At 39.3% G+C, this 72,089-nt stretch overlaps 1 protein-coding gene across 6 annotated transcripts; it reads left to right on the forward strand.

The window, feature by feature from the left end:
- The first annotated feature begins 41,795 nt into the window (after positions 1–41,795).
- PEX2 (peroxisomal biogenesis factor 2) lies at positions 41,796–58,858 on the forward strand. Of its 6 annotated transcripts, XM_055126985.1 has the most exons (5): positions 41,863–41,930; positions 42,472–42,529; positions 48,932–48,996; positions 55,409–55,545; positions 57,582–58,858. In XM_055126985.1, the coding sequence occupies exon 5, from the start codon at positions 57,599–57,601 to the stop codon at positions 58,505–58,507; it is 909 nt and encodes a 302-aa protein (XP_054982960.1). In that variant the 5' UTR covers positions 41,863–41,930; positions 42,472–42,529; positions 48,932–48,996; positions 55,409–55,545; positions 57,582–57,598; the 3' UTR covers positions 58,508–58,858. The 6 variants fall into 6 exon arrangements, with proteins under 6 accessions (XP_054982959.1, XP_054982963.1, XP_054982962.1 ...); XM_055126988.1 differs by lacking the exon at positions 42,472–42,529 and having other exon boundaries at positions 41,803–41,930; positions 55,409–55,549; XM_055126987.1 differs by lacking the exon at positions 42,472–42,529 and having other exon boundaries at positions 41,803–41,930; positions 57,584–58,858.
- The last annotated feature ends 13,231 nt before the right edge of the window (positions 58,859–72,089 follow it).

The following is a 72,089-nucleotide window of genomic DNA, read 5'->3' on the forward strand; positions in this document are numbered from 1 at the left end:
TGTATATTGTTCAGCATTCTTGCATTCCTGAAATAAACCCCACTTGGTCATGGCATATTATTCATTTCATGTAGTGCTGGAGTTTATTTTCTGGATTTTATTTACAGTTTTACATTAATATTCATAAGTGAGATGATTTATCATTTTCTTTTTTGTGGTGTCTTTGTCAGATTTTGGAGTCAATGTCATATTACTTTGGGTTTTCTCAAGAATTGCAATGCTTACTTTATATTTTATGCCTGGAACAATTTAAATTGCATAGGAATTACCTGTTCTTTGAAGGTTTGAAAAAACATTCATCCATGAAATTCTTTGGTATTTTTACAGGCAAAGCCCTAATTTAATAATGTAATGAATTCCTTCCATAATCATTGTTTTATTTTGTATATTTATATCTTTTGAGTCAATCTGGTTATTTTCAATTTCTTAGAAAGTTTATGAAGATGATATTGAGTTTTAATTGACCATATGTAGAGTAATAAGGGTCTTAATAGTAAAACTTTGGATTTTTAAAAAAATATTTTGTAAAGGAGTTACTCTAAAAATCTTATTTCATGGATTCTAAGAGGAAATTTGATATTTTTTTCAAAAGGTACTATAAGAGAGATATTTTCAAAAGTATATTTCATGGATACTAACAGAATAACATAAAAAAGAGGATTCATGGCTAATGCTAATATAATATTTGTTTTAGAGAAATATTAACATATTCTTTTCTGTAAAACTTGTCAGCATACTTAATATCCTTATGTGTGTTTTAAGTGGCAAAGTAACTACAAATTGTTTATGTTTTACCATATAATCTACCACCATTTTTCTATATAGAAGCATCTTGGCAGGGTTGGGGGTGAGAGTAATAGTTCAGCAAGTGGGATGTTTACCTTGCATGCAACTGACCCAGGTTCAATCCCCATATGGTTACCTAAATACCACCAGGGTTACCTCTGAGTAAGGCTTGAGCATTGCTGGGTGTGACCCCAAAATCAAAAGTAAATAATCAAGCATCATTTGGGACTTATGCTTTCTGCTCCATGCTATGAAAGAGTTTTAAAAGACTCTAAACAAAGTTGTTATCTTAGGATGGATGAGACTTGATTGTTATGACGTCATGTTATTTTATGCCTTCTAGAAAACTCATAACAGTGCATTAACAATATACATAATGTTCAGGCAAAGATTGTAACTCATATGAGATGATAAAGTACACATCTTATATATATATAACGCTCTGGGTTGAATCCCTAGCACCACAAAACTATGTTCATAAACATTTAACTTCACACTTGTTTGACTTGTTTGATCATTTTCATGCTCATACCTTTGCTTCTATATCATTTGGAGAAATTGCAAAAACTTTAAATATTATGTAAATAAAAACATTAATAATGGATTTTTTGTTTCATTTTGTGTTTTCATTTGGGGTCACACCCACCAGGCAATGCTCAGGACTTCTGACAATGCAAGGACCGTATGTGGACCATATGTAAACCTGGTCAGCCCTATGAGAGACAAGAAGCTTTTCCTGGGGAAGGTCAACCTGTACCTGCAGATCGAGTACATCAGCAGCCTGATGGTGCCTGCAGGCTTCCTGATACCTCCAAATTCCTGCCGTGCCTTTCGCTGGACCCCAACAGCTTGTGACTAAGTTTACCAAGAAATTAAATGGCCAAAAGTTAGGTACGTGGGAACCATGCCCACAAACCACCTCCGGCTCAGGTATACAAGCTCATTTATTGGCCATATTTCTGAGACCCATAGATAAATCTTGAAAGAGAGCAGTTAATCTTGGACCTGCACATGGCTGAACAGACTGGGGTAAATGGGAGGGGGCAGGTTGGCCTGGTGGTCCACCCAAGCAGAGCCCTAGCAGCCACTTGCTTCCACAATCCAAAATTGATGCCATACCCCAAGCCAGACTCCACTATCTCAGGAAGGAAGACCTCACCAAGATATAATCTGCTTGCAATTCACGTATGTAGGTTTTGTGACTGAAATATCCAGGGTTTCTCAGAGTTGGAATGGGCTACCTCCCCCCATTTCTCAATACTCATGGAAGCACTGGCAGTCACCTATATGAACCAACTCCAGCACTACCCTGTAAACTCTACTACAGGTCTTGCTTCGGAAACCCATATATAAATTTTGAAAGATATCAAAAGCCACAGTTAATCTTGGACCCATGCATGGCTCAACAGATCGGGATAAATTGGACAATGGTGGTTTGGCCTGTGCTCACCCCAATGGAGGCCCTGTCAGTCGCTTGCTTCCACAATCCAAATTTGCTGCCTTGCCCCCAGCCTGACTCCACCGTCTCAGGACACAACTCACCAAGATATAATCTGCTGAAAATTCAGGTATGTGGGTTTTGTAACTGAAATCTCCAGGCATTCTCAGAGTTGGGATGGGCTACCTCCAAACCCATCCCTGTACTTCCGGAGGCCTAGGCAGTCACATCCACACCCCAAAGCAGTCACCCAGTTGAAAAGCTACTCCACCCTAGCATTCTGTATTTTTAACAGAATGTTAAAATTAAAATAACAGAATGTTAAAATGTTAAAAATATTTTTAACAGGAGACATTGGTGGTGAGAAATGTACACTGGCAGGGGAATGGGTGCTGGATCGTTGTATGACTAAAACCCAATTATGAACAGCTTTGTAAGGGTCTATCTCATGGATATCCAATTAAAAATTTTTTTTAAAGTAATGTGGAGTTCATGCCCAATTCAATCAGCTTGATCAAAGGCTGAATATATAGCAGTACTCCGACATCACTGTATCACTATATCACTGTCATCCCGTTGTTCGCCAATTTACTCGAGTGAGCAGCAGTAATGTCTCTATTACACTCAGCCCTGAAATTTTAGCAGCCTCTCCTTACTCATCTTTCCCAATGATTGGAGGCTCTTACAGGGTCAGGGGAATGAGACTTATTGTTACTGTTTTTGGCATATCAAGTATGCCACAGGTAGCTTGCCAGGCTCTGCCATGCAAGCAAGATTCTCTCGGTAGCTTGCTAGGCTCTCCTAGAGGGGTGGAAGAATCAAACCTGGGTAGGCCGCATGCAAGGCAAATGCCCTACCCGGTGTGCTATTGCTCTAGCCCTCAAACAGAATATATTCAGAAATTAATATTTTCTTATTCAGGACATCTAGCAAGTAAAACAGACTGCTAACCCCAAGAAGCTATGATCAAGTAGTGTTGGCAAACAATGGATAGATAGTGCTTTCAATATTTTAAAAGTTCAGTAAGATATAAAGACAAATTACATTGGTTTTGCTCTAATTAAATAAGTAAAAAAATTGATCTCTTGCCTGTAATTTAAAAAACTTAAAGAAGAGGAGAAGATAAATCCTTGAGTACAGTTATTCAAAGTAAACTAGCTCACACATAATAACTTATCTGTCTGGTTTGGGGGCCACGCCAGGCAGTATTAGGGCCTTGCTCCTTGCTCTGTGATCGAAGACCATGTGCAGGACCAGGGGATGCTTCAGGCAAGCAAGTACCTTAATACAAGGACTATTTCTTCTGTCCCTGTTTCTTTTTGCACTTCAGTTTTGGTTTGTGTTCAGAGATTAATTCTGGCAGGGAAGGGGATGTCCAGGAGATAGTACCCGGGTCCCCTGAGCACGAGGCAAGTACCTTATCCACTGTACTATTTCCCCAAGTCCTTGATTTCAGTTTGTGAGAAGTGTCTAAATCAAAACAGTGATATTCTGTTGGGCACATACAGAATTACAAGGGTTTAGTAGTTTTGAGTTGATGCTGGTTTTCTCGGCTAATAAAAGACAACAGTTGTGTGCTTCTCTTTCTGTGTTCAGTAACCTCTGTTGGCAGCTTGCAATTGTCTGTGAGGAACCTTTACACCACAGGAATTGGCAAACATTACAAATGAGTAGTTACTAAGCATTTACTGGAACACCACTTCTAATTATTCAATCACACTAATAATACCAGTTGCTATAAATTATACTATTTTCATTACATGTGCAAATTAATAAATCATAATTCACTATTCTGAGTTTCCAAAAATTACATGTGCACACAATGCTTCTTTTATTACTTTAGAAATTTCAAATTCTATCACAGTTAAGAGAGTTTTTATTTTCCTTGGTTTTTGGACCACAACTGGTACTCAAAACTTAGTCCTGGCTCTGTGCTCAGGGATCACTTCTGGAAGGATTCAGAGGACAAAATATAGTACTAAGGATTGTACACAGGTCAGACACATGCAAAGCAAGCACCTTGCCCTCTGCACTATTTCTCTGGCCCCAGATAAGCTTTTTAAGTACATAAGATAACATCATTGCATTAATAATAAATTATAAATTTAGCATTATTTGTAACATTTTAAACATATTGAAATCTTTGACATAATTCATTATCTAGCTTTGATGCGTAAAGAATAAAGTCACCAAACTTTAGAACTTAAGTGAGTGATCTTGAATATGCATATTTTTATAATAATTTAAATTCTAGTTTTCTATAAAAATAATTAAAAATAAGATAAGCACTGCATAAGCCTAAGTCACATCTGATTTATACATATTGTAAAGTGATTACCACTTTTGTTCAGCTAAGATTTATCATTTTTTTCTTTTTTTGGTCACATCCAGCAATGCTCAAGGGATACCCCTAGCTTTGCACTCAGAAATTACTTCTGGTAGTGCTCAGGGGACCATATGGGATGCTGGGATTTGAACCCGGGTAAGTCGCGTGCAAGGCAATTGCCCTACATGCATGCTAAGGCTCCAGACCCTAAGATTTATCTTTTCATATAGATAAAATAAAAATATGGAAGAGGACAAAAGTATTTTTAGCTTGTCATTAAAAACTCTTAGGGTTTACTCACTTAACTTTCATACATGTCAAACAGCAAACTGGTAATTTGAACCATTTAACCACCTTTCTCCAAGTAAATATTATAACTTCAAGAGATTCACATTCTTATTCACTATCTTAATCATAAATTTATAAGAGGATAACTGCTTTTCTACTGGTGCTGAAATAGTCTTTCATTGAAAAATTTTCATTATATGAAATGGTAATCTTACTTATTTTGTATCATGTTGAAAATTTGATAACCAGGAACTCTATAGGCACCAAAAGATATCAAGTACGATAACACTACTTTGATAGACCCTTGCTGGGATTATTTATTTGTCTACCTCTTTATATACATTGACACACAAACTTTTTGTGTGGGAAACTGCCCTCTAAATCAGGTCCTAACGTCTGAGCAATATCCTGGGTAAAACAAATTTAGGGAATATTCAGACTTAAGCAGGGGACGTCCTGCTAGGTAAGTTTCAGGTCTAAGAAGGAAACACCATGCTAGGGAAAGTACAGGCCTAAGTGAGAAATGACCTGTTAAGGAAAGTACAGACTTAGATTTATGGGGATACCAACACAGACAGCTTAGCAGGGAGAGTCCTACTAAGAAGAGAGAAGCATCCCCGCAAGTCTTGAGGCTATTGCTTCTCTACCCCGTACCCTCCATGCCCACAGCTGTGCTAACAGTTTATTCTTCTTTCTAGGTACCAACTGGTTACACACAGGAGGAAATGAAGGATGTTCTCATTAAAAGGTTGAGGAGTCCTCTGTTTGGGGGTGTTGGAGCTAGCTTGCAACCTGGACAAGCCATAGTATCTGTGCCATTCTTCTTGACGGATCCTGCTGGATGAAGGTCTCGAAGGGGCCAATCAAACTGATATTATTATGGTGATCTACCACAGTCCTTATAATCACATAATATATGGTTATTATTGTTGGTCCAGGGAAATAGTACAGTGGGCAAGGGAAATGCTAATCTGATTCCCTGAACAATGCCAGGAGTAATCCCTGAGAACAGAGCCTGGGATAAACCCTGAAAAGCAGCAGGTGTAACCCCAAAACAAATATTTAAAAACTTATATTGTATAATTGTAGTGGAAAATTGAAAACTCAAACATCACCCAGTAGGACAAATGTAAGTAACTCTGTTCTCATATTTGACCCTAGTTAGATAGATAACGAGTAGAAGGGATAAACGTTGTATGTGGCTTACTAGTGGAAAAATTACAACTTTCCCTATTCCAGAGAAAAAAATACTTCCTCTTACTTAATTCATGTCATAAATTTCCTCAATAAACATTTATTAATTGCCTTCTCCATGTTCAGCAGTATGCTGATGCTGAACAAACAGAAATTAAGCAATTGTGGAAGGAGGATATAAAAATCAAATAAGTGGAAAATATCATAATGTGTGCTCGCTATAATGGATATAGAACACCGTGGGACACCAAATGAGAGAGCAATATATTTAATCTAGGGGGATGATCATGAAAGTTTTCAGAGAATTTTCTCAGAAAGAGTTTAAAATTAAATGTATCGTTGAATCACAGGTATTTCAAGCAGAGTGTGATACAAGCAAAGGAACAAAAACTCAGAACAGCAGGGCACATTCAGGGAACTTCCAGTACTTTTAGTTCTGTTGTAGTATAGACTTTGGGGAGATGGAGAGAGATTGAAGGTCACATCACACAGAGAGTAACAGATAATAGGAGAAGAGAATTGGGGATATTGATTGTGTCTACTCTGAGAGAAAATAAGCCTAAACCATGGGTGGTAATGAAGGGAACCTAATAGGAAAAAAAGTAGAGATTTCTAGTCACAGAGTTCCCAACGAGCAAGTTAGGAAAAGACGGGACAGTGGTGAGGATGAGATAACAGAGCATGGTCTTTCAGAGGTAAAGAATTCTAAAAATCTGTGGGGTATGAAAACCATGAAAAGAAAAAAATGAGAAGCTAAGGGAATTAGGAGTCTACAGTCAACAATTCCATGCTAAATGCAGGAAACAGGGGGAAAGGATAATGGGAAGCCATAACTCATCTATGTTTCATTTTATTTTTTAAAATGTCATGCATTATTTCGTAGTTAAAAATATTAAATAAAATTGGAGGCTAAAGCGTTGTACCTTATTTATCTTTTGACTTGCTTATGACAAATTGCCAGATCCCCTTACTTGTCTGTGTGTGAGGATATTTGTGTAGGCTTACAGTAGCATTGGAATGCTTCCATTTTAGATACCAAGTATAGGAAAATACAGAGAGAAGACTGTTTTTACAATCAGACAAACTCAAGAGTTTATTGCTTACTGGACATGTGCTTAGATCTTATTGTCACCATTTTCCAAAGAGAAACTACTATTTTGTTATTTCACAATATATCCTAGTGTTGTTCAAATGCATCGTATCATTCCCTCTATAATTATTCCCTTAATCATAACCCCATGTTGCTCTACAGAACCCTATCAACAGTGAAGAAAGAGTGTGCAAAAGGAGAACATAACTAATCATGATTTTCAGGGTTTGGGGGTGGGGAAGGAACTGCATATGGCATTATTCTCATGAGATAATGATGACCAGATAGTTAAGTTACCTTTAACAAGTTGTTTTTTCTCTATAGAAATCATCCAAGTATATTTTTTATATTTATTACTATTTCATGTTAACATAATATCTAGAGTTATAACCAGAACAAAGTCTATCCCAATTAGATTTGACTCAAAAACATTTATTAAACATTTATCTCAATGAAAAAATAATTTACATAGTTCCCAAACTGGATCTCGTTGGGTCTGGTGCTTAGAGGTTTGCTCTGCACATTAAACACTCAATAAATGTTTGCTAAATTAAATTAAAGGAGTTATTTTACTGCAACTTACCCGCCCTCCCATGATTAATGAATCATCACTAAGTGAGAAATTAATGAGGGCACTTTGCACATCAGGAAAACAAAATGTGCTCCATCTTAAAGAGTGGCAAGAATTCCTAACAGGGGAAGAAAAGAAACCACTCCAAAAATCTAAACGAAAAAGCTACAGTCACGGCTGCTGACGTGGGGACTGACGAAAGAGTTGCCAAAATCATGGCCTGTGAGTGACATAAACAGTGTTTTCAAATAATCAAGAACTCATCAATCCAATCTCCATACAAGTAAAAAGGAGCAAAGTCACAGAAGAGCCTATTAGTTCATCTCCAAAGTAAAGACAGCACTTAAGTTCCGTTTTCCCTGCTGCCCTGAATAAAATAAAATAATTATTTTAACCAAACAAAAGAGAGTATACAGGGTAAGTCAGATAGTGAAGCTGACTAAAGAGTGAGCTGGTGAAACACAGGCAACTAAGGATCAAGTAAAAAAGGGAAGAAATTTTGAATCCATGTGGAACCTGTTCTGTGATTTCATAAAATCAAAAATCTAGGCAAACAATTATTGGCGGAAGATACTCGCGTGGTTCTGTCAGAAGAGATAACAGTAGGCAATAAGAAGTCTGGATAAGGAACCAGACAGAAAAGAATGCAAAGGCTTTCAGAAATCTGGTGTTCAGAGTTAGGGAAGATTCAGAGAGAAGAGCAAGTCATGGAGAAATTAATCAGGACACAGGGAAAGATCACATATTGGTTCAAATTCTTGACAATTTCACTTTTTGCAACTGGAATATGAGCACACGTGTAAAATGTCCTGATAGTGAGTCAGCAAGTTCCTGCCCTAAAGCTTGTCTTATAGCTTTCTCCACTATGAACATAATGGATTTTGAATCTGGAACAGAGGGAAATGACTCAGATAAGGTGTGACAAATGTCTATCAGAAATGATATTTCGGATTGTCTTTTGGGTTTCCAGGTCGTTGATTTCTGCTCTAGGTTTTATTATCTCTTTCCTTCTGCCTGATTTGGGCTCCTTTTTTTGGTCCTTTTCTAAGGTCTTGAGCTGTGAATTCAAGTTATTTATGTGGGCTCTTATTTCCTTCCTGAGAAATGCTTGCAGAGCTATAAATTTTCCCCTTAACACGGCTTTAGCTGTGTCCCATAGGTTCTGGTAGCTCCTGTCTACATTCTCATTTGTTTCCAGGTACCTTTTGATTTCTTCCTTGATTTACTTCCTGACTCACTCATTGTTCACCATTGAGTTGTTTAATTTCCAGGTATCTGGTTTGGTTTTCTGGATCTGTACATGATTAACTTCTATCTTCAGTGCATCATGGTCTGAAACGATAGCTGGTACAATGTCTATCTTCCTGATTCTGTTGAGGTATGTTGTGTGGCCCAGCACATGGTCTATTCTGGAAAATGCTCCATGTGCATTGGAAAAGAATGTGTATTCCTTTTTTTTTGGGGGGGGGGGAGTATAAGGGCCTGTATAGATCTATTAGCCCTCTCTCTTCTATCTATTCCTTCAAAGCCAATATTTCCTTGGTGAGTTTTAATCTTCTTGATCTATCCAGAGGTGATAGGATATTATTGAAGTCTCTAACTACTATTGTGTTGCTCTCGATGTCCCTCTTCTGGTCTGTTAGCAGTTGTTGTAGGTATTTAGCTGGTCCCTCATTGGGTGCATACACTTTTAGGAGTATGATTTCTTCCTGCTGTACATATCCCTTGAATAATAAAAAATGGCCTTCACTATCCCTTCTAATCTTTTTCAACCTGAAGTCTATGTTGTTCGATACTAGTAAGGCCACCCCAGCTTTTTTGAGGGAGTTGTTTGCTTGCAGGTTTGTTTTCCATCCTTTGACTTTGAGTCTCTGTTTGTTCTGGCTATTCAGATGCCTTTCTTGCAGGCAGCAGAATGTTGGGTTCAGTCTCTGAATCCATCTTGCTACTCTGTGTCTCTTAATTGGTGAATTTAGACCATTGTCATTGAGAGAGGTTATTGTTATGGGGTTTTGTGCCATCTTTCTGTAAGGGTTTGATGTGCTTGTACCCATTCGATAAAGGGTTGATATCAAGGATATACAATGCACTGGTTGAACTCCACAAGAAGAAAACTGCCGACCTGATAAAAAAATGGGGTGATGAAATGAACAGAAACTTTCCCAAAGAAGAAATCAGAATGGCTGAGAGGCACATGAGAAAATGCTCTACATCACTAATTATCAGGGAGATTCAGATCAAAACAACAATGAGATATCATCTCACACCACAGAGACTGGCCCACATCCCAAAAAACAAAAGCAACTGGTGTTGGTGTGGATGTGGGGAGAAAGGGACTCTCCTTCACGGCTGGTGGGAATGTTGACTGGTTAAGCCCTTTTGGAAAACAATATGGATGATTCTCAAAAAATTAGAAATTGAGCTTCCATTTGACCCAGCAATACCACTCCTGGGAATATATTCCAGAGAGGCAAAAAGGTATAGTATAAATGACATCTGCATTTCTATATTCATTGCAGCACTGTTTACAATAGCCACAATCTGGAAAAAAACGGAATACCCAAAAACAGATGACTGTTAAGGAAACTTTGGTACATCTACACAATGGAATACTATGCAGCTGTTAGAAAACATGAAGTCATGAAATTTGCATATAAGTGGATCAACATGGAAAGTATCATGTTGAGTGAAATGAGTCAGAAAGAAAGACAGATATAGAAATATTTCACTCATATGTGGAATATAAAGTAGCAGAGAGGTACGAGCTTGCAATGACGCAATTTCTGTCAGAAATTTCTCTGGATTTAGTTACTAAGATACTAAAATACAGAAATCCAAAACCACGCGGCTGCTATTGAGGCCGCACGACCTCATATCTCTTCACTCTCAGCAATGGAAAACAAATTATCAAATTCTTCCTTTTCAGCAGGTCTGACTTTGGGGGAGAGGGGCGGAAATTCCAAACAATAATAGTGAGATTTTTGTTGAAATATTAAATATAATCAAAGTAAAGAAAAAGTAAAGTGAATTTTTTTAAAAAATGAAATATGCCACTAGCATTTTTTTTTCCTTTAACTACTTAATTGGAGGTAAGGCAGGGAGAAAAATCCCACAACTGAAATACCCACTGTACTTTCATAGCATATAGCTATTGTCATCAACACATGATCACTTGGTACTTTTAGCATAGCAAATCTATTACTCATTTTTCTGTTACTGATAGCATCATGCCTTTGTAAAATATATGCTGTGTGCACATTAGATCTCTATTATCTATACAATGAATAGTTAATGTGAAGAAGAATACCGACAGTAACCTGGAGTACAAAATACTTGCAAAGTAGGTCCTAGGGTCATCTCAAAAAACTTACGTAACACAAAGTGCACTTTAAGGTATCCACAATTACTTCTTATGAACCTATGCTACTGCTGAGAAACAGCAATTGGAAAAGAGGGAATTTTGTTTAAACCCAGAATAACGAAATGATTCACACACATAAGGAAAATGAACATGTGGGTTAGAAAACTACAAAATTATCTTCTTTATTAGGTACCACTTTCAAAATTATTTTTTCTCTACAGTCCTCCTACTCTTTTTTTATGATCTGATAAAATACTCACAATTTCCTCCAGAATACTGTCCACCTTAGGTATTATTGAACAACAAACATCAGTCGTTGTGGTTTTGGGATATATAAGGGACTAATATAGTTTGATATTTGACATTAACATTGCCATATAAAAATAATTAACTACAATTTTTTAAAAAATAGAATAATGATCTACTGAAACAAGTTCCTCCTACCCTTGTCAATTAATTATAGTCTAACAAGCTTCTTCTTTGATACAAAGTAATATCCACCCACAGAAACCTTCAAATAGTCATGGACTTTCTAGTATTTTTGAAAACTACATGAGAACTGGGTTTTTTAAATTATACTTAGATTTATTTGTCCTTTATTGTAAGACAGTGATCATAACAATTGTAGAGGTTTTGAACTTTATTCTTTTTTTACTAACTAGGACATGACAATGTCATGATATTTGATTTAGTTAAAATTATTATGACATATATCAATTTTATAACTCTCAGCTCCAAAAATAAAATTTTCATCAACAATTTCTTTCAAATGCCATCTTGAAATGGTATGGAAGAAAATTGTTAAGTTTAACATCAAAATAACTGCTAAAAAGAAACTATGCACACATTTAATACAGGACCTTGTAACAATTAGTGTCCATTCTTGCCAACAGGCTATTTTCTCCATATCTGATTTTAGGTTTTACAGTGTAATCATCAGGCCAATAATAGCTAATCAGGGCATAAAATAAAATTAAAGTGCTTTACCAGCCTTATAAACATTTGAGCTGCTAGATTTTTCACTAGTTGAAAGCAACAAGGCAGCCTGTTAGGTAGCTGAATATAGAGTATATTGGAATTGGACCATATGCTGTTTCAAAGAAACATCTGACTTAGCTAAGAACATGCTTTTGATTTATTAGTTGACTTCTGTGCAGACATATGTGATTTCTTGATTCTTTTATTCGTGTCACACTTTTGATGCAATCAACCCTCATGTTCTCTTCTCTTTTCTCCAATTCCTTGGAGAAAATACAATCAATCACCAAAGAAATGTAGTAAGGTAAGAGCCCTTTTTCTAATACAATTTTCCTTTTTTATCCTACTGTTTTAAAAATATATACTTTGAAAGAGAAAATAAATGAGGTGACTTAGTGGTGATCTTCCTCTCTGTGCATTTTCAAATTTCAGCTGCCCAGATTTGTCTATTTTGTTATTGGAAATTGACAGACAATGATAAGATTTCTCTTACTTTTATACTAATTTGTTCCTTCAAACTATTGTAGTTTATGTAATAGTAACTAGAATGCCAAAATAAAAAGAAAAGTTTGAAAGACCAGAAAAAAAGTATGTGCTATGAATAAAAATGGAAAATCCAATGATAAAAGGAAGCAAAGAGTATTTTGTAAGGAGTTTGATACTTATTGGGCATATTACATGAGGAGAAATATAAATATTCTAACAGAGTTATAATAATAATGCATCTAAGAAAAATAAATATTGGCCTTAGTCCTGTTTTTCCATTAAAGTTACTAAGCCTGGGGACATAAACTACGAAAGTCACACAGCTAGTAACTTAGAAACCTGTGTTTCAAACGTGAGCCACCTGGTTTATTGTGGCTTGCTATAATATTATCCCTCATTAACTTTAAAACATGGCAAATCTGAGCATGGAGGGATAGTACAGGGGTTAAGGTCATTTGCTTTGCACATGGTGAACTGTGGATTAATCCCTAGTACCACTTCTAAGTTCCTCAAGCTCTTCCAGGAGAGATCTCTGAGCACAGAGTCACAAGTAAACCTAGAATACTATTGGGTGTGGGCCCCGAAAAACCTACCTCCACACCCAAATAAAAACAAACACATGATAAATCCAAGTTCTGACTGGGAAAGGGACAATGGATATGCAAGTCAGAAAATCTCTCTTCTCCTTACATAGCAGCCTAACCCAATTGTCTCCTGTAACTAACAAACACCCATCAATGGCTCACCGCCTCATAGTGGTGGGGGGCGGCAACGGTGCCAAGCGGGGAAGAGTGAACCAAGAGGTGCTGCCCAGAGATGCAGGCAGGTGCGTGTTTGTCAGTGGGCAGATTGCTACAACATGCCAGTTGATAAAAAAGCTTGCATTCAGAAGACTGGGAGCACCTGTAAGGGTGACTAGAGGCCACCCTAAAAGCCTTCGTCCTCTCAGAGAACCCGGAAAGCTACCGAGGGTATCCTGCCAGCATGGCAGAACCTGGCAAGGTACTGTGGCATATTTGATATGCCAAGAAAACTAGCAATAATGTGCCTCATTCCCCTGACCCTGAAAGAGCCCCCAGTATGGCAGCTTTGGGAAGGACAAGCAAGGAGGGGCGGATAAAATCTCAGAGCCGAACTAGGCTACCAAAACAAAGGACTAAAATGACTGTCTGTACTTTCAACACACGCTGGCATTGGATGCATCCATTGAGGACCTGATGGTGCAAGCGCAAATGATCAAGTACAATGTCAGTGGACTGACTGAGACGAGAAGGCATCGATCATAACCTGCCACTTTCAACAATGGAGAAGAACTGTTCCTTGGAATAGGTGACAGTAGAGGTGTCAGTGGTGTCAGTGTTCTCCTCAACACAAACTTGGCCATGAACATTGATTCGTTCAAATACCTAACAACCCGAATCTCTGATTACATTTGAATAGATGTGGCTTATTGCCGGCAGTTTCTATCTTCATTGTCTATGCACCAACATCCAACTACGATGAAGAAAAAATTGAGACATTCTACATGGAGCTAGAGAAGTTCTATAAAGAAGACCAAACCTTCTACAAGGTCACTGTCAGTGATTTTAATGCCAAGATAGGACCTAGAATGTTGCCCAAAGAACTCCATATCAGGACTCACAGCCTAGAATGGAACAATCAGGGTGAGAGACTGTCTGAGTTCATCATGTTGACCAAGACCATCCATGGTAACTCGCAGTTCCAGAAGGCTGAATATAAATGTTGGACATGGAAGTCTCCCGGAGGACAGTTGCACAACAAAATTAACCACATCATATTTAATCAATGGTTTTGCCTAACCAATGTCGTTGTTGTATCAAAATTCCAAATAGGATCAGACCACCATCTCCTTCATGCTGAATTCTACTTCAAAGTTTCAGAAGAGAATACCCAGAATGACTATCAACTGGAGCTCTTTGACACTATTGCAGCAATATAGGAAGATGCTGTCATTGAAAACATCAATGAGGAATACAATCGACTGGTTCAGTACCTCCATGACTGCAAGGAACAGGGAGATTGAGAAAGCCACAAAAAGACATCTGTCTTTGGAAACTCTCAAGCTTATTCGCCAAAGTGGTTTGGCGCCAGCCTCAGGCAATCACAACTAACACCCGAGCTCGTAAAGCTGTGCATAGAAGCAGTAAAGGAAGACCTCGAGGAGAGAAGAACAGCAGTGTTAGCCGATGAAGCAGACACCAGAAAAAGTATTTGTAACACCCTCCTGTCCTTAACCAACTACAAGACCAAGATGACTGCCCTCCGACATCTTGATGGATCTATCACATCCTCCAAAAGGGCAATGGAGAAAGTTATCCATGACTTCTACTCAAATCTCTTTGATAGCTACATCCACCTGCCCACATACTAAATTCCACAGAATGAATATGGCATTCTGTGTTCTCCCTTCCATAATCTGACACACCATTTCATGGGTAAAGAAGTGTTCAGCACCTGGTCCAGACAAGGTCAGACCCAAACACCTGAGGAATCTGCCGCCAGTACTTATCAATACACTGGCTCGGCTCTTCACACACTACCTGTCCGAATTCGAGATTCAGTCCCAATGGAAAACCAACAGGACCATTCTGTTGTGTAAGAAGGGAGACATCCACAACATTGTCAACTATTACCCGATCTGCCTGTTGTCCATTGTCTACAAATTGTTCACTCGAGTCCTCCTGGATAGGATTGGCAGAACACTAGACAAAGAACAACCATACGAACAAGCCAGGTTCTGGAAAGGATTCAGCATGATGGACCATATCTACACAGTGACCAAGCTCATTGAGGTTTCATGAGAGTTCAAGATGCCGCTCCATCTAATGTTCATCCATTTAAAGAAGGCCTTTGATTCTGTTGAGATTGAAGCAGTCATCAAAGCCCTAGTCAAACAGGGTGTTCAAACTCAGTACAGCAGGATCCTCTGCGAGCTGTGTTACGGATGCACCACCAGGATCTCACCATTCTACAAGGAAGTGATCATTGACGTAAAGAGAGGGGTTCTGCAGGGTGATACCACTTCACCGAAACTCTTCAGTGCCACCCTCGAGAACGTCATACAACAACTGAACTGGGAAGGAATGGGAGTGAAGATAGACAGTTGGCAGCTACACCACCTCCGCTTCACTGATGATATTGTTCTTGTAACACCAAACAATAGCCAAGTGGCACAAATGCTGTTCGACTTCGACTGTGAGTGTGGAAATGTCAGACTGCAGCTGAATCTCACAAAGACAATGTTCATGAGAAACAAACTAGTTCCCGATGTTCCATTTGCTCTCAATGGAACAAACATCTCTGAATGCAGAAATTATGTTTGCCTAGATCAAGAACTCAACATGATGAATGACTTGGTGCCAGAAATGCACAGGAGGAAGAGAGCAGCATAGAATGCCATCAAGGTCGTCAAAGAAGTTGTTAAGAGGATGAAGAAACTTTTACTCCGGGCACACCTTTTTAATTCCACCATTCTTCCTACTCTAACATATGCCTCAGAGACCTGGGCCCTATGAAAACAGGGTAAGAAGGCTATTCGGGTATCCCAAAGAGGAATCAAAAGAGCCATGCTTGGAGTATCAAGTTTCACTCAAGTGAGAGAAGGAATCAGGAGTTCCGACCTCTTTTGAGAATCAAGGAACAGGAATGCTGCCTCGTTTGCCAAGGTGTCAAAAATCAGATGGGCCAGACACGTAATTCAATTTGGAGATGACCGCTGGACTAGAGCCATTACCAACTGGATTCCACGGGATATCAAAAGAATGCCTGGCTGCCTACCTACGAGATGTTCAGACTTCTTTGTCAAGACCCTAAAAGAACAGTTTGAGGCTATTCGTGTTCCTGGAGCGAGCAGATGTCATTGGGCTACACTAGCACTCGACAGGGACAAATGGAGATGTTACTGGCGGCCCACTCAAGCAAATTAATGAGCAACAGGTTGACAAGTGATACAAGTGAACTGAACTAACAAACAACCGGTTATTTTTATTGAAGTTAGTTCCTCTCAACAGGGAAAATTTGAAAAGTAACATTAACGTGAGACTGACAGATGCCATTAAGGCATGTATGAAACACAACAGCACAGTCACAACCAGGAACAATCTCAGGAAGCCTGGGGGTTAGGGACTCCCCTTCCCAGTCCACCCTCAACCTATGACTTTGCTCCTGTGATGAGTTGCTCTAGCACCTGGAAGTACAGGGGACAAGGCCAAGCAAGAGAAATGGTATCAGGTCTATACTGAAGAACAATGGGACTCCTGCAAGCGGCATTTGGTGAAAAGGACACAGACTGAAATGAAGAATTGGTCCTAGTAAAATTAAGAACTTTAAGGAATGGCATTGAAGAAAGGGGCAGGTTCTCAGGAGGGAAAGAAGTAATAAGATGCTTCCACTGAGCTCTTTTTTGTTGGTAAGTCACTAGCCTTTCCACTGCTTCTGTTGGAGCAAACAAACACAAGAAAAGCAAACAAACACAAACAAACCAATTCACTTGAGGGAAACTCTATCACCATAGAAATTCCTAAGTAGTTAAAGAAATCGATTTTTTACAAAAGAACAGCAACCATAAAAGAAAAAGGTATAGTCTAGAACTTTAAGCAATACTAGAAAATTTTGGTGTTAATATATGTGGTACTTTAATTTAAAATGGTGGTATTTTAATATCTAAATCAATGAAATAAACTTTTCAGGTCAGATATAAATCTTTACATCTATATCACTCTATCACTGTATCACTGTCATCCTATTGCTCATTGATTTGCTCAAGTGGGCACCAGTAACGTCTCCATTGTGACACTTCTTGTTACTGTTTTTGACCAATTACTTTCTGACAGAAGAAACAAGACTAAAGCAGAGAATGCAAAGTCTCTGAAATGAATGGTTTTGTCCCAAATGCATAATGCAGAAGAGACATTTGTACTCCTATGTTCTTTGCAGTACTATTCACAATTGCCAGAATCTGGAAACAACTCAAGTGCCCAAGAGCAGAGAACTGGATAAAGAAACCTTGGTACATCTATGCAATAGAATACTATTCAGCTAGTAGGAAAAATGGAGACATGAAATTTGTTTATACTTGGATGGACATGGAGATTTTCATGCCAAGTGAAATGAGTCAGAGGAAGAGGGACAGACATAGAATGATCAAACCGATTTGTAGGACATTAAAAAAAAAGTATGAGAATAATACCCAAAGATAGTAGAAACAAGAGTCAGGAAGACAGGGTCATGGTAGGAAACTTGCCACAAAGGGGAGTGAAGGAGGTGGTGAGTGCAATTAGGAAAGAGAAGGAACCACTATGACAATGATAGAAATGATGACTGTGGATAAAAACTGAAAGAAGAAAGCAGGTAAAGTAAAGTGATTTACACTATCTACTTTCAATAACAATATAGTAAAACATCATTCAACGTAATGCCCAAAAGGAAAAAGTGAGTGAGAGAGAGGGAGGGGGGCAGAAGAGAGAGAGAAAGACTGAGAGAGAGAGAGAGAGAGAGAGAGAGAGAGACGTGTCTGGCATAGAGGATATCTAGAGTGGGCAGGAGGGAAACTGGGGACATTGGTGGCAGGAAATGTGCACTGATAAAGGGATGAGTGTTGGAACATCTTATGATTGAAACCCAATCATGAACAACTTTGTAACTGTGTATCTTAGAGTAATTCAATTAAAAAATCACTTGTATCACTTGTATCATTTGTCTTCTTGTTGATCTTCAATTTGCTCGAGCAGGCACCAGTAATGTCTCCATTTGTCCCTGTCACGTGCTAGTGAAGCCCAATGTATCTGCTCGCTCTAGGAACACGAAGAACCTCAAACTGTTCATTCAGGATTTTGACAAAGAAGTCTGACCATCTTGTTGGTGGGTGGCCACTCGGTCTTTTGACATCCCGTGGAATCTAGTCGGTAACTGTTCTAGTCCAGCAGTCGTCTCTGAATCGCATTACATGTCCGGCCCATCTGATTTTTGATGTCTTGGCAAACAAGACAGCATCTTGATCATTGATGGAGGTCAGAACTCCAGATTCCTTCTCTCACTTGAGTGAGACATGATACTCCTAGCATAGCTCTTTCGATTCCTCTTTGGGATGCCCGAACAGCGTTCTCTTCCTGTTTGCGTAAGGCCCAGGTCTTTGAGACGTATGTTAGTGCAGGAAGAACGGTGGAATCGAAAAGATGTGCCCAGAGTCGGAGGTCCTTCATCTTTGTAAACACTTCTTCAATGCTCTTGAAGGCATTCCACGCTGCTCTCTTCCTCCTGAGCAGTCTGGTGCCAAGTCGTTCCTCATGTTGAGTTCTCGATGCAGGTACACATAGCTGCTGCATTCAGAGATGTTTGTTCCATTGAGAGCAAATGGAGCATCAGGAACTAGTTCATTTTTTATGAGCATCATCTTGTTGAGGTTCAGCTGCAGTCCAACCTGTCCACACTCTCGTCGAAGTTGGCCAGCATTTGTTCCACTTGGCTAATGTCTGGCATTATGAGAACAATGTCATCAGCAAAGCGGAGGTGGTGTAGTTGTCAATGGTCTATCTTCACTCCCATTCCTTCCCATTCCAGTTGTCGCATGATGTTCTCAAGGGTGGCACTGAAGAGTAATTAAGTAATTAATAAAGTAATTAAGTAATTAAATTTCTTTAATTAAGAAAGATGAATTAAAAAATAAGGAGAAAAAATGGCACTAGGAAACTAAAAAAAACACATGCAAAAGATTGAAACTTGATCATTTCATACTAATTCATGAAATAGTTTAATGACTTGGATGTTACAGGCAATATATTGTATAATGTTGACTTCAAGATGTCTTCCGGAATGCACAAAAAAACAAAGCAAAAATAAATTGAGCAATAAAAAGTTCAATAAAATGATAACATAAAAAAGACACCCTTCCAAATGAGAGAAAATATTTTACTTCATCCATCCAACAAAGGGTTAATATCCAAAAAATTTACAGAACTCACAAAAGTCACCAACAACAGAAAAATATTGGAAGAAAAGATGAGTACTTTCCCAAGGAAGATATAATGGCCAACAGGAAAATAATAAAAGAAAAAATATAATTTTTATCAGAGAAATGAACATCAAAATAAGAAAAACGTGTCACATCAGAGTCACACCTGTAAAAATGACTGATATCAATATATCTGTAGGGCCATAGGGGTTAAGGCACCTGCCTTGCTCTTTGCTTACCCAGGTCCTATCTCAGCACTCCATATGCTCTCCTGAATTTTGACCGAAGTGACCTCTGAGTTCAGAGTCAGAAGTAAACCTTGAGCACAACCAGATGAATACCAAAACAAACCAAAAACAAAATGAAATAAAACAAAACACAACTTATAATAGCTGGCAAGGGTGTAGGAAACAAGAGACTTCATATACTGTTGGTGGGAATGTAAATTGTCCAGCCTCTGTGAAAACAGTGCATTTGCATTACTAATACTAACATATAAATATTATAACCATTTAAAATATTAAAAATGTGTTGTCCATTAATTTCCTTTTGAAGAATCTATCTAAAGAATTTAAAAGCACCACTCCAGAAGTTCATATGCTCACCTATGTTCATTAGACCTTTATGTACTCTATCAAAAACAGAAAACAATCCATATACCTAACAGATGAGTGAATATAAAAGATAAAGCCTATGTGCACAGTGGAATATTATTCAGCTATAAGAAAAGATGAAATATTGCCTTTTACTAAAACATGGATGGAACAACCAAGCTAAACATGCAGATAGCTGTGTTAAATTAGTAACAAGAAGAAAAATATCAGATAATTTTGCTCATATATAAATATTAATAATAAATGCAAAGAAATATAGGAAGAAAAATGAAAACACACCCTTGGATTCTAACTGTCATACTGATATTCTCAGAGGCAGAGAGGCTGGGGTATGGGAGAGAAAGATCAATGGGCTATGGTGAGAGGATATTTGGTGCAGGTGTGATGTAGAAACAAACACTCACAGAGAAATGAATCTATCATGCTAACACATAATTCAGTCCTTCAAAGTAATATTCACCATTTTTTAAAAGCAATAAAAATGAAACTTGAAAAATCACCTTGCTTCTCTGTTGCTGTCATTGTCACTGTCATCCCGTTGCTCATTGATTTGCTTGAGTGGGCACCAGTAACATCTTCATTGTGAAACTTGTTGTTACTGTTTTTGGCATATTGAATACGCCACGGGTAGCTTGCCAGGCTCTGCTGTGCAGGCGGGATACTCTTGGTAGCTTGCCAGCTCTCCGAGAGGGGCGGAAGAATCAAACCAGGGTCAGCCACATGCAAGGCAAATGCCTAACCAGCTATGTTATATCATTATCATAGTAATCCCTTGAAACTTGAAAAATCACCTTGGTTCTCTGTTGCTATATCTCCAAAACATGAATATTCTCTATCTCTCCAAACATTTAAAGAATCTGTTGTGTTATTTTTAATGTGAGAATTGTGAAGGGCAAAAGCCATAGACTTTCATGGATCCAGTGAAGCCTTCAAGATACTCTTTCTTCAGAGATGAAATTTCTTAATTGATTTGTCTAGCTATTCCTATAACTAGGAGCCTTGTCTGAGTTAGCCAATTATTGTAGAATCAGTGCTAGAATCCAGGTGCTCTGCCAATTATATTCTTTTTTCCCCAATTACTTAGAAATAGAACCTGATAACTTCTGCACCATGAATATTAGTGCGTGTGTGTGTGTGTTTGTGTGTGCGAGCGCATTGGGGTGGGGAATGGGGGGTCATTTGACTTGATGGGAAGACAAAACTCTTTAGTGTAAAAGTAATACAAACTGTACCATCATTAAAACTATTTACGGCTAACCTTCATGGGGTTTGGAGTATTCCGCAAAATAATAAATTAATGGATCAGATGGGAACAAAGTATTAAAATAGATATAATTATTGTCATTCTTCCAATTTTAAGAAGGAAAGATCATCTGCTACTTGAGTTGGTTCTGTTCCAGCTGTGGCGATGGGCAGAGATGCAGAATTGAAAATAAATTTTAAAAAGCAGATTTTTTTTTTACACAATAAAGAATTAAGATGAAGGTTCCTTCTTGAACCCAGTGCAATTAGGCTCCAACTTTATCGTTTCACAAACCATTCAACTACAGGTCATCACTGGTCCACGGAGCTGAAGCACCGTCTCTTTACATTCCACATCTGGTAGGACTACAAAAGCATTGAGCACAACTGCTACTTTCTCCATTTAACATCACTTTTTTATGGGTCTTTTTATCTCCCTTCTTCATTGGTTGCTTCTTCTTTTCAGTTTTTTTTTTTTTTTTGGTGGGGGGTAGGTGAACCCAGTGATGTTTTGAGTCAAATCCTGGCAACGGTGCTCTGTAAGGTAGCTGAATATATGTTAGGTAGCACCATATGTGGTGCTGGGAAGTAAGCCTGGGTCAGGCACATGCAAAGCATATCCCCTGCCTGCTGTACTATCTCCCTGGCCTCAGGCTGTTCTTCTTAGTTTCCTGCATACAAGGAAACAATAGACAGTGACCCAGCAATTGGCTGAGTGTTCAGTAAACAGGATTTTCTTCAATATGGCATATCTAACATATCAAACTTGGGAAGGAATGATACTTCATGTGGGGGGGTGAAGAACAAATGGAGCTTTAGATATCTAAAAAAGAAAAGCACGGCAAACAGAATGAGGGTCCGTGTGAGATTACATGAGCAAATAGTTTGCAGTGTAATGAAGCAAAATTTTGTCCCTTAACGTGACTCTAGGGAATATGTTAGAAGGAATGGCTCTTTCACAGAATGCACTCACTTCATGAGCAATCAAATAGAAAGATGTTTCACAAAAAAAAGGGGGGGGAGGGGAGAGGATGTGTAAGTTCGGTAAATTCAATCAACTAAATCTAGATAGATAGAGACAAACCCATGAACTGTTGAACTGTCACCAGTCTGGGTGAGACCGTTTGTTACTAATATATCTCTTCATGTCCAAAAAGTTTAGAAGTAGGGTAGTAGAAAATTGATCAGTCCCCCAAAAAGACTCCCATTCTTTTGTCAGGTACGGTCAAGGAAGATAATGATGAAAAAATATGGCAGAATAAAGGACTGTGAAATAGATTAGAGAAGGCAGCTACAAATATGGGACAGAAATGGAGTGAAAACAATGATTTTTACATCTCTACATTAGAGAAGCATGGAAGGACAGTATGTTTTCCAAGAAACAGATATTAATATCGAATTAGAAATGAGATAATTCAACTCATTTGAGTTCCTATGGGAAAGAAAATAGGGAATCCAGAGAGAGACTTGGAGAATCATCAAAACATGAAACAAATACCTCTTCCCCCAACCGAATGAGAGAAAGGGAAAAGATTGTGTAGAAGCCCTCTAGACTATAGAGTAATTGAAAGAAAGTTTAGCACAGTCATCAGGGAATTGTTCTTGAGATAAACTAGGAATCCAAATTGTTTGTCCATTACAGAACCCAGTTTGTCAATACACTTTATATATCTATCATGTCAGTTTCAGGACGTCCAACAAAGCCAAATATCCACTGCCCTATTATATGGACTTCATTTACCAGTATTTCTTATATTGTGGATGATTTCTGGTGATAAAGAGGGATTCATAGTTTATAACAACTTCTGCAGGTCACTCCAGATGCCTCGAGTTCAGAGCTTGATATAGTTCTAGTGGTTTTTCTTCCAGACTCAAAAAGATCACCACATCATTGGCCTCTAGCGTGGGATGCATGGAAATTTTTACCCCAGGCCATTTCTTCTTGTCCACACAGTGGATTCCCAGCTGCTCTGTTCAAAGTTCTTCCCACTGGGAAGATTTACCCTCTCCATTTCTGCTCAGCATTTTCCCAATATGCTGCTAATATAGCTATATTCTTTTATAGCTTAATGATACTATCTAGATAACCTATGGATAATTCAAACTTGAGGTTTATAACCCCCCTTTTTTGACTTTTTTTTCCCAATGAGCTTCTTTAGAGGTCCTAACGCAGGAGGGCAACTATTGGAACATTTGTATATCCTCAACTTCAGAATAGAATGTCTCCATTCTGGGAAGACTTTAGTAGGGACAACCTCGAGGAGGAAGGGAGGGAGATGACACTAGAAAGGTGACACTCACCTAACCAGCCAGATCAAATGATTCAACCCTGGCGATCATTGGAGTAACAGATATCTCAGCCAGATGGCTCTTCTTTCTGAACATTCTGTTTTGTCACACATGAATGTGAACCATTGATGGTCCTCTTATCGAAATGTAAGATATTGCATTTTCCAAATCAGTGCTCATATCCAAATATCTGAAGCCTTATTGAAGAAAAGTACTACATTTGGCTGGAGCGATAGCGCAGTGGACAGGGCGCCTGCCTTGCATGCGGCTGACCCAGGTTCTATTCCTCCACCCCTCTTTGAGAGCCCGGCAAGCTACCGAGAGTATCTCCCGGATGGCAGAGCCTGGAAAGCTCCCCGTGGCATACTTGATATGCCAAAAACAGTAACAACAAATCTCACAATGGATACATTACTGGTGCCCACTCGAGCAAAATGACAAGCAATGGGATGACAGTGACAGTGACAGTGACCCTATTTGGCATAGAGACTTTAAACGGGATTTCTATTTGGCTAACCTATAGCAATCTAGAGTTATTTCCTCGCATCCATTCAGTCTTGGCAGGGTCCAGAGAGGGCAAATGAATTGAAATGTCATAGAGACCATAACCTCTACATCACCTATGTCTTTAAGTGTGACACTAATCTCCACCATCCCATTGTTATAAAATAATGCTTCTCTTTACTGCTTTGGCCTGGGGCTAGAAGGGATTAGTTTCAGAGGTTTCATTTGACCTTCGTCATTACAACTCTCCCTCTACAGGCCAGGGACCCAATATGGCTATCAACCCAATTACTAGGCATATCAACTCTGATTATGCATTCGGGAAGTGGGTAAATGGCCATTGCCCGGTTCCATGGAATAAATGGATATTCTGTGAGCAGGAATTTAGGCAAAATTTCATTTATTACCTGTTTTCAATAACCTAAATACAGTGCATCATGATGATTCTGGAACTTCTATAATCAGTGCCAATTCAGACCATGAGTCCACTAGTTCTCAAATGTCTTGTTATTCTACATTTCTGTGGACTGTTATCCAATTAAATGGCATAAATCTTTAGGAGAAGTATATATCATGGTATATATTTGCCATGGAGTTGAAGACTCCTTCCCTTTCCAAGAACTTCAGACATCCTTGTTGGTAGGTTCCAGAACTAAAAATTGACATGTCCAGGAATCCAGCAAGAGATCTTCATTTGTGAGTTTGTTTTGCAGCCACATTTGGCTGTCTCAGGGCTTATTCTGGCTCTGTGCTCAGGGATCAGATGGTTCTCAGGGATCAGATGCAGTTCCAGGAATCAAATCCAGGTCACAAAGGCAAAGTGACCTGGATTTATCTTAGTCCCTGTACTGTCTCCTGAGCCCCCAGATCTTGATGCATTTATTGGACAAGATTACTCTTAGCTTAGTCATCATCCTCCATCTTCTTTATCCTCTTCCTTTCTCTTTCTCTGAGATCAATCTTAAACTGTATTACAGAACACATGCTTTATTTATAACCACCAAAACTCCCTATAATATTACCAAGTTTTAAGATAATTATGGTCTCTTGGCTTCACATAGATAGTACCACCACTGGTCTCTCCTATTAATAGAGGTTTTTCGTCTATCACTTACACAATCCTTTAGCTATCTAGTGAATGGTCTCTCATTCCAGTTATCTCATGGAGCACTATACCAAAGAGGGTTTCCTAGCCCTATATAATACCTCCATTACAACGCACCAAAGTTACTCAAGCAACCTTTCCCCTTCACTATCACCTGCAGATCAACTCAGACTTTACTAGTTGATTTATAACTGTTCATCGCTTTTCCAGTTTTCTAGGAGCCAGCAGAATAATACATGTGCCCTATGCCTTGAGTCTTTACTAGAGTATTATTCCTTACAGTATAAGAAACTGCCCACAAATTACAGATGGATTGTTAAGACTTATGTTCTGGACACTAGACTAATAGGTATTCTTAAAAAACTGTTCCTTTGGACCAGAGAGACAGTACAAGGATAAGGCACTTGTCTTGCATGTAGTCGTCTCTGATTCAATTCTTAGCACCACATACTGTCATCTAGCCCAACTCTTTAAAAGCCAGCATAATAACACATGTGCCCTCTGCCTTAGGTCTTTGCTAGGGTATACTATACTGTTTAGGAAACTGTCTACAAATAAATAAATAGCTTTTCAGAATTACATTATGAACCTTAGGCTAGTAGGCATCCCTGTCTCTGGGCAACAACCAATGTGACCCCAACCCCTCTTCTCATCAGAGAGAGAGGGGGGGGAGAGAAGGAGGGGAGAGAGAGAGCAGCATTCCCTGGAAAGCAGGGGGGAGGTGATTAAGACTCAGTCTGAACCAAGCACCAGAGATATTTACTTTGTACCTGCCAAAAATTCTTAACTACTAGACACGCTACATATGTAAGGGAAGAACAGTCACCTCTGCACATTTAGAGGACAAAGAGGAGTTATAGGACTCAGCACTCTCAGCAACTTTGTCTTATTTCTCAGATTCACTAGTTTCCTACTAGGGCTCTGACCTTCCCTGAATAACACCTTCTTGGCTCTTATCAAATGTCTTTGTATCTGTACAACTGAAATTCTTATTTTGTCTCCTATTATTTGATTTTACCTGCCATCAAAATATGCTAATCCCACTGAATCTTTCCAGTTTTCACACTCAGCTGTCAATCATCTAATTATATTATCTTTCTGCAGAACTCTATTATAATAACCAACCAAATCCACTATCACCAGTGACCACAACTAACTCTTCCAGGACAACCCCTTACAGATGTTTTCCTATGTTTGAATTAATGTGTTTCATGTCTAAAAAACATGGAATTATTTTAATGTAGCTAAGGGCACAGATGCCAGTGTCAGAGTACTTAGATATGAATTCTATATATCACCTTTATGATCTAGGACAACGTATTTATTTTACCCTCTGTGATCTAGAAGAAACTACTGATAATTTTTTAAAAGTCTGTGCTATATTTGTTTTCTCTGCAAAATGGGATTGCCATCATAACAATGCCTACCCATCAAATTTGAATATTAAATGAGCTAGTAGAAGTAAAAAATTAGAACAGTAATCAACATATAGTTGGAACTACATAAATAGTAGGTATGAGTGCTTTACAGAAACAGAAAAAATGGCTTAATCTTTATTAAAAATAAGAGCCATCAATATTGTACTACAAATCAGCCCTTCATTGTAAATTTCCAGTAGTTTTTAAAATTATGTTTAGAAACACTTATGTTTATCTTTACTAATAATAATTAAACATATAGGAAATGTACTATGAGAATTGGATAGGTAAACTAGGATCCCTTGTGATTATACCGAACATTTGCTGGTCATCTTAAGTTTATGCATGACTAAACATGCTCATATATTACCTTAGGTAATCAGCTCATAGATAATCAGAATACATGATTGCTCCTTTGAGTTTGAGCTACAATTACCTGAGAATAAAGAGAAATTTATAGAATTTTACTGTCTAAATTATGTTTATTTGGCAATTCACTAATCACATAGAAGATAACAGCATAGAAGACAGCTAGCTCAAACAAACTTGACTCAACGCATCCTAGAGACTCACCAGTCTGAAAATGCCAGAACATGCAGCTCTTACATCATATTGATATAACACGACTTGGAAGATTCATACTACAGAGAATAGGACCTGAACTTAGATAGAACTGAAAAGTAATGTTTGTAATTATAAAGACATAAATCTTCATGTCTCTAAACAGATGAGACCCTTTGCCATGTTACAAATCCATATACATATCTATGTATATGTGTACATAGAAACATAAATGTGTGTGTAAGAAAAAAAGTATTTAGCCTCAGTAATTAAAATGTCACAGTGATGTGTATCTTTACAGGAACTTTGCATGGTGGGAAAAAAAGATTTCAATCTATTTCTAAGGAAAATTATCTTCTACAAAGCATTCATAAAATAACTTCATTTTTAACACTGCATACTTATTTCCCTTAGAATATAAAATGCCATTTTAATATTTTAATATAAAATTCTCTGGTCATTTGCTTTCTTTGTTCTTTTTCATATTTTTAAATATCTTTGTAGTTTCATCTTCTAGCATGCAAGCTATCTAATGGCAAATCTACCTCGTGTTTATGTCATCCTAAATTGACAAATATGTCATAATATAATCACTAAAAGTCTGTGCTTCTACTATGTTGGATGATGAATGACATAGTTTCACTAAGCAGCTGTACATTTGGGTGATCATTCCTCTTAGTGCCTGGGGCATCTATAGGGTCAAAGTATCTATAGATAGGCTCATGGCAACTTACTCTTAGAAACAACTGTGGAACCAGAAAAGTTTTCAAAATTTAACTAGACCATAATCTTCATTTTCATAGGAGATACTGAGAACCAAGGAGTGGTTCTCAATATTTGCCCAAGAGCACTCAGCTCAGTCTATACAGTGAACACAAGCCATTTCCTTAACTCCAAGTCTGGGTCCTGAAACTCTCATCACTTTTAATGAAAGTCCAGAAACCCTCCCTCCTTCCTCCTCTCCCTTCCCCTCCCCTCCCTTCTCTTCCCCTCCCCTCCCCTTTCCTCTCCTCTTCTCTCCTTTCCTATTTTTCCCTTTCCCTTTCCTTCATTTTTGGGTTACACCTGATGGTGCAGAGGGCTTATTCCTGGCTTGCCACTCAGGGATCACTCCTGGCAGGCTTGGGGGAGCATATGGGGTGCCAGTGGTGGAACCCGGGTCAGCTGTGTGAAGACAAATGTCCTACCAGCTGTATTATCACTGCAGCCCAAATTCCAGGAAATTTCTGTGATGCAAAGATAATCAATCAAAAGCCACGCTTAGTCAGTAAATCCTTCTAAAACGAGTCATGAAAGAAACAATGCACTAATTTAGAAAAATTTAAAAAAAACTCAGAACTTCTAGATGTTGTGAAAACTGTTTAGAAAACATATAAAATCCTGGTTCATGGATGTAAATCTTTATTCCACTGCCTGTATATTTGAGATATACAGGAATATTGTTCACAGACCTTTACTGAACTTTCGATGTAATAAGTGATCAGCTTTTGTTCAAAGCAACTTATCAGCTTCAGAAACCTCTTTTTGAAGAAATTCCTCCTCTAAGCGTCATTGCAACCCACAAGAACTGGGGGTTGTGGGTTGGAGGTGAAGCTAGGCAAGGCATACTGAGGTTTCTGAGGCTAACAGTGTCGGGTCAAATTATTGCCTTGTTTTAGTTTTTCCTTTTCCTCATGGAAAACGATCTCCCCTGTTATGGCAGTAAGATATACAATGCAAATAATTAAATACATGGAAGAGGGGACATAGTTTACAAGGAAATTACTTCAGGCTTATTCCTTTAGGACTCTTCAGAATCTGCCTGCCGGAGATGTGGAGGGAGTATCGTCTCTTAAATTCTGAGATCAAAACAAGTAAAAAAGAAGAAGGAAATTTGGACTAGGCTCAGAATTTTCAACTTAGGGCCTCTTATGAGTGTAATTATGTGATTGTGGAAAACATGCAGACATGCAAAAATGGCTTAAAAATACATGGAAATATAGCAGAGTTCTTCATGTTTAAGTAAAGAATTGAATTGCAACTAAAGTCACACTAAATTGGTCTTTAGAATCTAAATTCACTAAAGAAAAAAAAATAACCAGCATATATACCAAACAGATGACAAATTAAAAAACTGAGGCCACAACAGGTGAGGGACCTTCCAAAAGTCAAACAACCGTCAAAGACAAATCCAGGTCTGACCTCTGTATGTATCTCACATCTATAATAGCTGGCTGATTACTGTTGTAGAACATAAGTTTAATCCTAAAAATTCAGAATCAAAATGTAAGGTCTAGAGCCATAGCACAGTGGGTAGGGCAGTTTCCTTACATGTGGCTGATGTAAGCCCAGCTTTGAACCAAATGTTCACACCACCAGAAGTGATCTCTGAGTATAGAGTCAAAAGTAACCCCTGAGCATTGCTGGGTGTGGCCCCCCCAAACAAACAACAACAGCAAAAAAGAAAATGTAGACTGTCTGAATCTGTGAACTGAGACTTTTGGGGCATGTCAAGGACACAGAGCGATTTAAAGGGTTTACATATTTTCCCTTTATCATTATTGAATGAGCTCTCCATTCTCCATGGCCATTGCTTTTGGCTAGCTATGAGCTGTGGAAACATTTTTCCTGGATTAATCTATTCCCTGGAAAGGAAATTCAATCTGGCTTAAGAGAAAAAGTTCCTCTCCAAGTAATGATAAATTATCGAAATTGAAAGCTCACACCATAAACAAATTTGAACAGTACAGACATCTTACAAAATTAAATTTCCATCTAGTGAGTTTGAATGATGTTTGGAGAAAAAGAGTATAATATTTTAAGCGCTACTTCATATGACTTCCTTCCATAGTACTGTTTTTAAAGCCCACTTCCAGGTAACTGAAAACACAATTATAATGAGTTTTTATACTTATAAACTATTTTTAGCAAAATTTTGAATGAAATTACTATTAGTATTGCTTTTAAAGGGAAAAATAGACCTGCAAGTTTTTATATTCATGCAGTTATATTGAAACCAAATATAAACCGGACACATCTTAGAATGTATTAAGAAATTTAACCACACAAAAGTTTCTGTGTGCATTTCTGTTTTTTTTTTATTTGCACACCACTGGAACTGAGTTTCATATTTTCATATAATTTGTACAGAGCCCCTGTTTCAAATTCACCTTAGTACTGTCTCTGAAATTGTTTCACAGTAGTTTAAATCTAGAGGTAATTGACTTACTATTATTTATCTTTTGCTGTACAACAAATTATTCAAAATTTAACAACTTTGAAAAATATTTATCATCTTATAAATTCTACAAGTTGGAATTCTGCTAGGGTTTTAGCTGGGTTCTCATTCGACACAACCAAATGTTTGCTGTATATGTAGGCATCTCAAGCCTCGCCTAGAAAATAAGTTCATGTTCTTGTCTAGCAGAGTTCAGTTTCCCATGTGCTGTTAGACTGAAGGTGTTGATTCCTATTTTCAGTGACCAGATATTTCCATCAGTTCCTTAATGAGTTAACTTCTATATAGGACAATATACCAGGCTGCAATTTCCTTCATTAAAACTGGCTAGACTCTTGATCATGTATGACTGAAACGCAAGCACAAAAGTTTGTAAGTCTGCAACTGTAACTCACGGTGATTCACTAATAAAAAAAAAAATTAAAACTAGCTAGATAGGGGAAAGAGAGAAAGTATAAATAAGAAGGAAGTCGCAATCTTCTATAACTGAATCCCAGAAAGGATATCCTACTATTATCCATTACTCCATTCATAGATTCACTAGAACTAGCTCGACGCCAAAGGCATTAAAACCGTATTGTGTGGCTTACTGAGGGTTATCTTTAGAATACTTACCATACCTTAAAGGTTATTGTTGAAATGAAATGGGATTAATGTATCTGAAGTTTGTAGCTTAAACCATAGAAAATGTGAAATGAGTTTATTCTCCCCACCTTACTAGAAATAAAGTAATTGAAAACAATGCCATTGACTATTGAGTCCTGTATTATCTTAGCACTCTGCAAAGTATATTTGGGTCTCACAAGTCACGAGAGGAATAGAAATAAAGGCACATACACACTTGTTCACAATTTAGCTACAGAAGATATAACCTATTCACCTCTTAGCAGTGATTCATTTGCAGTGCAAATAGTCAGAATAACGGTTCCCCCAAAAGGATGCCTATGCCCACCCTCTAGAATCTGTGTATAAATAATAATTGAATTATTATTACAACTTTACATATGCAATTAAATAAAAGACCATGATATGGGAGACTGAAATTATTCGGGTGAATATAAAGTTATCATAGAATCCTTTAAAGTAATAGACATTTCCTGGTTATTGTCAGAGAAAATGATATGACTGTAAGAATATTAGATGAATACAACATTGCTGGCCTTAGAGATAGAGAAGTCAGCCACAAGTCAAGGAATGTGGACACTCTTTAGATGAAAAAGCAGGAAAATGGACTTTAACCAGACTCCAGAAAAGAATGCAAACCTGTTGACAACTTTATCTTAGTCTGATGAGATCAGTGCTGGAATCCTGACCTAGAATTGTAGGATATCCAGTAATGTTATTTTAAGTCATAGCTTGTGGTCATTTCTTATATTATGGAAGTAGTAACATAAAAAATAATATAAAGAAAGAATATGCAATTTACTCATGAGAGAAATCAAACACAAGTATTGTGTTGGTTGTGTAATGAATGTAGTCATTTTTAATGTAAGATATAGCAATGATAAAAATATTAAAAATCTCTATCTCAACATGACAATTATAAAACACTAGGTATATATTATTTTGTTATATAATAATTACATTAGCTATCACCAAAAGCGACAAAATTGTGTTTTATCATTATTAAACACCTAGAAAATGTTTTATTATGAGGCAGACACTATAACGTTTTTTAAACAATTCATTTGGATTGATAAACCCTATAAGATAATTGCTATTATCATTCCTATTTTTCAAAGAATAGTGGAGTTTAGTCAGAATTCAGAGTTGGCAATCTAACTTGAGTATTTGCTTTCAGTCAGAAATCATGTTTCTTCTAAAATTATAAAAGCCTATATTACCTGAAAGTTGCCTAAAATACTCTTTTAAAACATAGTTCAAATTGTACACGTTTTGGGTAATTTTCTGAATTCTTTCATTCAACAATGCTTCTACATTTAAGTAAAAGGAAAAAAAGTACAAAATAAAATGAACAATAAACACAAATGGAACATCACTGTGACAAACTGCAGCCAGCCAAAATGACAAAATCAAGAGCTACACATACAGAGGGAGAGAGAGAGAGAGAGTTCTAAAATGGCAAAAGAGAAACAAAGTCTCGTGTACAAGGGAAATGACAAATTCACTTAAGATTTATCTAATGAAACTAGCAACAAAATTGACCTAAATTCACAGATAAAAATGACAGCAAATTTCTTCACATCAATAATCTTCATGAATGTCAATGAACTAAACTGTTCTACCAAAAATCATAAAGTTGATGCATGAATCAGTGAACAAAATCCAAATGAAGGTAAGCAACATTTGGTTACTTACAAAAAACAAAACAAACCTAAACCACACTTGAATTTGTGTGATAAAAATAGGTTCAAGTAAAAGGATGGAAAATAATCATACAAACTACAAGTAAACTTTTAAAAAGTGCAGACACAGCCGTATTGGTATCAAATCAAACAGCCTTCAAGATAAAGAAAGTAATAAGAAAAAAGGATGAACATTGTGTACTGGTTAAGGGATCAACAGATCAAGGCTCCTTAAAGACTATGATCCCGGAGGTCTACTAACCCATTTTGGCACCCCATGGCTCCTTATAGAAATGCATCTAGATTGTGAACTGAGCTACAACCCCATGCCACCCAGGAAGGGGGAAGGATTTTCTCTCTCAACATTTTCTTTCTAAGGGGAAGATAGCAACCCTGGCAGTGGCAGCAGCAACGTCCATGTGGCGTCCGCCATCTTCTAGAACCCACAACCCAGAGGTATGAGCTTGCAGTGACGTAGTGAGCTAGAGATCATGGGATGGAGGTGTTACTGGCACACTCTCTGCCCAGATGAGATCCGGAGCAGCCGAGCACGACACGGCCCCTCTGCTCCTTAAATACTATAATCCAGGAGGTCTACTACCATTTTGGCTCCCTGTGGCTCCTTATAGAAATGCATCTAAACTGTGAACTAAGCTAAAATAACAGAAATCCAAAACCAAGCTCATATAATCCTCATTCTCATCAATGGAAAACAAATTATCAAATGATGCCTTTTCAGCAGCTTTGATTGTTGGGGGAAAATTCCAAATAATAATAGTAAGTTCTCTGTTGAAATGTCGAATGTATTCAAAGTATAGAGAGAATAAAGTGAAGATCATTAGCCACTCAGGTGGCGGGGTGGGTGTGGGAGGGGAGTATATTGGGGTTCTTGGTGGAGGAACATGTGCACTGGTGAAGGGATGGGGGTTTGATCATTATATGACTGAGACTTAAACCTGAAAGCTTTGCAACTTTTGTCACGGTGATTCAATAAAATAAAAGTTAAAAAAATAAAAATTGGAAAAAAGAAAACAAGGGATCAACAGATCAAGAGGATTTACCTGTTATCAATATATGTGTACCAAATGAAGGGGGAACAAAGTTCATAAAGCAATTTCTAATCAACCTGAACAGAAATATTAATAGCAACATGATGGTAGTAGGATTATTTAGCACCGACTTTCATCATTGGACAGGTCAATAAGACGAAACTGTCACTGTCACTGTCCTCCCTTTGTTCATCAATTTGCTCAAGCAGGCACCAGTAGCGTCTCCATTGTAAGACTTCTTGTTATTGTTTTTGGCATATCGAATATGCCATGGGTAGCTTGCCAGGCTCTGCCATGCGGGCGGCATACTCTCGGTAGACCGGGCTCTCCGAGAGGGGTGGAGGAATCAAACCTGGGTCTGCCGCGTGCAAGGCAAATGCCCTGCCCGATGTGTTATCAATCCACAAAACATGAGCCCTACTAAGGAATTGGTAGAACGGAGATTAGTAGATATATGTAAAAAGCCACATTTAAAAGCCAAATATGTCCTCTTCTCCAATGAACAGAGAACATTCGCTAGGATTCAGCACATGCTGCGGCACAATTTGAATATTCATAACTTAAAGAATATAAATCATAATCAAGTATTTCCTCAGAGCATAATACCATAACGGTAAAATTAGAGTAAAATTTAACCATAAAAAGAAAGTGGAGGAAACCACCAACATTGGAAACTGTTAAAAGAAAATATATATATATATATATATATATATTCAAATAACAATTGGATCAAAGAGGAAATCAAAGAAAAATTCAAAAGATTATTTGGAATCAATAAGACTGAAAACGCAAACTATCAAAATGAATTGACACAGCAAAATCAGTTCTATGGTGAATTTTATAGGAATACAGGCCTACATCAGGAAAGATGAAAAATCTCAAATCAATGATCTAGCCTCACAAAGTAACAAATAATAAACAACAATAAATTAATTCCAAAGTAAGTTTAATGAAGAAAATAATTAAAATTAGAGTAAAATCAATGATATATAAATCAAGAAAACAATACAAAGATTAAGTTTTCAAATGAGCTAGTTTTTAAAAGGAATGAACAAGATCAAAAAAGCCTTCGCTAGACCCACAAGGAAAAAAAATAAATACCCAAATGCACTGAATCAGAGATGAAAAGGGAATAATTTTTATCAGACATCTCACAAGTGCAAAAGATTCTAATAGATTGCAGCAAATAATTCTATGCTATGCTACCCCTCCAATATTGTAAGATATTAAAAGAAAAATTTTAATTTTTCAGCTTTTATCTCAGACTGGGCTGGAGCAATAGCACAGGGGTAGGGCGTTTGTCTTGCACGCGGCCAACCCATGTTCGATTCCTCCACCCCTCTCGGAGAGCCTGGCAAGCTACTGAGAGTATCACACCCACACGGCAGAGCCTGACAAGCTACTGGTGGTGTATTCAATATGCCAAGAACAGTAACAATAAGACGTTACTGGTGCCTGCTCAAGCAAATCGATGAGCAATGGGATGACAGTGACAGTGACAGTGATCTCAGACTGAATTTACCTTAAGAAGATATTTCTTGGGGCTGGAGCCATAGCACAGCGGGTAGGGCATTTGCCCTGCAGTCAGCCGACCTGGGTTCAATTCCCAGCATCCCATATGGTCCCCTGAGCAAATACCAGGAGTAATTCCTGAGTGCAGAGCCAGGAGTAACCCCTGTGCATCACCAGGTGTGATCCAAAAAGATTAAAAAAATAAAAAAGAAATTTTTTTGACAACAAATTAAGAACAACTGTTTTTAAAAATTCACATTTTACCTGTAATAATGTGAGCAACAACTTACTATGTTGAGGCACTGCTCTTTATATATAGCATTTCATTTAATGTTCAAGTGTAACTATGAATTTCACTGCTAATACAGACCCAGAGATATTAAGTAGCTTTTCCAGGGTCATCCAGTCATTGATAAGTTAAGATTTTAATTCAGGCATCATGCTGCTAGGCTGATCAATGAATTCATAGCCATTGTATCATTAAAACATGTTTAGTTAAACTTTAATGATCAGAATTTTTTACCTACTTGTAGTTCTGTAGTTTAGAGCACACACTGGCTCTAGAAGTAAATGAACTGTTCAAATCTTCATTTCACCACTTAGTACCTGTGAGAAGTTAAATAAATTCCTTCTTCAATCTGTGCCAATTTCTGTTATGTGTAAAGGAGAACAATAATAGTTCTTGTCACCTAAGGCACTTCTGGGGTCTAAATGACTAAGTACAGAGAAGGGGTGTATATCTGTGTCTGGAGCACTTTATACATATAATAAAATCTCTCTATTAATCACTGTATCACTGTCATCCCATTGTTCATCAATTTAATTGAGTGGGCACCAGTAATATCTCTATTCCTACCAGCCCTGAAATTTTAGCAGCCTCTCCTTACTCATCTTTCCTGATGATTGGAGGCTCTTTCAGTGCCAAGGGAATGAAACCTATTGTTACTGTTTTTGGCATATCGAATATGCCACAGGTAGCTTGCCAGGCGCTGCCCATGTAGGTGCGATACTTTCGGTAGCTTGCCAGGCTCTCCAATATTATATATATACATATATATGTATATATATGTATATATATATTACTCTCTATGATTTGTTGCCTAGTGTCTGAACTCCATCAAATATGGTGTGGTAATTATGGATGTTGGTATACAACATCCCATAATCTCAGGCCTAGCTAGGCCTGGATGTAAACGGTTTATGTTTTGGTTACTGTAACTTTAAATGGCGGTTACTGTTTCCATTGGTTGATTTGTATATTCGCCTATGTGGCTGAATATGATTGGTTTGTATGTTAATTTAATAAATAAAAGGAGGTTGAACAGGATGCTCTCTCTGGCAGACCATAACACAAAACCTCCAGAGGCAGTCAGTCCTGTGATCCTCCCCCAAAAATGTATATTTCTTCTGTGAGTATGCCTCTGACTCTCCGGTAAAATTGCAACATTGTTGCAACATATGGAAAATGGGTATAAAGTGTCTTTTAATGTGTCATGCAGCCTCTTTGTCTGGAAAGCAGCCTGGAGCATGGGGGCGGTTGGGTAGTGGAGGTTGGCTACCTGGGCTGGGTCCCTTGGGGGTTCTCACCCGCCCCCCATCTGGGGTGCCCTGAGTGAAAACAGGCTGCGCAGAGTCCAGTGGCATGGCTATGGGGGCCTCATTTTATACACCTGTCTGGGAGGAGCAGCCTTTGAGATCTGGAGGGTGTTGATGAGGTTCCTGCAGGGTGTGGCAGGGTGTGGCTTATGGGTGTGATCCCTGGGTCACCTGAGATAGGGGGATAGCAGGCAGAGGATCTCTGCTTTTGGGCAGTTGAGTCCAGAGTCCAAGGTTACAAATTTCCACATTAGCATTATCTGGGTTCCATGGGATTTCATTCATGCATGAGGCTCGGCTGGAGCGCCTGGAAAGTGGCCTGAAGTGTGGCAGCAGTTGGGTAGTGGAGGTCGGCTGCCAGGGCTGGGTCCCTTGGGGTGAGGAGGGCTCTCACCCGTCCCACTCTGGGGTGCCCCAAGTGAAAACAGCTTGGCTCGGAGTCCAGGCTCTCTGTTAATACTGCTGTTATGCAACCTGAAGAACTAAGAGTACTGGTACTAAACAGTGACACCCTACATGGCTACAGTTGAGATCATGGATAAAGAATAATGACTTCTAAAAGGGAATCCCTAGTACCTGTGAAAAGGGGCTTTGCGAAAGTGATTAAGGTTATGGATATTTCAATGGAGAGATTATTCTGGATTTAATAGGGAGAGAGATAAAACAAAGGGGGGATAAACGTTAAAGAAAACAGAAGATTGAGAGAGTCTCAACCCACCATTGAATTTCAGGTTGAAGGGAAAGGCTACAACTCAAGGAATGCAGATAATGTCGAGAAACTGAAAACAGCCCTCAGTTAACAGTCCCTAAGGAGGTAAACTCTATCAACAATTTAGGAGAGAGGGCGAGAGACAGAGACAGAGAAAGAGACAGACAGACAAAGACAGAGACAGAGAAAAAAAGGGAAAGAGGGATACAGGGGGAGGAGAGTTTTTTTGAGTTGCTTATTTTGTGGTAATTTGCTACAGGAGCAATAGTAAACTAACATAAGATCTATGTTTAACTTTTTCCTAAAAGACTCAAATATATTGATTCAAAAACTATGTAATATGCTGAAATAAATTTAACTTCTTAAAGTCAGCAATTTTAAACTATGTTAGGGGCATAAATCAATGTCTCTTTTACATTTCTATTATTAAATTTCTTGGTACCTAAAAGTCGCTGAAAGGCTAAAAGAGAGTATGTATCATAAATAAGATGCTATTAGATTTTTTTCCATCTTTCCTGTACACTTGAAGGAAAAAAATATGAATTTCTGTATTTTTCTTTATCACAAGTAGTGGGGGGAAAAACTAAACTTTGATTTCTTGCTAATATTTGAGGGAAGCGGTTGTTGCTGATTGCACACATGAGCATTGGGTTACACACTCAATGCTCAGAACTTCATCCTCGCTCTGTGCTCAGGGATCAGTCCTGGAAGTGCTCAGGAGAACTGTGTGGTGTCAGTGACTGGACCTAAGTCACATGCAAGGCAAACACTTTAACCTGTCTCTCCAGCCCTGTTGCTATTATTTAAAACCCATAGCCAAATCGTGAGACGACTCTTCTATTTAGGACCATTAAACTGTTGAATTTACAAAGATGAAGAACTTACTTACACAAACACACACACGCACACACACACACTTTCTTTATGGTCTACTTTTTCACCATCTATATTGAAACTTAGTAGCTTTATAAAGAGCACTATTTATAAATGGATGGACATGGAGAGTATCATGCTGAGTGAAATGAGTCAGAAGGAGAAGGACAGATATAGAATGACAACATTTATTTGTGAGATATAAAAAATAGATATAGTAAAAGATTAATATCCAAGACGTGGGAAAACAAGGGCTAGGAGGACAGTCCATGGTTGAAATCTACCACAAGTGTGTGGGGGACGGAGGGTAGGTGAGATAGAAAAGGAACCAGTATGACAATAGTAGTTGGAAATGATCACACTGCACAAGAATTGAGTATTAAAAGTGGGTAAACTGGGGTGGGGATGCAGAGCGATAGTATAGTGAAGGGCATTTGCCATGCATGCGGCTGACCCGGGTTCAATCCCTGGCGTCCCATATGGCCCCCTAAGCGCCTCCAGGAATGATTCCTGAGTACAGAGCCAGGACTAACACTTGAGCATCTCTGGGTGTAAGGCCACCCGCCCCCCCACCAAAAAAAGCAACAACCAAAAAACAGTTGGTAAGGGGATATACATGACAACCTTTCAGTATCTATATTGAAAGCCACAATGGCAAAACGGAGAGACAGAGAGATAGACAGACAGAGAGAGACAGAGACAGAAACAGCGACACGGAGACAGAGAAAAGTGCCTGCCATAGAGGCAGCCATGGGTGGGTGCGGGGTGATAGGAAGGAACCTGGGGACACCAGTGCTGGAAAATGTACACTGGTGGAGGGATAGGTGTTGGAATACGGTATGACTGAAATCTAATCATGAGCAGCTTTATAAGGGTCTATCTCCTGGTGATCCAATAAGATTTTTTTATCTTAGTGGGGGACAGGGAAAAAGCATTGTTTCCCATTCTATCAGTAGAACTAGCAATACTCCAAGCCTCCAGAAGACATTTATTAAATAAATGAGGGTCATGACGGAAATACTGGATTGAGCACAAACTCTGCATGCATGGGACCTGGATTGGATCTCAGGCATATGCCCAAACCTCGCCTGCCCCCCCCCCCTCGCCCCTGCATCGCCAATGCAGCTCTGGTCATCACAGGTCTGAGAGATAGAGTACGACAGAGAAATAGATGGAGAGAGAGAGGGGGGGGGGAGAGGGAGAGGGAGAGGGAGAGGGAGAGGGAGAGGGAGAGGGAGGGAGAGCGCACATGGAGGCCCAAGCATTCCAACATGTGACTGAAACGTCCCTGGTCCTCTGTCCTCTGAGCACTTTTTGGGCAACCCAACAAATAAACTGAAAATAAATAAATGAAAACAATATTGTAGCACCAACTATGATATTGAAAACAAACCACACTTTATGACATCGCTGAATGATGAAAGGATACTGTACCTCGTTAAAGAGATTCAATGATAAAAAGTGAAACTTATTTTAAACATTTTAAACATCTTTTTTTGTCTAGGTTTATTTATTTGCTGGCTTTGGGACACACACTGCTACTTGTGGCTTACTCCTGCCTCTCAGCTCAGGGAGCACTCTGGGGGGGTTGGGAGTACTGTATTGGGTGCTGGGGGCTGACACTATGCGGGCTGACTGGAAGGCAAATGCCGGACCTGCTGTGTTACTTGAATCCTAAACATGTGTCTATACACATTCCTATCAGTCAATAGACATAATTCAAATTTGATGGTTCGATAATTAGAACAGATATTGAAATACTAAAGCTCTGGATCTAAAGCTCGCTTTTGGAAATTTCCCTCCATGCCAGTCATTTTGAGGATCCATTTTTCTCTTCCTTTCTAGAAAAATGAACATTTTAAGGGGTGCCCGAGAAATATCCATGAGTGCCTTAATTCACAATACCTCCAAGATAGCAATTATTCCCTGAAAGTAATTTTGCTTACCTGTTATATGCAAATATCATAGACATTGTAAACCATGAGATTTAAATTTTTCCAAAATATTCTCATCTCAATGTGTATTCAAATAAAACGAATCATTGTTTTTCATATCTTTGGAATCCAGTGCCCAAGTTACAATTAGTGTATATTTCACTTCTATACACAGATCTGGTGCTAGTGGCTGTTAGACTTCGCCAAATGGAACTCTCCTCTCCAAAGACTAACAATCTGTACCTCCTGCTCTATTGCAGTGATACTATTGGTCCACCTGGCACGAAGAGAGCTGCCTTCATAGAGAAAAATGCCCTCCTCTCCTCAAGCATTGTGTTCCTCGAGACTTCCTTAATGTTTATTATAAAAATAATAATTCCACATATGTAATATTCAGGTCTACCTATTTAATACTTTTTAAAAAATCCAAAATTTGGCACTGTTTCTTGAATGTTCCTTTATCCTGTCCACACTGTTGCCTATTCTGAGTTAATAGCTAAATAATAAATGCAGTTTTCTTTCAATGAAGGACTTTTTAAATCTTTATCTAATATATATATAATTTGTTATTTTTTAATTTAGGTACGGTGATTCTCAGTTTTGTCCATGCTACATTTTCACGTCCCAGCATTTCAGAAAAAGTTCTAGAAAACTGAGCAGAGCTGTTGTAGGACTGAGTGCGGGAGGAATAGGAGGAGAAAAAGGAGAACGACTGTGCAGTCGGGGAGGGACGATCTAAAGCGCCAAGACCTACTATGTGCAGGAAGAACAGCCCACCCGTCTGCAAATCTTAACGCACACCGAGTTTTCCCGGTTTCCTGGGGTATTCCGAGCCCCTCTGCGGCCCGGTGCTCAGTAGCGGGGCGGTGTCAGCGCGCCCCAGCCGCCTGCCCGGACCCCCGGCTGCAAAGTGCGGACCCCCGGCTGCAAATTGCAGACCCCGGCCCTCGGCTCGGCTACAGATGCCAAGCAGCCCCGCCGCGGCCGCCCTAACGCAGGGGCCCTGTCCCCTCCAGTGCCTGCGGCTGGTAGGCCAGGCTAAGTGCGGAGACGCCGGCCACCACTCGGAGGCGCTTGTCCGGCCGCCCGTGGGTGTCCCCGGGCCGGGCCGAGCTGGGATTACCGGCACCTCTCCCACACCCGCCGCCCCGCGCGCGGCCGGCCTCGGGCCAGCGGCTCGTCACCCTCTGGCCAATCAGCGCCGGGTTTCTTCCAGCCGACCAATCACCGCGTCCTCTCCGGCTCTTCGGCTCTTCGGCTCTTCGGCTCTTCGGGCCTTTCGACTCCTCGGCGTTCCCGGTTCCGGGACTCTCCCGAGGCCCCTGGCCGCAGCGTGGTTCTCATTGGTTGGAACGCGCCCCTGGGTAGCCACTTCCGGGTCCTGCGTCGCTCCGGAAGCCCGCGAGTTCCGGAAACCTTGGGGCGAGCGAGTGGAGCTCGGAAAAGCCTCTGCTTCCCGGGAAGCGTTTCCGGAAAAGTTGCACGGAGCTCGGGCGTTTCGCACCCTGGTCAGGTCAGTGTCTGCGGGGCAGAGCCGTCCTGCAGGGCCGAGGCCGCGAGTGCCGCGGGGAGGGCGTGGTGTTGCACGACCTTGGAACCGGCCCCCGGGGCGCCACTCGCCCTGGTGTTTGGGCTTCTCTCTCCCTGGAAGAAACCAAAAAGATAAAATAAAAAACCCAAACAAACAAACAAACAAAAGAAAACAACCCTCGTGATTTGGGGGAAAGGCTATGAAGAAAACCTGCAATATTGACACTAGTATTACAACCGCACCACTTAGAACGTTAGACTTAAGCTTCTTTGCCCCCCCTTTTTTTTTCGGGCATTCCACAAAGTAACTTTGCAACTTTGCTGAGACAACTTTAGGAGTTCCCCCGCCGCCCCCCTATTGTGCTGCTGAGAGTTACGTATGAATGATTTTTATCAGGAAACATTCAAACCCAAATTTTAACAAAGCCCATGTTGCATGTAAAGTGTTATTTAACAAGCTTCAGGAAAAAAAAAAAGTAATCATTAAGTTACTTTTTTTTTCTAACTTACGGTTTTTCTTACAGTGGAAGCACTACAGAGAAAATTTCTTAACATTGTAATGTTTGTTAACTTCGATTTTTGGTAAGAAATATGACAATGAGTATCATTCGCGTTACCCTTGTGGTACCTTAAATTGACACACTGCATTTGTTTATGTAGTTCTTTTACAAAAAAGAAACAATGTAACAGTTAGTGAAAAGGCTTCACAGAGACGAAGTTGTTGAATGTTAAAGTCTAATTCTAGTATTCTGTAGTCTTGCAATTTCTTTTTATCTTGACATTTTAGAGTAATGACTGGAAGGCTGAGATTCTATGCTTAATTTGTTGTTTGAACAATTATCCCTAATGGCCTGCCTTTAGTTAAACCTGAACAGTAAACTTGTAATGACCTTTTGGTTTTCTTCATTTTCTCAAGGACCTTGCCCATCTTATCACTTATTTGTGTAGAGAAATTAAAATTGGAGTTGAATGACCTTGAGCCAGAGGAGATATGAAAGAAGATAGTGGAACTATGTGCAGAATCAAAAGAGAAACCTTATATATTTCTTGTGAAAAAAAAAATAAATTGAAGTAATGGATAAGAGAATGCTTGACTAACTCAAGAGACTTGGTCTCTGACTCTGGTTTACCGTGGATCAACTTTGTAATGGTCCTTCTGCTCTTCTTAGGAGTATCAACCCATCTGTGATTGTAAAACTGTTTTCTTAGAAAAACTTGTGTAGAAATTTCTTAGCGTCAGAGAGGACACAAAATAAGCCAATTCTAAGCAGTATTTTTAAAGAGCAGCTACTTTATGGGCTCTGCATGAAAAACAAGTTTCTGGTCAAGAAAAATTAAATTCATATCTTAGACTTGATGTTTTTCCACTAGCACTCAAATTTATGTTTTGATACTCATTTGTATTCAGAGTATGCGTATTTGATTGCTAGGTCTTTTTTTTTTTTAAATAACAAGATATCTTCAAGTTAATGCATTATTAAAAGCCATGAATATGCTTATATTCCGTCTCACTTGTTCAGTAGATACAAATGTAATTCTTCTTTTTAAAAAGGTTAATTTTATTGTACTTACTCCAGGCTCTGCTAGGGATTTAATCATTTGAGGTGCAGGGGATTGAACCCCCAGGACTGCAGCTTGCAAGACAAGCCCCGTATCCTTTACATTCTCTCTCTAGCCCTTTCTTTCATTTCTTTTTCCTTCAACATCTGAAGAACTGGATGACAGTCTGGTTGTTTTGAATGAATTTGAGTGGAAAGGTTTTGGGTTAAGCACTGTAGAATGGAGTTCGATCCAAATTTAACAAATACACTCTTAAAAAAACTTCCTTTTCGTATTCATAGTTTTACTAGTGTTTACCAGAAATTTACTAATTGTCAATTTGGCTTTAATATCAAGCCTTCACTTTTGTCTTCTAAAAACAGACAATAGTAATACTATTGCACACAATGTGTCACATTGAAGTTCTTCCTTTTCCTTTGCTCACATCTTTTTTTTTTCCCCTAATTTTTTATTAGTGAGTCACCAGTTACATACAGACTTACAAACTTTCATACTTGCATTTCAGGTATACAATGGTCGGGTACCCATCCCTCCACCAATGCCCATTTTCCACCACCAATGGTCCCAGCATCCCTTCCCCCACCCCATGTCCCCTCCATCCTGCCCCACCTCTGTGGCAGGGCATTCCTTTTTGTTCTCTCTCTCCTTTTGGGTGTTGTGGTTTGCAACAGAGGCATTGAGTGGCCATCATGTTTGGTCTATAGTCTGCTTTCAGCCCGAATCTCCCATCCTGAGCGGGCCCTCCTACCACCCTTTACTTGGTGGTCCTTTCTCTTCTGAGCTGTGGAGTAATCCTCCTGGTACTTATCTCTACTGTTCTTGGGTGTTAGTCTCCCATTCTGTTACTTCATATTCCACAAATGAGTGCAGTGTTTCTATGTCTGTCCCTCTCTTTCTGACTCATTTCACTTAACATGATATTTTCCATGTTGATCCACCTATATTCAAATTTCATGACTTCATCTTTTCTAACAGCTGCATAGTATTCCACTGTGTAGATGTACAAACATTTCTTTAGCCAGTCATCTGTTTGTGGGCACTCAGGTTTTTTCCAGATTTTGCTTATTATAAACAGTGCTGCAGTGAACATGTAAGTGCAGATGTCACTTCTACTATACTTTTTTGCATCTCAAGGGTATATTCCCAGAAGTGGTATTGCTGGGTCAAATGAGAGCTCAACTTTTCTGACATCTTTATTTTTTTATTTTTTTATTTCTTTTGCTTTTTGGGTCATGCCTGGCGATGCACAGGGGTTACTCCTGGCTTTGCACTCAGGAATAACCCCCGGCGGTGCTAGGGGACCATATGGGATGCTGGGATTCGAACCCGGGTCGGCCGCATGCAAGGCAAATGCCCTACCCGCTGTGCCATTGCTCCAGCCCCATCTTTATTTTTTTAAGGCTGTTCCACAATCTCTCCAGTGACCAAAACTGCAATTAAATGAGTATTCTAATAATTTCCAAGTAATTTGAATTTCCAGGCAATTAGATCCTAAAACCAAGTACTTAAAGGCCTAGTTGCTTCATGGGACTCTGGGTTTGTTCATACTGGATTGAAATTTTTATTATAGTGCATATCTATATCTGTGGTTTCTTAGCATGTAGCCTCTGAAAATAGTTTCACTAGTTGTCCTTTGTTGCTGAAATGTTTGTTTCCGTTTTAGGCCCATCGCCACCTTGTCGATATTGGACCATGGCTCCACTGCTTCTAGCAGTGTGATTTCCCAAAGTTGACTACTCTGATAAAGAGCCTCTTTCCTAATTTTGTAAGGGTTTAATTGTTCAGTTTTCAAAGGACACTTTAGCTCCTGTAGTCCCTTATTCACACTTAAGTAGTTAGTGGTATATATCAGTGCTTCCTTAGTATTTTTTTTGTTTTAAGAAGCATCTTTCTATTTCCATGTTATGTTCTGATTTTTTAACTTGCCTAGACATCTCTATTACTCTTCCGTTTTCCAAAGCCATATTCAATATTATTTTGGGAGTTGGGAGTGGTTATTTTAATTTTTTCTTCCTCTACCATGGTCCTTTTAGAAAATTCCTGCAAGGATTCTGGATGGGGAGACTTTTTTTTTTAGTTGAATATATTTATTTATATAATATTTTTATTGGCAATGATGTTGTGTGGTAAAGTTACTTGTCTCAGTCACATGGCTTGTTCATGAACCTGGGCTAGAATACAGAGCTAATCAGAACCAGTTTTTAAAATTCATTTTTAGATTTTAAGAGAAAACAATCCAGAAGCTCAAGAAAAGGTGTGGTGGGACTTACACATAGATCAGAAGACTAATCTACATGGAAAATAAAATTGTATTAATTAATGTAAGTGTGCTTTCTTAAAAGACTGTGAGGTGTCAGTTTTTTGAAAGAAGAAGGTACAGTGTCATGCTCTTTTCTCAAATATGTATTTTTGAAACTAGGCCCAAATATTGGAAATTCTGTTTTAAGTTATTCTACAAATATTTTGCTTCAGTTTTTAGTTACTTGAATAAAATTACCATGAATGATATATGGAACTCACTTGCATAAAACTATAGTTTTGAAGACTATAGTATTTGAGTTGTTATCTTCTCCAAATTCAAAAATGAAACAAGAGACAAGTAGATTACTTATTTTGCCTTCCCCCCTTTTTTTGGTCATGTATGCTATTTTGAAATTTTCATATATTTGTGAAATTTCATTGTATACCCACTGCCACATCCCAAAAGAAAATTGATATTTGTATTTGAGTGAACATCACATTGAATACCATAGTAATTTAGAGATGTAATGTCCAAAACCCAACTTACATTTTTTTCCTATAATACCTTAAAATCAGAAAAAGTTTTGTCTACAGTATTTTTTTCCATAAACTATGAGAGCTAGGTACTGTATGATTAAAGAGAGTGACAAGAGAGTAATGGCAGGTCACTTAGCAAATGTGTGGCAGAATTGGGATTTGAACTTAGGGTTGTTGATTTCTAGACCTGTTCCCCGTGCCAGAGGTCACAGTGTTCTAATGGGTCTCAGCCATAGGTTTTTCTCTCTTGCTCATGTTGGAAATGTGTTCTGGGAATCAGCATCCTGCTAAATCCCTCTTTGATGCATGTCCCATTTATTAGTATTGATTTCAATACAATGGACAGTAAATCTATCTGACTACACAAAAGAAATAAAATAATAGGGTGTCGGTTCAAAGTTTAACCCCCAGTGCTGGAACTTTATTCACATAGCCTCATAGTATGAAGCGGTAGTTTAAAATTTTTATAAACCTAAAATACAAAAGTGAACGTGTGGTTTTATTATTAACACATCTTACTATGTTGTAGCAGTACCAGTGTCATACTAAATCTTGGTTGACTTGTGGATCTGCAAAAAATAGCCTGGTAGCAGTGGTGAATGGCTTACTACTGCGGGTATTATGTGGAAATCACATGTTTTTGCTGACAACATTTACATGACTATAAATTTATATGTAGAATTTTTGTCGGAAGCATGCATTGACAAATATGCCTAATGGTAATTCATCCAGTTCGTACTGAGATTCTCAGAACAGGTCAATAATAATGTGTATATTGATAGCAGCAATGTGGGAGATGTTACTTGGTATTATAGTTAAAAATCCATGTTATCCCCTTAGTCATAATTACATTAATATTGACATACCCTTGACAATACTCTACGTGATTATTGATAGATTTCTGTCAATAACATGTTTTCAAATAAAATATATTCATTCATAATTGGTAATATACTCAATGAAAGATCTAGAATGCAGCTTTAAGAATACTTTAGTGAGATGCAGTTGTTTGCGTTATGGAATATGACACAGATAACAGTTTTATTTTGGGATTGAAAAGCATAAGAGGCAAGCTTGAGTTACTTCAGTCATACTAAGGTTACACATTAGTACTCTTAGTATATGAACAAATTTTCAGTTTTCGAGAAAATAATAATAGTGTGATATATCTAGTGATAAAGCACCTATGGGAGACCTTTTTAATAGTTTGAATGCTAGATCCTTTTGTCTGAAACATACTTCTTGATATGTCAGTCACATTAAATTAGTAAATACTATGCTTTTCAATCTTACCTTGTTTTTGCCTTAAGCATCTTTTTAACGTGTCCTTGACATAGTATCCACCCTTCATGAAATATTGAATGCCAACTTCCTTTCTTTTTATTGAATCACTGTGAGATACACATTGACAAAGTGGTTGTTCATGGTTGGTTTCAGTCATAAAGTGTTCCAGCATCCAACCCTTTACTAGTGTACATTTCCCACGACCAGTGTTCCCCCTTTCCTTCCTGGCACCCTCCGCTCCAGCCCCTCCTGCCTCTATGGCAGGCATTTTTCTTCTTTCTCCTGTTTTGGACATTATGGTTTGCAATACAGGTACGGAGAGGTTATCATGTTTGTTCCGTTACCTGCTTTCAGCGCACAGTGGATGGACTTGGGGAGTATCATGATAGTGAAATGGGTCGGAAGTAGAGGGACATAGAATGATTACAATCATTTGTGGAATATATATGTAAAAAATATATATATGAGACCAATACCCAAGGACAGCAGAAAAAAAGGGGCAAGTGGATGGGTCCACAGTTGAAAACCTGCCTCAAGTGCTGGAACAGTTGGGCTAGAGAAGGAACCACTATGACTGACAGAGCTATGCAGTTCTGAGGGTTGTATTTCCTGGCCTTGCCCAAAGGCATGTTCTCCACCCCTTCCGGCTATCTTCCTGCCCCCAAAGAATGAAATTCTAGAAAACAAAGAGAATGAAATTCCGTGATATAATAGGAAAAATAGCATTGCCTGGTTTTGGCATTCTAGAAAAATCCATTTGAATTAAATTCAGTGGTATTTGCTTCAGTTCACAACAGTTCCCACTTTGGGGGTTGGAGGGAAGATGAACTTTTTAAACTATTCAGCTTTGAGCTTATTTTGGAGAAGCAAGATTCTGATCTACAACACGATGATTGTTTTTTTAAGCTTACTTGATTTCTGGAAAGTAAGAAAGTGTCTAGCCAACAGTTGGGTCTAGATGGCTATTGGTGTAACAGCAAAGTACCAGCTAACCAAGGAGTTGGTGATTTTTTTCATTTGAAATGTGAAGACACCATGATCTTCCTTTTTAGGACGGCAAGTTGAGTGACTTTTTCAGAATTTTTCCAGCACCTTCCTTAATACTTGTTTATTAAAGGAGTCCTGTAACTGGTCTCCCTGAGCTACAGTGTCTCTTCTTCCCTTCAGTCTTATTAAATTCTACCATCATCTTAACCTTCTAAAATGTATACCCCTTTGGTGTCTCTTCTCGGTGATTGCTCATACTTGCAAAATCATTGCAGTTTGCTTAACACGAGGTCTTTTCACTGTGGGTTGAGTCTGCGGGCCAGTTTTTAGCCAGCCTGTTCTGGTCACAGCAGATGACTGCTCCTTTGCTTTCAGATACCAAGTGCAACCACACTGATAATTAAAAACTGGGAAGATCATTCTTGTTGGACTGTCTCCTAGTAAGTCTGATTCCCCTCTCTGATTGCGTGCTTTGCTTGCTGGGAGGCCTGCTTCAATCCCTGGCGCTGCATTGGTCCCCCGGCACTGCTGCATCTGGCCCCCAAACCAGCACTGTAGCACTGTCATCCTGTTCATCGATTTGCTCAAGTGGGCACCAGTAATTTTTCCATTGTGAGACTTGTTATTGTTACTGTTTTTGACATATCAAATTCACCACGAGTAGCTTGCCAGGCTCCTGCCATGCGGGCGGAATACTCTCGGTTGCTTGTTGGGCTCTCCGAGAGGGGCGGAGGAATTGAACCCAGCTCGGCCATGTGCAAGACAAACGACCTACCTGCTGTGCTATTGCCCCGGTCCCCCAAAACCAGAAATTAAGTTAATTTAAGACTGCTTAAGTAAAAGGATGATAGCTGAAAGTTAAGCAGTGAAGCAAAATCCCCTAGTATCCAGGAGAATGACTGGGCATTTGTAGGAACTTTATAAACTTTGGTTAAGTTAGGTAGCCATTTATCAGAATTTGCCCTGCTTACATTATTATGTTAACAATTCCCTTATGTGATTTTAAATCATCTTTGTCATTTTTCTGTGCTTTTTCCCTATCATGGGCAAATGTTATTGTAGAGCAAGGGTGGGAAGATCCCATACACAGATTCATTGAATGACAAGTTGTATTTTATGATTTTTCTTTTTTGTACTCCTGGGCATTGTCCTTCTCTAAAGCTCATCTTACAGAATAACTGTACTTGCAGGAGAAAAAAGAAAAAGAGTCTGATAGCACAGCGGTTGGGCTTTTGCCTTTCATGCGGCCGACCCGTGTTTGATTCCTCCGCCCCTCTCGGAGAGCCCGGCAAGCTACTGAGAGTATCTCGCCCTCTCAGCGGAGCCTGGAGCGTGCATATTGGATATGCCAAAAACAGAAACAATAAGTCTCTCAGTGAGAGACATTACTGGTGCCCGCTCGAACAAATTGATGAGCAGTGGGATAACAGCGACAGTGATATACTGGTGGTAAACCAAGTAACATTGGGTGCTTCTCTCAGACTGGCCTGTATATGCTTTTTCTGCCCAGTGAAGCACCCCAGAGTCAGATGTTATCTGCATGCACCGCCATACTATTCTGTACTCCTGGGTTCCCAGGGTGCTTCCTGCAGTAGGGGATAGTACCCTTGGGTGTAGTTATGACATGCTTTGTTTTTATTCTGTTAAAGAAGATAGATTTCCAGGATGGGGAAGGGTGCTAAGTGAATTTCTTTTTTTAATAAGGCAGCAGACCAAGTACATTTGGGAACTTCTGGCTGAGTCAATATTTCCTAGGAAAAATTTATTTTACCACAGGTTGATTGAGGTATTAGTATAAGTGGTAATAAAGATTTCAGTCTTTGAAACGAGCTGTGCCAAAATCAACTCCCAGTCTTTTCTTCCTATGCCCATCCCTAGCCAAAGCAGCAGTATTGTAATAATACTACTGTTTTACAGTTTCCAGACCTCGTTCCTAACATTATCTGGTTTAATCTCAACAGTTTCGTGAGATAGCTGTTATTTCCAGCTTTTAAAAGAACCACAGGCTTAAGACTTTTTTTAAGATCATGTGGCAAGTATGTGACAGAGCTGTAACTCTCAAGTCCAGGTCTGACTATGTTTAAGTCTGGTTTTAGTTGTGTGTGTGTGTGTGTGTGTGTTTCCATTCTATCTTGGTTGCTTAAAAGGAAACAGCACACAGCATAGGAGGGTCAATCTACATGGATGGATTGTTGTGTATAATGAACTCTTCAATGTTTAAAACTAAAAGAGGTCACAGAAATGACTAAAATAAATGTTGGAGTAATATTAATGCTTCAAAATAAAACATGAAGCAAAATGTAGAAAAGCAAATTATTCATTTGGAAGAATAAAGATTTAAGAGCAACTTTGTAATGATCTTTTGGTTTATTAAAGAATCTTCTGTAGGAAGATTAAACCCAGCTGTTGTTAACATATACGAGGCCAGGCCTTGGGAGTAAAAGCAGAAAGGGTCGGGAGAAGTAAAACTGTAACTGAAGGGATGGAAGAATTTTTGGTAATACTGATTGTCAAATACTGAATTGGTTAGAGTATGTATTATGTCTCCTTTGCTGCAGACAGTAAAAATTTCTGTCTTTGCTAAATGTCTTATTTTTAAATTTATTTTCAGTCACCATGACATTACCAAGTTCCTCATGATTAGGTTACAGGTACACAGTGTTTTACCACCTTGTAATCCCTTCACCAGTGTCCACCTCCCTCCACCAAGGCCCCACCCCCATTTGCCTCCCACCCACCAGCTGCTTCTCTGAGAGGCTCTTTTTTATTTTTATATATAAATTCCTGAACTGCAGTTTGCAGTCCTGTTGCTGATAGAGTTTGACTTGGAACACTTGACCACCTCTCTGCACCACCTCCTCCTCCCAATCGAACCCTTCCCTCCACCGTGGACACTACCCCCTCCCTGTCCTCTGCCCAGCATCCGCAAGTGGCTTGCTTCCTACTGAGTGTCAGTTCTCACGTTCTTTGTTTCCATTGTCTGTGAGTATTTGTTGTTCCACTATTATGTTCCTTTATGACCCTAATAAGCAGATGAGGGAGATTGTACTGTGTGGCTGTCTCCCTCAGACCTCACTCCGAAGTGCTCTCTAGGTCCTTCCAGGTAGCCGCAAATTTCATGACTTTATCTTTCCTTATGGCCAACTAATATTTCATTGTGTGTAGGTACCATAGTTTGTTTATTTAACTGAATGTTTTCAAGTAGGATTTCACCAAAACCAAATAAATTTCTCTGGAGAGTGACTTCTTTTGATTAGTTTTTCACTAAATTAACATGAGCCTTAGCAAGAGAGATTTTCCTTCCCTCACAATCCAGTTCATCTCAGATGCTCTCTGAAATATTCAGTCAGTGCATTAATTTGCTACCAAAGCACTCATTCCATTGTGTATAGGTTCGGCAAACATTTACTTAACATCTACACTAAGCCCAACTTTGTGGTAAATTCTGTAAGAATGCAACGGCCACGATTTGAAACTGATTATGACTCTAGTATCTAATGCTGCATAAATTGGCACCACTGACTCCTACATAAGCCACTTATTTCATCTGAATTCAACTGTCTAAGAATTATAGTCACAACAGTTTAATATGGGGAAACCTAGTATCCACAGCTCAGTATGGTTAGCTCTTCAGGGGGACCTTGATAATAAGGAGAACTTTGCTTAGCATTCAGAGCTCAGGCTACAAACTCTGGACAAGATGCCTAATCGCAGATAGTGCTGCTATAAGTCAACACATCTTAGTTGCTTGGGAGGATCTTGCCTGAGGAAAACTGAACTAAGTATCAGAATCACTCTGGAGGTAGTAGCTGCTTTGCCAACTAAATTTTGGGTATTCATCTCTAACTGGCTAAGAGTTAGGGAGAGAGATTCACGTAACCAAAATCTGTTGCACGTCATTGAGGACTCAGGTGTGTACCATACACAGCTGTTCCCAGAGTTCGAAATGATAAGGAAATTTGGGGAGCTCGTTTGGAGGTTCTACAGGGGAATGTGCGGCTACTCATGTCCCCTCAATAGAAGAACCCCTGCCCAGTCTGTCTGGGGGAAAAAGCAAGGAGGTGCAAATCTCTGAGTCCTCAGCATATGGTAGGGTCAGGCTGAATGTGATTGTTGTGTTAGTGTAATCTGTGGATGGCCTTTGTCCTCCTAAGCACCACCTAGAAAAGAAAGGGAAAGCTTGAGTCAGTGGGGGATTTGTAACCTCTTTAGATTAGGAATGAAAACTAACCAGAAATGAGTTTGGGAGGGCTGGAGTGAGTACCACATGGAACCATATGAGTGATAGATTGGGGAGCAGGGAAAGGAGTGAGCACAATTACAAATTATGATTTGCAGTGGACTAGCCCTGCAGTTTGGTGGGGTAGGGCACACCCAATGGTGCTCAAGGCTGACTCCTGGCTCTGCACTTAGGGATCACTCCTGGCAGGCTCAGGGGACCATTTGGGGTGCCAGAGATTGAACCTGGGTTGACTGTGTGCAAGACAAGCACCATATCTCCTGTCCTATGCCTTTAGCCTGTATTTTTTAACATCACTAGGGAACTTGCTAGAAAAGTAGATTTGTGATTCTCATCCCAAGGCTAATGAATCAAAGATTGATTGAGACCTTTACATCTAACAAGTCTCTGAGTGATTGTGATAAACGTTCGAGTTTCAAAACCACGAGACAACAAGAACAGTGAGACCACGGGACTGGATAAGATGACATGTAATACCAGTGGGCTTAGCTAATGAAATGGAATAGTAACTGCAGTAGGAAAACTCAGATTTTATTATCAGGAAACTTTCAGTTTTAATAAACAGGCTCTAGCTATCTTGTTTATGTCACGCCCTTCTTGGTCATAGCACAGAAGTAAATCAAGTGAATTTAAAATAGATTAGTCCTAATCAGATCTGCAGACTCTCCACCCAGGTATTTTTCTCATATCTACTTACAGAATTTTTTCCCTCTTAGAAGTCTCATGGGAACCTCAGATCTCAAGCCCCACATGTGTCTTGTTATCTCTCCCTTCCGATGCATATCTCTGTGCTTTGCTTTATAGAACTGCACTACTGTCCATCCAGTCAGTTATTTTTAACTTATTTCTCAGTAAATTATTTTGATTCTACCATTGAAGTTATCAAAGGTTCCTGTTTCTCTCCATCCCTACTGGTTCCTAATTGACACCATCATTGCTTTCTCACTAGATCACTTTAATAGTCATTTGGCTATCATCTTAGCTACTGCATTCCCCCAGTTTCCAGTCTGTCCTCCGTGTGGTTAAAATCGGCTGGCTGAAATGCAAGTTTGATCAGTTCTTTGCTTCTGCCTATGCAGTTGCTCCCCAGTACTTTTCTTTTGAATGTACCGTCTAACTAGTACATTGGGCAGGGCACTTGCCTTGCACAGGCCCAACCTCGATTCAACTCCCACAACCCAGTGTGGTCCCCCAAGCCCCACAGGAGTGGTTCCTGAATGCAGAGCCATGAGTAAATACTGAGCACAGTCTGGAGTGGTTCCCCACCCCCCCCAAACAAACAAAAAAAAATTAAATGAAGTAATATGTCCTTTTTAACTTGGCCCTGGAGTCATTGGGTTAGGTCTCTTGACTTACTATGTAGCCGTATCTCTTTATCTTTGTCTTTTTAGACCTTTCCTGCTATTCCCTCCTATTGAAGGAATATTCCTTAACTTCTTTGACTAGGCTGACGCTGCTAATCCTTCAGGGGACCGCTGAGATATTGCTTCTTTTACAAACCCTTCTTTGACCTTCTGAAGTCTAGTTCCAAGTAAATATCCAGAATTTCCCTCTTGCATTTCATGTATTACTGCTATTGTAGTTGTCTTTTTTTATTTATTAGACTTTCTCCCCTTCTAGACCTACTAGATTGTAGTGACCCCAAGGTTTAAGAATATCTGCTATATCATCATCATGGGCTCTGAAACATAACCTGTAAATAGCAGGTGCATAGCAAACTTGTTGAAATAAGTATTAATATTCTGATTGTGGCCATTTGAAATAATTGTAAAGGTTAATGGTCAGTTCCCTCTACCATTGCTCCCAGGTTTCCTCCCGCCACCCCCATGGTCTTTTGAAATAGGTTTAAGGAGTCCATGGATAGGAATTTGTATTTTTTACCCTTCACTCATCCCTATTCATTTAATCCTCTCTATTTATCATTTCATATATTTATCATTTTTTAATGTATCATTTATCATTCATTGTATTAAGTGCATTCTGTATGCTGGACACTATGCTAGCTGTTAAATTTCTACTTGACATGATTCAAATAGTCTGCAAGAGGAGCTGTCCTGTTGTGGAGGAAATAGATAATTTAAAAGTAGCTTATGTATGCCACATCAAAGCCTAGAAAGAGAACCAAGTGCTCAGAAGACAGCTCGGAGATGCAGCCAACATCATTTGGAGAGCCAGGAAGTAGTGATGTACATCAAATTTAGCATTTAAAATAGTTTGGATGACTTTTTCAGGTAAAGACTAGGAGCAGACTGTCCAGCCAAAGAAACAGATAGAAGATGTCCACGAGTGGACAAGAGAAGGTGCTGCTTTATGACCATAGGTCAAGGCACTGGGAAGGAAAGCAGGCTAGGCGTGATATGGGGAGGTTTGTGCTTTATAATTCTTATGGTATGAAAGACACTGAAGGAAGTTGATACTGAGCTAGATCAACAAGATCTAGCACAGCGGAGAGATGGGAGCAGTCAGGATTTAAGGAAGGATTTGGAAGGCATAGGATAGTGAATGGATATGAAAGACATTTTGGATGAAAAAATAGACCAGACTGTTAGTGGTGAACTAGACTTGTACAGAGTGACAGAAACTCTCCTAACCACCTTCTTTCTCTCCTATAGTTCCTAACTAATATGAAGCCAGGATTTTACAGAATAACTTGCAGCAAAACTCCCTACTGCCATAACCATCGACTTGCAAACTCTTGAAGGAGGTAGAAAAGGGGAAAGGAAAGGTCACCCAGGAAGCCTCTGGCCTTGTGAGTAAGAAACATTCTTGTTAACTTGTTGGGGGAGAAAAATAGCACCTAACTCATCATCTCATAGTCATTTTTGTTTCTTGTACTTCAACTTGTTAAACATGTAATGTTCTGCAACTCAGTCACATGGGATTCGTGGAGAATTTTAAAAACTTCCCTCTCTGGTGACTAAGCTCTGAATATTCCAGTCTCAGCTTTACATCAGCATGCATTTTCTGATCCTTCCAAGAAATCATATTTAGCATTCTTTAGTAACACTCATTAATATGTTTTAAGATTTTAAGCACTTTGAAGGCTGTTGTTTTCTCCAGCCCTTAGATTTGTAAGTGAAGAAGCCAAGTCAGATAAGGTGAAATGTCTTTTCTGAGATCACATGGCCACTGGCAGCGGAAAGTCAGTGTGCGTCCGGCCCTCTATAACTTAGAGTTTGCAGGGAGGAGGGGCAGGTCTTTCAGAGGCTGAGAGAGCATCCTCAGATCTTCTCGCCCCTTCTCACCCGCTCTTGTCAGATCCCGGAACTAAGCAGGGTGAAGCCTGGTTAGTACTTGGATGGAAGATCATCATCAGTCTTTGTGTGTTGGCCCATTTTCATAAGTAAGTTTAGAGATTTCTTATCCTGGTTTGGCTTTGTCCATTTGTTAGTAAGATAGAAGTAACTAAACTAATCCCTAGGGCTAGGAAGACAGTATAGGAGTGAGTGAAGTTTCATGCCTGCATGTGGCCAGCCCCGTTTAATCCCCTGCACCAACAACATCACTAGCTACACCGTTGGATGCCCCAAGAACAGTAGGAAATGGCGGGAGAGACCGCTGAGCTCCCCGGGGTGGCCAGGGCTAGTCCCAGCAATACCACAGCCTAAGACCCAGCTGCAAACTAGTTGACAGGAATCACCTGTAGGGTACGCTGAGTGTGACTTGGGAACTACTCTCAATGAATTAATTAATCACGTTAGCCTTTAACATGCACATAATAAGCATTTAATAAAGGTTTTGAATCTTTAAAACTAAACACTGATCCACTTACATATTTTATTTTTTAAGATTTTTTCCCTTTATCACCTAAGTGTTTCCTTAGCATGTTTATAATAGAATCAGTGTTTTTTATATCATAGCTTTATTAGAAAACTATGTGATAGGTACTTTGAAAAATTAGTAATGACATTTCTGCAGTCATGTTATTTTGTTGTATTGAATTTTTTTCCATAGTGTGAGAGAAGAAAATAATGAAGATGTTTTTATTATTTAAACTTACTTTATAAATATCAAGTAGTTTTTAAAAAGAGTACATGACTTCTTGACAAATAAATCTCAGAATCAGTAAAAGCAGTGAAAATGAAACTGAGGACTTTTCTTACCTTACTATCTTTAGCAGAGTTGCATATAAAAGCAGTGTTCGTTGTTTTTATTAAGTCCATATAATTTTCCATTTTTCGTTTTATTAATAAGCCCCATCACTATTAGCTTCAGGATTTTGCTATCTTTCTGCTAAAGTATATGACTGAAGTTAGTTAATTAGAGGTATGTTGCGGAAATGTGCTTCTGTTGTGAAATCAAATTAAAACCTGTTTGTTACTCCTTTGATGTGCATTGTCAGAAAGGAAAAAGAAAAGAGAGGAAAAGTGGGCCTGAGAGAGAATACTGGCTTGCCTTACACGGGGCCCATCCTGGCTTGATTTCCATCATTCTATGTGGTCCCAGCTTACTGTCAGGAGTGACAGCCGGGTACAGAGCCGGGTGTAAGCCCTGACAACCGCCAGATGTACAAACACAACCCACCCCCCCAAAAAAAGGAGAAGAGAATGAGGGAGGGAAGGAGAGAGAGAGAGAGAGAGAGAGAGAGAGAGAGAGAGAGAGAGAGAGAGAGAGAGAGAGTTCCAAGTAAGAAATGATTGATTATTTACTACTGCTCTTCCACGACAGAAAGGCCCGATTTCTGTGATTCCTATCATGTCTATGTCAAAGTTTCCCACGTGTTAGTTGAGATGATATTATGCTAGTGCAGCTGCTTGACAAACTCCCTGTTGTACTTTTTCCTAGAGGCCCCCAAGGCAGGCATGGCTTCGGGAGAAAAGTTGAAGAGGACAGACAGAGTGCTAAGAGTCAGTCAGCTGGACGCGCTGGAGCTGAACAAGGCCCTGGAGCAGCTCCTTTGGTCCCAGTTTACCCAGTGCTTCCACGGGTTCAAGCCAGGCCTGTTGGCCCACGTGGAGCCAGAAGTGAAGGCGCTCCTGTGGCTGCTCTTGTGGCGATTCACCGTCTACTCCAGAAACGCCACCGTGGGGCAGTCGGTTTTGAATATCCAGTACAAGAATGACCTGTCCTCCAACTACCAGCCCCCGACCAAGAGCCAGAAGCTCTGGTACGCCGCCTGCACGGTGGGCGGGACGTGGCTCGAGGAACGCTGCTACGACCTGTTCCGGAACCACCACTTGGCGTCGTTCGGGAGAGTGAAGCAGTGCCTCAACGTCACCATCGGGCTCTTCAAGTTAGGAGGGCTGATTAACTTCCTGGTGTTCCTTCAGAGAGGCAAGTTCGCCACCTTGACGGAACGCCTCCTGGGCATCCACTCGGTGTTCTGTAAGCCCCAGAGTGCCCGTCAGGTCAGCTTTGAGTACATGAACAGGGAACTGCTCTGGCACGGCTTCGCCGAGTTCCTGATTTTCCTCCTACCCCTGATCAATATCCAGAAGCTGAAGGCCAAGTTGTCTTCCTGGTGCATCCCTGTGAGCGGTGCCCCCAACGGTGACAGTGTGTTAGCCACCAGTGGCAAAGAATGCTCTCTGTGTGGAGAGTGGCCCACCATGCCGCACACCATCGGCTGCGAGCACATCTTCTGTTACTACTGTGTCAAGAGCAGCTTTTTGTTTGACATCAACTTCACGTGTCCCAAGTGTGGCTCAGAGACGCAGAGTGTGCAGCCATTGAAATCGGGGATTGAAATGTCAGAAGTGAATGCTCTCTAGTCACGTCAAGTGCTTTCTCTGAAGAAAATGGTATCATTATGTCTAGATCCTTCATCGTCATCACCCCATTTTTTAGATGTCTCTAAGAGGGTGTGGGTTGCTCAGTTACTAAGTTACCATCTTCTCTCTTTTCAGGTTTTACTGAACTCTTATCATAAAAAAACCATGTAATGCTAAATATATTATGAAAATACCTTTTTTAAACAAAAAATCATTGCATTAAATGTTAATGTCATGAATAATGCGTAGTTGTTTTTTTGTTGTTAGATGACCACTAGGAATATATTTTCATTTTGCTGCTCCTAAAAAGAGGTTAAACTTTAAAAATAAAAGAGTTTGGAGACTCTGGAATGAGCGTGCATTTGTTCTCACAAATAACATGATGCCATTGTAATCTGGTCATGATAAGGCCATGTTTTAAACCTTAAGATCTGATGCCCCAGTTGTAACCTTAAGCTTTTCTTTGAAGACTTTTTTTTCAAGGAGATCATTTGGCTTCATTCTCAGGAATGATGGCTCCTAGAAGCCTAAAACTGATGTTTTTCCAGCTTTTTGATCTCACTAAAGCAAGAGCTTCTTGCCTAATATTTCCAGTAAAGTCCAGGCACTCACTGTCATTAGTCTGCCTGGGATTACTTGCACATTCCTGACCCAGGATGGATAAACAGTGTTGCTCATTACTCAAATCAGGGTGAAACCACTTCATTGATACCACATGAACTAAAATAGTAGAGGAGGCATTTCACCACAGGATACTGTGGTACTGTCATAAGCACGGTGTTGATGGATAAAGACAGTAGAGCCTCAGGATCTACATTTGCCTTCTTTATACTTGATTCTGCTTGCACTGTTTGTCATTATTTTTGTTCGTTTGGGAGGCCACACCTTAGGGTTTACTCCTGGCTCTGCACTCATGGATCACTGCAGGTATGACCCAAGGGACTTTATGTGGTGCCAGGGATCAAACCCAGGTCAGTTACATGCAAGGCAGCCAGCTGTGTTACCTGTGTGCTCTTGCTTTGGTTCCACTACTTGCATTTTTTAATTTTATGAGTGATCAGGTTTGAAATGGACATAAGTAACTGAATTGTTGTTGAGATCTCAGATTTGAAAGGATGAAAACCAACAAAATTTTACTAGACCAAATCTATAATCTGAGTAGGTGCCATATTGTCAGAATTTTAATGAAGAAACACAGTAGATTCTACATTTGCTAATGAATAGAGTTATCAGTCTTATGGGGATTGCATTTTCTTTCTCATAAACCCTAATGCCAATTCAAACAGTATGTTCGTTTTTTTTTTTCTAAATTTTTCTTTTTTAAAAAAAAAATCTTAGTCCTTTTTCTTTTTTAATCTGCCACCCCACCCTCACCCTGACCTCACAAGCTCCAGGAACTGCGCTTTTCTGTTCATAGGGTTCTAGCTGGGCAACTAAAACATATTTTGTTAGCTGAGTGACTAAACCTAACTTCACAGATAGGACAGATAGAGATGTTTTTGTTTTGGGTGGAGGACATCACTGTGGTAATACATATTTTTTGTTGTTGAGGTATCATGATTTACAATGACATGTGTGTCTGTGTTATATGTAACTTATGTATATGGTTTAGAGGCGAGGCAGCATAGAGTGTTGCTCAGGGGCAATCCTTAGCTCTTTGCTTGGGGGTCACTCAGCAGTGCCAAGAGACGGTGCAGTGCCAGGGATGGAACTGGGGCCCCGGCATGCAGAGTAGGCTTCGCATGTGCTCTGCTCATTGAACTATCCAGCCCAGCAATGCTGATATTAGTGTGGGTCTGACTCCACCCAGGACCCAATACACAGGCAGATATGGGAAGGGATTTGAAATGCAAGATAATCATTATGGATCCACACCAGTGAGAGAAAATGACAAATAAGCAGAGACAGACACACAGAAATATGAGGTAGACGTATCAGAGCCTGGTAGCATTGGCCAACCAGGGAAGGTGCTCTGGAGCCAGCAGTCAGGCCCTTGGATCTGCACATTCAACCACTAGACGTGCCTCTTTGGGAAACTCGTGACCATGGGCACAGCTGCTCTGCAAGGCTAAGGCAGACATTAAAGAGCGTGACCTGAAAGCAGCTGCCAACCTACTGATGGGCAGTCAGATTTACTCCGGTTGATACCTTGTGTATTAGATGCATTCATGAGTAAACTGAAACTCTTCCCCTCATAGGATTTGTGTTCTTGAAGGAATGATGGTAAATGCAGGTGTTAGATACTTTCAGATGTTAGAAATACTTGGAAGAAAGGTGAAAGCCACAAGGGATGGTGTTTCATTTTAGTGGTTTTTGTTTCTGAAACAGTTGAGTAGGCCCAAAAAGTAAAAGCAAGGAATTAGGGCCAGAGAGATAGTATCCGAGGTTAGGTGCTTGCCTTGCACCTGCTAGCCAGTGGGCAGTCCACAGCACCCTCGATGGTTTTCCTCAGCACTGCTAGGAATGATCTCTGACAGCAGAACCAGGTATAAACTCAGGGGCCAGGGCAATACCACAGCTGGTAGGGCGTTTGCCTTGCACACTGCTGGCCCAGGTACAACCCCCAGCATCCTACATGGTCCCCCAAGCACCACCAAGTAAGTCCTGAGTGCAGAGCCAGGAGTAAACCCCTGAGCATCACTGGGTGTGACCCAAAAAGAAAATTAATTAATTAATTAATTTAAAAAAACTGAGCATTGCTGGGTATAGCCGAAAAAAGAAATATTATTTTGTATTGTTTTGTGTGGGTTTTTTTTTTTTTTTTTTTTGGTCACACCTGGCCGTGCTCCATAGCTCTGCATTCAAGAATCACTCCTGGTGGCTCAGGAGACCATAGAGAATGCTGGAGAGTGAATCTGGGTCAGCTGCATGCAAGGCAAGCACCCTGCCTGCTGTACTGTCTAGCCCCAGAAAAAAAGAAATTACACAAAGTTAAAGTTGAGATAACTGGCAATCCCTGAAATGAAGTGTGCCAGGGATGCTATTTCGGATTAAATATTTGGTAGTATTATTTAGGTGTTATGATAGGCCTTTCTGAGGGATACTTTGAATAAATCTCTGAATAACATAAGGGAGAAAACAAGGAGTATATCAAGAAAAGTCATTGGCAGTTTCCCATTCCCTGCAAGGAGAAGTCACTTCCCGTCTGAGGAACAGAGTTTACAGGCTAAGGACCAAGCTGTGCAAACTATGTGGGAAAAAAAAGTTTAGATTAATTCTAAGAATAAGGAAGTCCACTAGGACAATTTAAGTGGGAAAACGACATCAGATTTGCTTTATGGGATCACTAATATTTGAACAGTCATCACTGTCATCCCGTTGTCCATCAATTCATCCAAGTGGGCACCAGTAACGTCTCTATTCTTCCAGCTCCTAGATTTTAGCAGCCTCTCCTTACTCCTCTATTCTTCCAGCTGCTAGATTTTAACAGCCTCTCCTTACTCATCTTTCCCAAAGATTGGAGGCTCTTTCAGGGTCAGTGGAATGAGACCTATCATTACTGATTTTGACATATTGAATACGCCACGGGGAGCTTGCCAGGCTCTGCCGTTCGGGTGGGATGCTCTCATAGCTTGCCGGGCTCTCCGAGAGGTAATTTGAACAGTTACAAGTGAAAATCAGATCAGCTGCAGCAGTGTGCCCCATAGCCCTTATTTCTGTTAGGTTTGTGGCATAATTAACAAAATTTCTCTGAAATAATCAGGAACACAGAAATAAGCAAAAGATTAAGAAACCAAAATAGAGTTTCGTGGATCCCATGTACCATCTACTCATAATATAGTTTCCTAAAAGGAGGCTGCTTTATTTGAATAAAATTTTAAAGAATGCTCACCTTGTATTAAAAGTAATACAAGGAAGGAAGAAAAATCACACTAACAGGAAATCAGAGAAAATCTGATAAAAAAAAAAAACAATGGGGGGACCTTAACTGGTAGCATTTAAAGTAGAACACACTCAGGACTGGAGCAGTAGCACAGCGGGTAGGGCGTTTGCCTTGCACGCAGCCGACCCAGGTTCGATTCCCAGCATCCCATATGGTCCCCTGAGCACCACCAGGAGTAATTTCTGAGTGCATGAACCAGGAAAGACCCCTGTGCATCGCCCGGTGCAACCAAAAAAACAAACAAAAAAAGAAAAATAGGGACACACTCCCTGAGGCCCACTAGGAGAGACGCTGAGTGCAGAGCCAGAAGTAAGCCCTGATCACCTCTGGGTGTGGCCAAACACCACCCTTCCAAAACACTAAGATTAAAGTAGGGACATGCTGTGAGAACTGCTGGATTAAATGAAAAGTAAGTGGGGATAAAGTGGCCTCAGCTCAACCAAAGTTACCTTGTATTATTTAGTGAGAAGGCAAGAACATTACTATTGCTGTATTTGAAGAAGCCTTCAAAAGGAGTTGGCACTTACAGCAAACAATTTATTTGAAACATTTGCTTTTAACAAAAACCTGCCCTTCCCCTGCCAGCCCTTCCCTTCCTCCCCACTTCCTCTCCCTGCCCAGTCCAGTCCCTTTGCTGTATTAAGAAAAACTATTCTTTCCCTTTCAGCCAGAACAGTTGATCTTATTGTCTACAGAACTAATGTTTCATAGTTCTGCGCAGCTAAAACTACAAGTAACTTGGCATCTGTTTTCTTGTATATTTGCTTCCTTTTTCCCTTCAAAAAGAATATAAATCACAAATCAAAATAGAATATGCCTATGTGTTTCTTTTCATTTGTTTCAATATTAAAAAAAACACTTTGGTTTTAAAATGCTAACCAAAAATGCATGTACTATTTTGTATGATGGTTATGGAATCCTGCCTTGAGTTGTTATTCTTGCAATTATAATAAGTCAAATAAGGTTAAACTAAGTCACTTCTAAGACAAGATCCAAAAGTATGGTTATTCAGTCAGCAATTCACTTTACTTCTCTTACTGTAACAGTAGAATAACATTTTTTTTATTAATAGATTTAACTCATGCCTTACTGAAGTCCCAGACCCATTAAAACAAACCTATCTGGTTAAAAAAAAAGCTGTTAAAAAAATTATAAAAACTTGGATATAGATTCATTGAGACAATACTCAGTGTAGCACTGTCAATAATAAAATGAGAAATAAAACTAAAACATTCCACCAAAAGGGGAATACATTAAATGGTATAGCTATTAAATTGCCTCAAACGGTTACATACAACAGGAAGGAATCTTTGGTTTAGTTTTTTTTTTTTAAGGAATCTTATATAAAATAAGTATGAATAATTTTGATTGTATGGGAAAGTACTCAGAATGTAATGTTAAAATTTAAGGACTAGTATAGACACAAGATCGAACAGCTGATGAATGTATTATTGCTTTGTATGAGTCCCTAAAATGACCATACACGATATTTCTCTGGGCGGTGGTGCTCAGGGTTTTAGGAAGACTGGGGGTGGGCTCAGTCTGAGTCCCCCTCAGCCCAGTCTCGAGACCAGAGACCATCACATGTGCTCTGGAGCTGCTACGGGGAGCCATGCAGAGCCAGACGTGGAAAGTGCAGCCTCATACAGACCATGTGTGTGTCCCAAACCATTGGTCTGTCTGCCCTGCCTAAGACCACCATATTTCTTCCTCTGAGAATTAAGACACCAAGTCGGACCCAGATTATTGTATTCCTTCCAGATCTGAATCCAAATGCTCACATGCCTGAGGGAGTTTTCTGGTTTGATTGCCAATAAGGCATAATGCAACCTTGAACTTCAGTTGCAACTTCAGTCGCAGTTCTGAATTAGGAGAACCAGAGGTGTCCAGGATGGTTCTTTCCTAAATTTATCACTAGGTATTTAGTGACCAGCATCCCCAGCAGCTTCTGATCTTTTCTAATTGCACATCAATTTCCAAGAGTACTTGTTTAGTCAATAAAATGATAAAATGATGGAATTGTCTTCCACTAATGGAAGTTATGGTTAATTTCTTTTAAAATGCTTAGCTGCGGACCAAATTAAAAAAAGACGAATCATGTTCTTTGAGATCAAGGACTCCCATCCAATATTGCACATGATATTCGTTAGCATCCCTTTGAAAAATGTGAAGCATATCCTTCCATTTCAACCTGAATCTTCTGCTAATGGCAAAGAAACTGTGAATGTGCTGAGGGGAGAGATTACGTCTTTCTTTCTGTAGCCCTACACCTTCCCAAACTGGCAAAGTACAGATGTTCAGTAAATAATTGAAGAAGGTAAGAGAGGAGTTTAACCATGAAATTCCTCAAAATACTGAGCAGAGCGGTTGATGGTATTATTGTGGAAAGATTTCTACATGCATTTCTATTATAGTATAGAAAGGCCGGTATCCCCAGTTTGCCTTTATAGTGTTTCTTAGGAGTGCCATTTTTAATTTAAACTGTTCTGTGGCATTCTTGCTTTGAGGGAAAACACAGTTGGAATTCAGAAGCACAATAAGAGAATTAATAACTTTTCTTTGAAAATACATGCAATTTTGGAGCTGTCAATTTCAGCTATGTCTCTTTAAATACTTTTTCTTCTAGAATCCAACTGGGTAGATGGGATTTTTTTTTTAATTCCATTATAGAAGTAATAGCCCTGTTTTGGTGTTTTGTAAGCAGATAATATTCTGCTAGTGACTGTCTTTTCAGTAATGCATTGCTCTGAATTCTGAATTCTATTATTTTACATCTACAGAAGCTTAAAGTGTATTTTTTATAAACAGCAAACTTCACCTCATAAAAATTCATTACATAAGGGCATAAACAAGTGCTTTTCCTTCTAGTCATTGGCAGTAAGTGATTCATCAGTTTTCCTCAGAAAACCAATTTCATTGCAGATGTTCTGTAATTTCCAATCTCCCTGAATTGTGGAACCATATCACACAATCCCAAAGCAAGGAATATAAGGATTTTTTTTGAAGGTCTGTGCTTAGTGTCTTTAATAGGATTGAATATCATTTGCTGTCTCATCAACTTTATTTTAAAAATATTAAGTAATCAGTTTTCTATTCTTTCCTGCACATATTGATTCCACACATAGATGATAAAAAAATTAAGCTTACAGATTGCTTGATGTCTGAAAATACCCTTTTCCTCTTTTTCTCCTTTTTCTGAAATAAGACTAGAAATATCACATTTTTCCCTACGTCTAGACACATTTTTCTCAACCGTGTTTATATTCACTTTTTCAGCCTCACAGTAAGAGAGGAATGTAAAGGATGGTGGGAAGTTCGAGAAATGAGTGTTTGTTCAATAATGAAATTTCTAAGAGTTAATTTTGGGCAGACCACCTTTACTAATATTTGGTCATAGTTTTGTCTGGGGTTCTAGTGTTAAGAATTGACAATGGTCATATAGATAGAATACATGGAATTAAAGGGGGCATGGAATAACTGCAGATTGTAGGTCAAAGGCCATATATGACAGTAAAAATTTTTCAGAAATGCTAATAGGGAATAAGGTAAAACTTCATGAATATCTTAGTAGAGACCACACTTTTAAATGCCAGGACCAGTGAATAGACACTTGGCCATGAGTTATAAAATTTATGGGGGGAGAGGGGGCTGCAGCAGGCAAGAAGGGGATGGTGGTACCGTGCATTATGATTGGGGGCGACAGGGGTAGTGAGTCAAGGGAATTTTTGTGGTAGTGGGGTACAGTAACTTCCTATGTTGATACCAGAAACTACCACTCATGACCATGTTTGCTACACTCTAATGAGAAAAAGATGCTAGGAAGAACACACAGCAGGGCAGAGAGCTCAGAGAACTCAAGCCTGTAATAGTCTTGGTTGGAGTCCAGGTGCCACTGGATCCACTGAGCACTAATGCTGAAGCCCATAAGCACTTCGGGCTGTAGCCTCAAAACAAGACAAGGACAACAAAAATCCATTCTGAAATGAAGCAGTGGAATCTGAAACATGAGGCTTAAAGTTGGTAGCGACACCAAGTTGTCAAGTATTGTGAGGGTGAACTGATATTTCTGAGATAACCAATTAGATTTTGAGGTTGGTCCTTTTTAACAGATCTGCCTTTCACTGCAGCTCTGATAACCCACGTATTTACCTTAATGAATGATATAAGGAAAGTCCACAGGCTTTACTTAGAAGCACCATAAGCACCATTCTTATGTATGGTGTCAAGTGTATTCTGAGAAGTATGCGAATCTACCCATGATTCTGACATCATGCCTGAAATTAAATCGTCAGTGGAAAGCAGTATTTCTATAAAGCAGGGCATTATCTATAGTATAGATTATATGCATTTATCTTGTCACCAAGCAAGGATTATGATGAAAAGTAGCTCCTGGCAAAAAAGTATAGTCGAAATGACATCTGCACTTATATGTTCATTGCAGCACTGTTTACAATAGCCAGAATCTGGAAAAAACCCGAGTGCCCTAGAACAGATGACTGGTTGAAGAAACTTTGGTACATCTATACAATGGAATACTATGCAGCTGTTAGAAAAAATGAGGTCATGAAGTTTGCATATAAGTGGATCAGTATGGAAAGTATCATGCTAAGAGAAATAAGTCAGAAAGAGAGAGACAGACATAGAAAGATTGCACTCATCTGTGGAATATAGAATAATAGACTAGGAGTCTAACACCCAAGAATAGTAGAAATAAGTACTAGGAGGTTGACTTCACGGCTTGGAGGCTGGTCTCTCATTCTGGGCAACTCAGAGAAGGAAACACCAAGTAAAATGTGGTCGGAGGTCATGCGGGGGAGGGGTGACGAATGCCGAATGTAGACTACAGACTAAACACAATGGCCGCTCAACACCTTTATTGCAAACCACAACACCTAATCAGAGAGAGAGAATGAAAGGGAATACCCTGCCATAGTGGCAGTTTGGGGTGGGGGGAGACGGGACTGGGGAGGGTGGGAGGGATGCTGGGTTTACTGGTGGTGGAGAATGGGCACTGGTGAAGGGAAAGGTTCTCGAACTTTGTATGGGGGAAACATGAGCACAAAAATGTATGAATCTGTAACTGTACCCTCACGGTGATTCACTAATTAAAAATAAAAAAAAAATTAAAAAAAAAAGAAAAAAGAAAAGTAGCTCCTGTACACATATACATAAACAATGGAGCACAAATGAAAGCATTCTGTCTCATCTCTTGCACAATCCAATTACTAGCACTGTAGTACTGTTGAACTGTCATTCCATTGTTCATCTATTTGCTGGAACGAGCACCAGTAATGTCTCCATTGTGAAACTAATTGTTACTGTATTTGGGCTATCAAATATGCCACAGGTAGCTTGCCAGACTCTGCCGTGCAGGTGGGATACTCTCGGTAGCTTGCCAGGCTCTCCGAGAGGACGAGGAATCGAACCCAGGTCGGCCACGTGCAAGGCAAATACCCTACCTACTGTGCTATTTCTCCAGCCCAATTACTAGTATAATATATTTTTACTTATTCTACTTCAGATTCATTTTTGAATGCCTTCTTATATAAACTGAAGTTTAAGGTCACTGGAATGATAACCTCCCTCATTTCCATTCAGAATGGTGATTATTGAACAATCATCACATGAACAAAATTATTGAAATTTTGCTAAACAAAATTTAGTTTGTTTAGCACGCAGAATCCAAAGAAAAGTAGGAGCCAGAGATCCAGAGAAGTTGCTGAAGGTAAATAGGTCAGGTTCTTAGAGAACTTTTGAGAAATAAATAATGCATTCAATTAGGACCATAGAGAGTTACTGCAGGAAGATAACTTTTGGGTTAACAGTTGGTAAGAAGGAGAATTATCTTCAGACAAAACAAAAGGAAGACATAAAATGAAAAATATAAATACTCTTGAGATTCAAAATACAAGCCCTTGACAAGCAAGATTTGATAGTAATCGTTAGGGACCATACATTGTAACAAGCACTATGCTTAGCTAAGTTCAAAATATGCCTAAATTTATATAAGAAGTTATAATTATGTCATTTAAAGCTACTGATATCTTCTGCGGTGCAGAAGCTTCTTAGTTTAATGTAGTTCCATTTGTTTATCTCTGTTTCCACTTGGTTGGCCAGTTCCATGTCATCTTTGAAGATACCTTTATCTTCAATATCGTGGAGGGTTTTGCGAACCTTGTCCTCAATGTACCTTATGGTTTGTGGTCTGATGTTGAGGTCTTTAATCCATTTTGATCTGACTTTTTTGCATACATTAACTAAAAAGCTTCTGCACCTCAAAAGATACAGTGACCAGAATGCAAAGACAAGCTACAGAATAGGAAAGGATATTCACCCAATACCCATCAGATAAGGGGTTGATATCAAGGGTATATAAGGCACTGATTGAATTCTACAAGAAGAAAACATCCAACCCCATCAGAAAATGGGGCAAAGAAATGAACAGAAACTTTTCCAAAGAAGAGATATGAATGGCCAAAAGGCACATGAAAAAGTGCTCTACATCACTAATCATCAGGGAGATGCAGATCAAATCAACTATGAGATACCACCACACACCACAGAGAATGGCACACATCCAAGAGAACAAATGCAACCGCTGTTGGAGAGAATGTGGTGAGAAAGGGACCCTTCTACACTGTTGGTGGGAATGCCGACTGGTTCAGCCCTTTTGGAAAACAATATGGACGCTTCTCAAAAAATTAGAAATTGAACTTCCATTTGACCCAGCAATACCACTGTTGGGAATATATCCCAGAGAAGCAAAAAAGTATAGTCAAAATGACATCTGCACTTATATGTTCATCGCAACACTGTTTATAATAGCCAGAATCTTGCAAAAACCCGAGTGCCCGAGAACAGATGACTGGTTAAAGAAACTTTGGTACATCTATACAATGGAATACTATGCAGCTGTTAGAAAAGATGAAGTCATGAACTTTGCATATAAGTGGATCAACATGGAAAGTATCATGCTAAGTGAAATAAGTCAGAAAGAGAGGAACAGACATAGGAAGATTGCACTCATCTGTGGAATATAAAATAATAGAGTAGGAGACTAACACCCGAGAATAGTAGTACATAATACAAGGAGGTTGGCTCCATGGCTTGAAAGCTGGCCTCACATTCTGGGGAAAAGGCAACTCAGATAGAGAAGGGAACACCCAGTAAAATGTGGTTGCAGGCCATGCGGGGGAAGGGTGATGCGTGCTGAAAGTAGACTAGAGACTTAACAGGATGGCCACTCAACACCCCTATTGCAAATCACAACACCCAATTGGAGAGATAGAGCAAAAGGGAATACCCTACCACAGAATCAGGGTGGGGTGGGGGGAGATGGGATTGCAGGGTGGGAGGGATGCTGGGTTTATTGGTGGTGGAGAATGGGCACTGGTGAAGGGATGGGTTCTCGAACATTGTATGAGGGAAACACGAGCACGAAAATGTATAAATCTGTAACTGTACCCTCATGGTGATTCACTAATTTAAAGAATTAATTAATTAATAAAAATAAAGCTACTGATATCTGGAAAGGTTTATGTACCAGGATATTCATCTTATTGACTATTGAAAAACTCAACAACAACTAAATATCTTCAACAATATTCAGTTTAAATAAATAATTCCACGGAAAATATTTATCAACATAAGATTTTTATTCTATATTCTAGAATAAAAACTTCAAGTGTTAGAAGCAAATATATAGTATATGCTTTTGTAAAATCAAAAGACCAGAGAAATTTATACCAAGGTGATGGTAGTTGCCATATTTCAGAAATTGGAATATTTTTAATTTCCTTCTACTTAATATTCTTTATTTTCCAAATTTATGAAATAAATATGTAAACATATAAAAGCATGTTTATTCTACTTTATAACAAATAAATGTTAATAACAGTTCCCCCTATCACTGTGAATACTCATTACTGATATAGACCAAGTAATACTGTTTGAATAGAGCAACTTTTCAGTACAAGTGAAAAATTTAGATATTTCAGGACTTTTGACCCCAAAATTCCATTTTTCAGAATCATAAGAAAGCAATTCATATGAGGATGATGATTTAGGTGCAAATATGTACATCACAAGTCACATTCCTAATGTTACTTCTAACGTTAACATGATTGCTGTTTTATTATAATACAACTCAATGTATTTTATTATTCCTGGTAGTTTACCAAGAATCAATGCCAAGGGCTCTTTTTGGCACTAAGTACCTCTGTTGCTGGGTGCCTAATTGTTGTAGCAACAATGCAGAAATAAAGACTTCTTTTTAACCTCCTGATGTTTCACCTTCCCCCCAACATTGGGTGAAAAACTAAATGGTAACTTTTGAATCTTATTCTATCATGCCACTCACAGCTTACCCCGAAGAACCTGATGAGACTAAAGTCCTACCATCACAGCATAGACCTGCCCCAAGCTGCAAGTGGTAAAAGCCGCCTGGTGCCCATCTTCACTTAGGGAAATCTGCCCTGTACCCATTGAGCCAGACGTGGTCTTGGTTTCTCCCCTTAAAATATGTTTCCTTGGGGCTGGTGCAATAGTACAGCAGGTAGGGTGCTTGCCTTGCACGCCAACAACTGGGATTCAATCCGAGGCATCCCATATTGTCCCGAGGGCCACCAGGATTAATCCCTGAGCGCAGCCAGAGTAAGCCTTAAAGCACTGCCAGTTTTGCCACCCCTTTCTCACCAAAGAAAAAGAAAAGAACACATGTTTTCTACACTTAGAGAAATTAACCAGCTTTTAAAAACAACAACAGCATAACTCAGTTGCCTAATTCTTTCACATTGAAGAATAAGAATACAATAACTAGGTAATTTCCCCCATTAACACTAGCATTCCATACATGTGTGAGTGGGGAATTTATGGAATAAATCTTGGAGAAGTCCTAGTCAAAGTTACTTGAGGAAGGAATATTCAAAATGACTATTTTGACCGAGACTTGGGGTGGGGAATGGCGGGATTTATAACCCTAAAATCAGCATAGGATTGGTGAAGAAATTTGCATAGTCTCCTTCTCACATTTCTGAAGAAATACAACCCATGTATAAATCGGTTTCTTCAGGGAACCAGCAAGATACGTGTGTGTGTGTGTATATATATATATATATATATATATATATATATATATAGAGAGAGAGAGAGAGAGAGAGAGAGAGAGATTTTTGAAATTACATTATGTTATATAAGTTTCATGTTTATGTTATAAGTCATCCATATATACTAAAATTAAATAAGTACATTTAAAAATGTTTAGAATATAAATTCCAGCAGCAGAAATATTTTCATCTATTTTAACTATAAAACATGTTTTATAACATGTATCATGTTATATTTTAATACTCGCAAGTAACTTTACTTTACTTTCCCAGCAGTGGTATTGCTGGATCAAATGGAAGCTCAATTTCTAATTTTTTGAGAAGCGTCCATATTGTTTTCCAAAAGCGCTGAACCAGTCGGCATTCCCACCAACAGTGTAGAAGGGTCTCTTTCTCACCACATCCTCTCCAATAGCGGTTGCTTTTGTTCTTTTGGATGTGTGCTAGTCTCTGTGGTGTGAAGTGGTATCTCATGGTTGTTTTGATCTGCATCTCCCTGATGATTAGTGATGTAGAGCATTTTTTCATGTGCCTTTTGGCCATTCGTGTCTCTTCCCTAGAAAAGTTTCTGTTCATTTCTTTGCCCCATTTTCTG

The sequence above is a fragment of the Sorex araneus genome, chromosome 2 (assembly GCF_027595985.1).
Source record: "Sorex araneus isolate mSorAra2 chromosome 2, mSorAra2.pri, whole genome shotgun sequence".
NCBI classification, from domain to species: domain Eukaryota; kingdom Metazoa; phylum Chordata; class Mammalia; order Eulipotyphla; family Soricidae; genus Sorex; species Sorex araneus.

What these genes read in the sequence shown, in the direction of transcription:
- PEX2 (XM_055126984.1), top strand. Translation starts at nt 57,599, where the DNA reads ATGGCTTCGGGAGAAAAGTTGAAGAGGACAGACAGAGTGCTAAGAGTC.